Below are 72,089 nucleotides of genomic sequence, written 5' to 3'. Positions count from 1 at the left end.
TCCAGTCAAGTGTGGACGAGCTTGCACCATGTCGCCCCGCTAATCAGATGCACCAGCCGGTCTGCAGTATTCCCGCACCACAGTGGTTGCCCACGGTCGCCAGGAGTCCACCCGCTGCTGCTTCTGGTCCCGAGCCTTGTCGTCCAGCACCACGAGGCAGCCCCAGGTTGGCCGGTCTGGGAAGAGCCGCTGGTCATTGGCCGCCCCTGGGTGTTCAGCCCCCGACGACACCACGCGCACGCTGCGCGCTTCTCGGCTCCTGGGTTTGCAGCTCAGGCCCCAGGAGCAAGGTGGCGCCTCCCACCAGGGCGCTCGCTTCGTGGCAGGCTCCCGGGTAGTGAAACAGGCCGAGCGGCGCCGCGAGATGCCGCACTTGAAGTCAGGCTAGGGTTCTGAAGCCGCTGTGGACGGTCTGAGGAGTCGCCCGCCCCGCCACCGTGGGGGAGCTCCGGGAGCTCCATCTTCATTCCCGTCTCAGCTTAGAACTCCTTCAACTCTTGAGTTTTCTGCGCTCCCAACAACCTTGAGTGCCCGAGTGGCATCACGTAGCGCCAAGGGCAAGACCTCTGCAGGCCCTGGGGTGCCAGAGCTCCGGCCTGCCCGGAAGAGCTGTGACATGGGCGCCGCCATCTTGGTGGACGCACAGAAGGAATGCTGGGAACCGAGTCATCGCCCCCGGACCCCTCAGAACCTGTCTCCTGCCCGACCTGGTATGTTAACGACACAGTTTTAATCAACTATGTTTGTAGTATTAACGTTTTCAGAACGTACGTGCATCCTATATAAAACTATCCCCACATCCAAGACACAAAACATTTCTGTCACCTTCAAAAATTTGTCTCCCTTCACATCCCTTCCACTAATAGTCCCCTAGGCAATCGCTGGTAGACTTTCTGTCACTGCAGATTAGTCTTCATTTCCAGGAATTATCTGCAAATGCAATCAGTTACTATAGTCCCCCCCACCCAGTCTTTCAGTCAGAATAACCATTTTAGATGCATCTATATTTACCAAGAGTTTGCCACTCACACCCTCCCCCCTTGCCTTTTTGCATTTACTTTTAAGTGTACCACAGTGTATTATTGATTCATCTGAGGGTGAACACTTTGCAGTTGGGGCTTCTGGAAATGAAGGTGGTATAACTTCGATGTAAACATCTTTATATACATTTTTTTTTTAATTTCTCTTGAGTAAGTACCAAAGAGTCACAGTATGTGTATGCTTCCCTTTGTAAAAAGATAGGAGGTATTTTCCAACGTGGTTGTCCCCCTTGAACATTTCCACCCATAGTCTATGAGAGTTCAAGTTGCTCCACATCCTTGAGAACAAAAATCATGGTAAGAGTTTTTTAAGTTAATTTTAGTAACTATAATTGGCTTGTGGTTCTATGTCATTGAGATTTTAATTTGATACTTTCCCTCATAAGTAATAATACTGTGCTTTTTTTTCATGTGCTTATTGAACATTTGCATATTTTATGAAGTGCCTGAGGTTTTATCAGTGTTTTTCTTAAAGATTTATCTATTTATTTGTAGAGAAAAAGAGAGTGCAGGCACACACTAGTGGGGGAAGGGCAGAAGGAAAGAATCCCAAGCAAACTCACTTTCTGAGGGCAGGGGGGTGGTGTATGAGGGTATTGGCTGGGTCTCTGGACCCATGAGACCATGACCTGAGCCGAATGTGCCAGTCAGACTCTTAACCAACTAAGCCACCCAAGCAACCATGCCACTCAGGTGCATAGGTTTTATCAATGTATTAATAGTGAATTGTAAGAGATCTCTATATATTCTGCATACAGCTTCTTTGTCTGGTAAATGTCATATAAGTACTTTTCTCCAATCTAATTATCGCCTTTTTATTTTCATAAGTGTCTTTCAGAAAGAAAACATTTCATTTTCATGAAGTCAAGTTTATAGATACAGATATAGATATGTGATTCTGACCTAGTTCTAAAGATATATATTAGCATTTCCATTATTTGTGTTCTGAGAACACATTGCCTACCCCAAATTTTTAATGAATTTATTCTAAGAAATTTATTATTTCTGATTAAACCTTAGATCTATAATCCATTTTAATATTTGAGTATGGTATGAATTAATGGTCAACTTTAAAATGTATATGATATCCAGTTGATCTCATGGAATTTTTTTAGAAGTATTTCCCACTGGGGCGCCTGGGTGGTTCAGTGGGTTAAAGCCTTTGCCTTCTGCTCAGGTCATGATCCCAGGGTCCTGGGATTGAGCCCCACATTGGGCTCTCTGCTCAGCGGGGAGCCTGCTTCCTCCTCTCTCTCTGCCTGCTTCTCTGCCTACTTGTGATCTCTGTCTGTCAAATAAATAAATAAAATCTTAAAAAAAAATAAGTATTTCCCATTGAATTCCTTGAAGCCTTTATCAACAATTCCAGACTAATGATGCGCTGAATTACAAGGAGTATTGTCCCTACATTGAGTAGAAGAAACTACAGATTAACAATTTTTTCTAAACCATCAGAGAGGTTAGTGCAGAAGAAATTGATTAATGAAAAAGAGGCTACACCGGGGAATATTTAAGGTTATGGAATTGTTCTGTATGAAACTTAGTGTGGCATATAGTGTTGGCATTTGTCAAAACCCATAGAGAGTGAACTTCATGCAATACAAAGTTTAAAATAACAACCATAATGTCAAGGGATCCTAACCTGGAATACAGAAGGTGACATACAAATCTAAATGTATTACAAATATACAGTCTGACTTCAATGAAGAAAGTGAAGGTAAAAAGGAACTGACCTGAGTAGCTTGGAAACAATGCTTCTACTGAATATTTCTAAGGCTGCAGACAAAAAGAACCATATATAAAGATTGTACTATAGTTATTAAATTGATTTCCCATGAGTATGGGTTACCAAGTCTGAAACTACTTTACATGTATGCCACAGTGAAAGCAGCAAGTAAATAAATTATAGTTAATGGTAACCGGTTTCCTCACTGTCAAATAAAAAAAGTTAAAAATACACAAGAGAGGGAGTCTAGAAAGGAAGTCTAGAATGTCCTGTGGTACTGGATTAGCACTGGAAACACTTCACATGTGTGCATATGCATAGCTTTGTGTACACACACATATTTCTTAGCACTGTCCACTGACACGACCTACAAACAATGACGTATCCATAGAAGTGAGCACACCGAGAACTCAGCTCTTGCTTTCCAAAGACAGTTCTCCACTAAGTTTAACCAAGATCCTTTGGAAAAATGAGTGATTCTTGGGGCTTGGAAAATATGACAAGAGTATTTGGGAGACCCTGAAGTGCCAGAAAGGAAGTTTAATGAAAGCAAAGCAAAGCTGGGGTGTGTAAAAAGGACACAGGAGCCAATTAAAAGAATTCCCAATGGCCACACCTAGAAAAATTTGAGCAAAAAATAAATGATAATATGGTATTACAACCCAAAATACAAAATAAGTACATATTCATCAATATTGATATAAATAAAAGGTTAAATGAATAAATGGGGAAGAATGTATCAGTCGGTATTCTCCAGAAAATAGTAACAGTAATAGATAGGTAGATGGGTTGGAAGGTAGATTCATGAACAGTAGGCAGTAGATAGATGTGATATAAAGATACAGATTTTTTTAAAAGGAAGTGGCTGAGATGATTGTTGGAACTGGCAGTCTAAAACTTGTAGGGCAATGGAAACTCAGACGGGGTTTGATTCTGTACCCTTAAGGCAGAATTCCTTCTTTTCCAAGAAATCTGTTGTTGCTCTTAAAGTTTTCAAATGTTGGATGACATCCACCCATATTTTTAGAATAATCTCCTTAATGTCAGTTGATTGTAAATATTAATCACATGTACAAAATGGCTTCACAACAACACCTAAATTAGTGTTTGATTTTAAAAAACTGGGAATTAGGGTGCCTGGGTGGCTCAGTTGTTAAACAACTACCTTCAGCTCAGGTCATGATCCCGGTGTCCGGAAATCGAGTCCCACATCAGTCTCCGGCTCCACGGGGAGTCTTCTTCTCCCTCTGACCTTCTCCTGCTCATGCTCTCTCTCACTGTCTCTCTCTCAAATAAATAAATAAAATCTTATAAAACAAACAAAAAAAAACTGGGAATTATAGCCCAGCCAAGGTGACTTATAAGACTAACCATAGTAGAAGTATACCTCACCTTTGTGGTCTTCTTCCCCCACACCCATAATAATCTTAGTGTAATCATGAGAAAACATCCGGCAAACACAAACTGAAGACCTTTCTATAAAATAACTGACTAGTAGTCTCTGAAAGTTTCTGTCATGAAAAGCATGACAGAGAAATTATCATAGGCTGAAGTGGACTAAAAAGTCAGGATAACAAATGGATTGGGGTATCCAGGATCAGATTCTGGAACAGAAAAAGGACATTACTGGGAAAACCGGTAAAGTCTAAATGAAGTCTATAATTTAGTTAATATATTGTACTGGAGAGAAATTCTTGTTTTTTTCAGATGTACCATAGTTATTTAAGATGTTAACATTAGGGAAAATTAGAGGGAATACAAGAGTGCTGTTTACTATGTATGTAATCTAATGCTACAAGAAATTAAAGTTATTCTAAAAAGTTAATTAAAAATAAAGCAAGAGGGGTGCCTGGGTTGCTCAGTGGGTTAAAACCTCTGCCTTCAGCTCCGGTCATGATCCCAGGATCATGACCCTCATCGGGCTCTCTGCTCAGCAGGGAGCCTGCTTCCTCCTCTCTCTCTCTGCCTGCCCCTCTGTCTGCTTGTGATCTCTATCTGTCAAATAAATAAATTAAAATTTAAAAAAATAAAGCAAGAGATAATTGGAAATATTTTAATATGGTATAGGCAGAATCAGTATTAATATTATATATAAAAGCAGATAAATGTAAGTTGAAAAATAAGTAAATGAAAAATAATCAATTACCTAGAGACAAACATTTAAATCCACTTGTAATAAAAGTGACTTTAAAAACCCTAGATAATGGTAAATGTTTATCAAATTTCCAAATATTTTCCTATTCATTGCTCCCCAGATAATGGTGAAGAGATCCGTTATGGATACTGTTCAGCCATATATACTGCTACAGTATTTCTAGAGGAATATTTGATATTCCACATAAAAACTTAAAAGGTAGCTATCATGTGATCTAGCAAGTAAAGAGTTAGACTTTTAATTTAAAGGAAATGATTAAAATAGTTTATGTACACCTATATAAAGATGTGAGAAACAAGGCATATCCGAAAACAAGGAATTTGTTAAATATATACAATAAACACATACAGTGAAAAATTATACGGGCATTGCACTTGAATTATTTGGTTGAGATACTGCTATGGAAAATGTTTAAAATATATTGACATTTGAGGGGTGCGTGGTTGGCTCAGTTGGTAGAATATGCTACTCTTGATCTTGGGGTCCTGAGTTCTAGCCCCACATTGGGGTAGAGATTATTAAATAATAATGATAATAATAATAATAAATAAATAAATTTTAAAATAAAATATATTAGAATTTCAGAAACAGTGTTACCTTTATGAAGGTATACACAGGTTAAAATACGCATCTTGGGTATGCAGTGAGGTCTCTTTAGCCATAAGTACACTCAAGTCAGGTCAGGACTCCTCTGTTAACTGTTGCCAAAAAAGTTAAGTTTTCTGATTCATGGAAACAGAGAGCCCCCCCCCATGCAATCTCAGTCTCTTTGTGATTATTATTGTCATTTTAAGTTTCTTCACCTCCTTTTCTCCCTAGGATTAATCTGAATTTCCACAAGAGCTTACGTTTCTGGGTCCCTCTAGGGAGGGTCATTTGGTCTGATTGCTGTCTTCCATTCTGGTACGTAGCTCATTGCTTCTGCTTTTTTGTTTTTCACTTAGTTCTACTGATGCCTCCCAACAAGGCTCTAGTCCTACAGAACACACTTCTGTTCCTATTCCCTGGTTTACCTAGATATGTAAATTTAACCTCATGCACTTCTGTGCTCTTCTAGAAATATTCATGGTAAGTATTTTACACATTATGAATTATGTGTAGAACTGAGAAACAAAGGGTTTTACCTGTCTTTCAGTTATTGCTACTCTACTTTTTTAAGTACCATATTGGCAAAAGGGTTTCTCTATGAGGATAACATTCACTTAGCTCTGTGGTAGGGAAGGAAAGAAAAACACTCAAACTTCCTCAAAATAGTCTCTTTAGAGTTAGTGGCAACCTTTCAGATGAAAAAAAAATATGAATAAAAAGAACAAATGGTTATATACCCAAATGCCCATAAAAATGACTCATGGATACCAAGTAATATTAAAGATGATTTCTATTTTTATGTGTATCAGTGTTTTCTAGTTTGACTAAAAAGTATTTATTTTTTTAAATATTTTTCCCTCGGAAAAACAATTCCTTGGTCCTTTCCTTCAAAATTATAGTCTATTATTTTCAGAGAATTTTTTCAGCCAGGACAACTCAAAAGATCTTTCCCAGAGCTGTGGTGCAAGCTATGTAATTGTTTTAGAATTGATTGCTATACAAAATAAGTTTATGTGTTCTGACAGTGTGTTAATACAATAAAAGGAATTTTTAGTAGCAAAGGAGTTTCAATTTTCCATTTGTTGTTATAAGTTTTTCTCTTTTTTTTTCTTTTCATTGCTGTCTCTTTGTAGATAAAATGGGATTTCATAAGTTCTTGTTTTTCAACATCGGTTTCTAGGAAATTTTTTCATCAGGACGCCTTGTTCAAGGCTAAATAAGGCTCAGAGAAAAATACATCCAAAAAAGCCTTAAAAAGATTTATTGTGTTGTGCTTAATGGGAAATATTGTTACCTTAAAAGTATATTGTAAGTTGTAACCTTGAATGTTTGTTTACCAGTATATTTGAAAGTAAATTTAACAGTCTTATTTTCCAAAATAGATAAGCTGCTTTTCCTCTGGTATCTATGCAATAGTTTCAAAACAGTTTTCTTAGGAATTAAGTACCTGTTTTGGTATCAGTCAAGTATTTTAAATTTATATTTATCATTCAAGTGTAAGCTATGTAGTTTGGAATATTCACCCTCTAGTACTAGAAATGCTTTTATTCGTTTTATGTGAACCATGCAGTTCCCACTTTTCCTGACTGGCTGCCATTGGTTTCTTTCCCACTTTTAATTTTATTTTAAGTACGAAAGTTTCTATTCGTGAAATTTCACAGATACACAAACATGTACACCAGAGGGAACTAGTGGCAACCAACCTCTGCCAAAAGCAAATAACTGGCTTATCTAGTGCCCCCTTGTGCTCATAAACTTGGATGTTCATGAGTTTGTCTAACTTTGGAGTTAAACAGTATTTGAAATGAAAACTTTCTATATACAACGCTTTACAAATGGAACCTGACAAAGAAATAGGAAGCTTTGGGTGGCATTGAAAACCTTGTAAATATTTAGCAGTTGGTGAGATAAAACCTGACATAGGCAGACCTGGAGAAGATAAATTTCTCCAGCTTACTTCCCCACTTCACACCTGCTCATTAGGTGACCTGAGCAAGGTATAGCCCTCTGTAAGCCTCTGCTTCCTGGTCTAGCCCCGCACACTGGTTAGCTCAAGGAGTTTCACCGGGGGCAGTGGAGAGAAGGCTACCAGGACTGTCTCATTCATCCAACAGTAACTGCAGCACCAGTCACAATCATAGGCATTGGGTATATAATTTAGAACAAAATCCCATATGGCCCTTTTCTAATTGATTATACAGTTTAGTGAGGGCAATCATTAATAAACAATAGCTAATATATGTTAATTAGTAAGTAGTAATACAATCACCATTAATAATCCTATAATTAATATTTAAGTTAATTATCTTAATTTTAAATAGTCAATCTATAGTATTTTCCAGAAAAGTTTCAAGGCTTTATTCAGTTCTCACATAAACCACTGTGGTATCATCATTACTTTCTCCTCACAGAGAATGTGGGGCACAATGCAATTCCAATAACACTGCCAATTTCCAATAGCTGATGATTGATTCTAAAAAGGAATCTGATACACTGAAAAGGAACTACAGGGTTAGGATGCTTGGTATGTATGTAGTTAGTTAACCTGAAGAATCCCCTGTGAACTTTGAAGACTGAGAAGGAAGAAGCCAAATGAAGAACAGAATGATGGTTGCTTAAGGCAGACAGCAGATGAAAAGATTCAGAGGCAGGGGAGAAAAATGCCTGTGAAAGTAATTGAAATGAGGCATTTGGCTTTGAGAAAATATTCATGAGAAAGAACAATTAGATTGAGTCCAAATTGGGCAGGCATTCAGGTCCTGGGACCAATTTCCTTTACGCTCACCAAAACCCCTCCAACCTACACTGAAAATTCATTAGGTGTGCTGTATTGATGGAAGTGCATTATACCTTTGAATCATGTGGAAGAAAAATAAAATTTGAGTCCACTTCACTGCTGCAATATATAATTCCTAAGGCTATTTCAAACCCTAGAATGTTTTCAAGATAATTTACTGACTCTATGCATCTTCTAGGAAAGTATAATCATATCTCACATCAAATTGCTACCCATACTCATAGCCTGTTTTGCCTTTAGGCAATTCTGGTTTCCCCTAAATACACCTAGCTTATTCCCAAATCCATACTTTTGAGTATGCTTTCATTCATCCAGATATACTTATTAGTGCCTGCCTTGGGCCAAACACTGTACAAGTCCAAGGGATACAAAGATTATCAAGATAGGTGTGGTTGCTACTCTATTGCAGTTTGTAAGTTAATGGGTTAACAGACAATTAAATACATAACTGAAATAAAATGCAATAGGAAAAATAACGTTTTGGAAACACATGCAAAGAAACAAAGGCAGATAATATCTAAGTTGAGATCTAAAGAAAAAGTAGTAGTTAGGGAAATCTTCTGGGAAGAATAACGACTCAGGCTATAAAGGAAATCTGGAACTTTACCCTGTTTTACTTCTTTAAGCAAGCTTTTATTGCGATACATTCATGACTGTTCATTTTCATTTTGCCCGTGAGTGCTTTCATGCTACCATGGTAGAACTGAGAATTTGCAACAGTGACCGTGTAAGTCAAACAAAAACTAAAATAGTTACTGTCTGGTCCTTTACAAAGAAAGTTTTCTGGACCCAGCTCTAAATTATGGGAAGGTGTAGAAATAAATGAAAATGAAGAGAATACAGAAAGGTAAATACTGATAGCCTGAACTAGAGTTAATAAAGATGAAGATCCTCAACAACCACCCCCAACCAAAAAAAGAAAAGGAAAAAGAAAAAGAAAAGAAAAGAAAAAGAAAGATGTTAGAATACAAAAGTGTTTTTGAAGTAGATGCAATAAGACTTAGTGATTCACTGAATCACGGTGGCATAAATAAGAGCTGTTGACCACGGTGGGCAATCCAGTTATAAAGCCAATAAGGAGTTCCATTTGTAGATGCTGGTTACAGGAGAAAAATATTGGCTCGAAGATATGGTTTTGTGATGTATATAGATGATAATTGAAACCATGGAAATGAATGTGATTTGTTCATTCATGTCTAGGGAGATCGTGTGTACATGAGGATCTAGGATGAATCCTAGTATAGAAAACAATTAAAAGTTAGGTGAAGGAAGGGACACCTGGGTGATGCAGTCGGTTAAACTTCCAATTCTTGATTTTGGCTAATGTCATAATCTCAGGGTGGTGAGATCCAGCCCCACATTGGCCTCCACGCTGGGTGTGAAGCCTGTTAAGAGTCTCTCTCTCTCTCCTTTTGCCCTCCGGAATCGCTTTCTCCCCGCCCTCTTTTTCAAAGAAAGAGAGAAGAGAAGAGACGAGAAAAGAAGAGAAGAGAAGAAAAAAGCAAAAAAAAAAAAGAAAGAAAAGAAAAAGAAAAGAAAAAACTAGGTGAAGGAGATGAGACTATGAAGACAATCAGGGGGATTATTGACTTCAAAGACAAGGGGACAGATTGTTTCAAAAGTTATGGCTGACGATGTTAAATGTTTTATGCAGGGTGCTCATTAAGGGGAACTAATGGAATCTAGCTTTGGAAAAGAGGGGAAGGGACCATTATTAGAAAGAAAAAGAAGGAAAACTAAGTAGCAGATTTAATGACAGCCTTGAGTCATCCCATAGGGAGCCCTGGAGTTAGAATGCCCCTTCAGATTATCCAAGGTCTGTATAGTCCTACTATGATCAGTCCCTGGGCTTGGTGTCTTGGTAAAGGTGGGAACTTGGCAGGGAGGCTCTCTGCAGCTGCGATCGACCCTGAAGAGACTTCAGCTGCAGACTGTCTGGGAACAGCACACCCAGCAGCTTAAGCATCAGTTCCTTCCTCGAAGGGGAATATGGGAATCATTGTGCATACATTTAAGTTCATAGGGATGCTGAGAGAAAGTTCAGGGATCTTTTTATGTATCAGCTTTGATCTTATTTTTCCTGCAAAGGAGTGGGTAAAGGCAGCTTTCTTATATGGACATTAAAAGAAGTGGTAGAATTGTGGAGAATGGAATTTAAATGATCTTTCTTTAAACTTCTGATGATAACATCAACCCTTTCAAAGCATGGCTTGGAAGAAACTATTCCACAAAACTCTACTCTTTACTCCCTCCGTGCAGTTCAAACCACATCTTTAATTTATATCTTCCCCATACTCAGAAAGTCTACTTTTTCTACAATCATATGTCCATACATTATATGTTCCTTTAAATGTTTTCCAAGCCATCCATCGGTATAAACTTTTTCTTCCCAAATAGAGTTTAATTCCATAAGGATGACAATAATCTTTCCCTTTGCTTACTTAAAAATTGAAAACAATACTATAATCCCCCCCATAAAACCATCTACTGAATACCCCACATTCCACACAAATAATGTTGAATTTCCGAGTATATAATGAAAGTAACCATGTTAGTATGAGCACTATGTTCATGGATATGGCTACAAACAGTACTGTGGATCTGGGTGGAGCAGGAGTTACCTGATTTCTTTAATATAATCATCAGCTTAACCTAACTTCTAATATTTTTAAGGAGACAATTAAGTAGTTATATTCTTTTCTTTTAAGATTAAAAAATATTTAAATACAAAATGCATTTCTTACTATGTTCTCCCTTATTTCCTTATCCATCTATGAAATATGAACTTTTTATCAGATCAAGACATATAAAGGAAAAATACTAATTATATAATCCTGTTTTTATTTTCTCCTTAATTTTTAAAAATTTAGAGCTGGGTGGTTTAGTGAGTTAAAGCCTCTGCGTTCTGCTCAGGTCATGATCCCAGGGTCCTGGGATTGAGCCCCGCATCGGGATCTCTGATCAGCAGGGAGTCTGAGTCCCCCTCTCTCTCTGCCTGCCTCTGCCTACTTGTGATCTCTGTCTGTCAAATAAATAAATAAAATCTTTAAAAATAAAATTAAATTAAAAATTAGAGCTAATCTGACACTATGTTAAACAGTTTAAGGAATAATTAACTAAATGCATGATACTGTAAGTAGAAATTCAGTATTTTTGTTTGTATCAATATCGAGATAACAAACATAAAGGACAAGACAAGGGGAAAAAAATGGAAATTCAATGGAAGGAAATTTTACCCCATTACTATAGCGATGTAGGTTACTGATGTGGTCTTCCAGAGTCAATTAATACATTTAATTTACTCAAGTAGATTTATGTGTTTCATTATGATATAGCTTAATCTAACAGCAAGATGAAAATTTAGCAACTAGCAGAAGCAAATAAAAGATCAGTAACTTTATACCTTCTGAGAATTATGAATTTATTATGACACTTAGCATAATTCTTTTTTTAAAGATTTTATTTATTTATTAGAGAGATCACAAGTAGGTAGAGAGAGAAAGGGGGGAAGCAGGCTCCCTGCTGAGCAGAAAGCCCGCTGCAGCGCTTGATCCCAGGACCCTGAGATCATGACCTGAGCCAAAGGCAGAGACTTAACCCACTGAGCCACCCAGGAGCCCCTACATTTAGCATAATTCTTAAAGCTAGAATCATTCTAACTCACTTGCCTTTAACACAAGGACAGTAGTTGGAAGTACTCACACAAAGATAGCAGTCATTCGTTCTTTCTCCGTCATCTCCAGGATCACCAGCAGGTGAGTCCTGAATTTGAAGCCTGGTTTCTCTATTTAACCACATAATCTTGGTTCATTTATTTACCTCTGAGCCCTAGTTCTCTCATCTATCCAATAGGGACACAGCAGTGCCCATCTTAAAGTGTTGTAATGAAGACAGAATGAGTTAATGTATGTTAAAGAACCGAAAACAGTTCCCGGCACGCAGTAAATCTCAGTAAGTGTTATTATGCCTATTCTTATTCTTACTCATGGTTATTATTCATCACTCCATATGCTGTTATAATTAATGTAATCCCAGTATTAATAATGCCCTCTTTATTGTGAGAGACTGTGGCACTTGACATACCACTCAGGCTGTATCTCATTTAATCCACACAATACTCGTCATGGGAAAGCCACATTTATATTCATTTTAAAGAGGAAAAAACTGGGCATCCGAGGAGCGGAGGTGGCAGCTCAGAAAGTAGAGCTGGATGCAGGATCTCAGAGTCTTACTAGATCAAAAGTATCTAAATATCTAAATCCACCAACATCAACAAAATTACAAAATGCCTCCTTCTTTCTCTTCCTAAGACAATTTGTTTCACCAAAAAAAAAAAAAATAGCCTTTTATTTTCCTGCGAAAAAGTAAAGCAATGAACTGAAACCAACTTTCTAAATGAACGATAGGATAGCTCTCGTGTTGATGAACCGAAGTATCATGGCTTTGCATGACATTGAAGTTGTACCACCTTCCCTTCCACCGAAATAAATTAAACAATGAGTATATGTAATATATAGTCATTCAGGAGCCCTTCTGGAAGATCCCTGCTCACAGGCACTGTTCTCAGTGTTTGGGAAACTATGATAAAGGAGACATAGGGCCCCCTCAACAATTCAATAGTTTAGGGGAAAGAAGAAAAGAATTGTCTTAGAAAAAGAGGAGGAAATACTGTTTGTTGTAAGCACAGCATTAAAACCACATAGAAAATAGAGAGGAACAAGATTGCAGAAACTAACATACTTTAGATGATGATCTGGGTCAAATTCCCTGGGTAAATTAGAACCAAAGCAAGCAGTACTCACTGTTAGCTGCATTCTGGTGAATGATGGCTTTAGAACTAGCTTGCTTGATCTCATGTGGGTTTGCAGTACTCAGACTCTATTTGCGGGAAATGTGTTGTGTTCTCTGAGAGTTTTCCTCCAGAGGAGTTTGTGTTTCCTGCCAGTCACATTGCTCAAACCCCAGGAATCAGTAGAGGGAGAATTGTAGTAACCAAATCATGAGTACATGCATTTCAGTATTGTACCTGATAGTGAAAAATTCTGATATGCTCACACTAAGGGTTACAAACGAGATGTTAAAAAAAAAGAAGTTAAAAATACTGAGACTCTATGGAAATACTTTTAAATATTTATGTTTCAAGGGTATATTTTAAATAGGAAAAAAAAACAACTCCTGGGAAAACTAAACCAAATAAAACATAATTTATTTAATGATTTCATTTATATATGCAGATGTATATAAAATCTGATATAAATGTGAATGAATACAAATGCTGTTTATGAGATAGTAAAGTCACAGAATTTGGAAGAATATATACCAAATTTTTATGACCGGTTCCTTCAGAGAGTGGCTTCAAAAGACACAGGAAGAGAAAGGATACTAAAATATTGTATATCCTTTTAATTTTTTGAAAATTTTATGTCATTAAAATATGATTTATGTATTAATAATAGTTTTTAAAGTATGTATTATATTTTGTAAATTCCTGGTACATAGGTGTTCAGTGAATATTTAGTAGATGAGCTGAAAAATGTTTTATTTTATACACACACACACACACACACACACACACACACACCATATTTTAATGTTACCGTTACTTGGTGATTGCCTTGCTTGCCTCCTCTTGGAGTTACAAACTTCACAATATGTGAGCAAAATAATTTCACAAAATGTAGAATAGTGTTTAATAGATACTGTTAGATCCGTATAATGAAATTTGGTAGAGCTCTGATTCTGTTCCATCACAGAGGAAAGCAAATTATTGTTCCTATAAGCAAGCTTCATTTGCTAATGTCATCTATAATGTTAATGGAATGGTTGTTGAAAGCACTACCTTAAAAGAAGACAATTTTCAAATGTTTCATCTCAATTGTATTTCATCTCTTCAATTATAAATATTTAATAAATTCAATGGAAATATATATAATTTTGAATGATGGGAGTTAAAATTAAACTCACAAATTTAGAATATTCAAAAGCTAAAATCTAAGAAACAAAGCCAATTCTAAACATGCAATAAAATAGTACCCATAAGTTTTAAAGATTGATACACCCTAAAATATGTTTAAGCCTATGAAATAATATAATAGATCACCACAGTAAAGAATACGTCTGAGCTAATTCAGAGACTTAATTATTAGATATCAGTTCAAAGAAATACAGACTTGAAACCATAATATTTTCTCTACTCCTCATCACCAGAAATAAATACAGATTTTTACAGCAGGACATGTCAAATGGTTAACTCATTTTGTTTCCAAACAAAGGGAAAATGTGCTACTAGGGAAAACATTAAATCATATAGGTCAAACGCAGAAGACACGGAAACCCAAAATGGTTTTATAAATTCAAATACAAAAAAACAATTTTACTTGGTCAAGGGTAGGGGGGCAGATAGTGTCATGGGATTTATATTTCTACTCTGCTGGTTTGGAGGCTGTGAAGTGATGTCTATGTATCATTGTTCACTGTGTATCCATAATTTCCTAGAAACATTTTTGAAAAATTTCTGGTCATTACCCTATAACATTTTAGGCAAATATTTAAGTTTCTATCTCCTTCAAGCATCTAACACTGCAAATGCAGGTCTTTCTTATGAATCAAAAGTAAGCCAGCAAAAGACATTTCTAGACCAACATCCAATTGTAAAGTGGCGGTAACTTAGTTTATGATTCCTTGTAAATAATATTTGTTCCTGAGACTTTAGTTTCTATAAGTAGTGAAGGAATAATATGCCTAGATGCAATTTATTTTTTATTAAAACAAAAATATTAATTTCATATTTGTTAGGCATAAAGTAAATAGCTTTACGTATAGCACCATCTGTAATACTTAAAATGGGCAAATTGGGAATATTAAGAGTTTATATTCCCACTTACATATTGTATATCTGCATACAAAATGTTTGTTACAGATATTTATACTCAAAAATTATACAAAGGGAATTATTAATGCAGAAAACATTCTCCAATAGTAAAAAATTCAAAAATAATCCATAAGCATGTAGAAAGTTTTATTACCATTCTTTCTTCAGGTTTCTAAAAATGTAAATTAAATATTTTAATATACCAATGCTGACCTTTCCTCCACTAATTCTTCTAGTGGATAACTTTTATTTCTGTAACCTACGTTTGACTATTATAGATATTTTGCAATACTGTATAAATTTTAGAATCAGCTTGTCATTTTCTACTCCCTTCCTAAATAAATAAAATTTTTTAAAGATTTTATTTGTTTATTTGACAGAGAGATCACAAGTAGACAGAGAGGCAGGCAGAGAGAGAGTGGGAAGCAGGCCCGCTGAGCAGAGAGCCAGATGTGGGGCTCAATTCCAAGACCCTGAGATCATGACCTGAGCTGAAGGCAGAGGCTTAACCCACTGAGCCACCTAGGTGCCCTATAAATTTAACTTTGAAAGCCTGCTATCATTTTGAATGGAATCCCCTTGGGTCAGCTGATCTGTTTGGAGAAAACTGTCATCTTAAAAACCCTGACACTTTCAATCCAAGAATAGGGTATATGCCTTCATTTACTTAGGTCTTCTTTTATTTATCTCAATAACATTGTGTAGTTTTCATTGTACAGGTTTTCCACATGTAGTTTTAACTTATCTCTAATCATCTCATGTTATTTTTAAGCTATTATAAGTGCTATTTTTTGATCATCTATTTTCCAAATCTTCACTGCTGGTATAAAGAGAAGTACAGTTGATTTTTGTACATTGACCTTGTCCTTATAAATGGTATTTTCCAAGAATGGTCATACAAATATAGGTCCCATCCTACATGCTCTTCTTATAATGTAACATTGCCATTATGCATGTGATTTATTAAATATCTTAGATCTAAAAGTTAAAATTTTTCATCAGATTTTGAAAAATATGACCCTTATTTATTCCATTTTATTTCTGGGCACCCTACTTTCTGGGACTCACATTCCATCTCCCTTCATATCATCAGATCTGTCTCAAATTTTCTGTTTGTACATTTCAGTCTTTTTTTCTCTCAGTTTGGATAGTTTCTTTGTCAATATATTCATGTTCAGTGATCTTTTACACTGTTTCAAGGTTTTTTCTTCACCAATTCCACTGCACTGTCAATTCTGAATCTCTCTCTCTCTCTCTCTCTCTCTCTTTTTCTTTTGGTGGGTTTCCTTTTTATTTAAATTCAATTTATTAACATATAGTGTATTATTAGTTTCAGAGGTAGAGTTCAGTGATTCATCAGTTGCATATAATACCCAATGCTCATTCCATCAATTGCCGCCCCCCCTTAATGTACATCCCCCAGGTGCACCATCCTCCCACCCACCTCCCCTCCAGCAACCCCCTGTTTGTTTTGTGTGATTAGGAGTCTCTGATGGTTTGTCTCCCTCTCTGATTTCATCCTGTTTTATTTTTCCTGGGTTTGTTTCTTTTAGTAATTAGCCTCATGCTGTGCGTATTGTTCTTTAATGTGCGTGTTGGAGATGTTCTCAGCCTAGCACACTCCTTTTATCTATTATATAGTCCACAGAATTAGTGTCACTGTCTGGGATGCTTCATTCTGCTGTTATAATTATGCCCACTTGTCTGCACAAACTTGAGCGCAGGGGCTGAAATTTGAGGGGAAGAGTGTCAGTTTGAGTCTTTGTCAATCTATGGTAAAGGTGTGTTTACTTGACACTGAGTAGGTGGCAGGCCGTGGCATGCTCATTCGGGCAGGAGGGCGGCTGGTCTGTGAATTTGGGACCCACAGGCCAATGGGTGATAGGGACGTGGCCAGTTTTGCTTTTAACTTTTGTTTTTCTGAGAAGCTCTACCTCTCTTTCTATTCTAAATGAAAGCCTTGCTGGATAGAGTATTCTTGGCTCTAGATTTTTTTTTCCTTTTAGTCGTTGGAATTTATCATGCTGCTTTCTTTTGGCCTGCTGAGTTTCTGCTGAAAAAGCCACTGACAGCCAGATGGGGTTTCTCATGTATGTCACTGCTTTCCTTTCTCTTGCTAGTTTTAAAATTCTCCCTTTATCACTACTTTTGGCCATCTTACTTACTTTGTGTCTTGGTGCAGACCTCTTTGGATTGGTTTTGTCAGGGGCTCTCTGTGCCTCCTGGATCTGGATTTCTCGTTCCTTCCTGAGATTCAGGAAGTTCTCAGCTATTCTTTCTTCAGACAAATCTGCCCCCTTTTCTTGCTCTTTCCTTCTGGGATCCCTGTCTTGCAACTGTTATGCTTGACGGTGTTCCTGAGTTCCCCAGATCTATTCTCATTTTGTGTATTTTTTCCCTCTCTCATCTGTTCAGCTTGATTACTTTCCAAGACCCTGTTCTCCAGGTGGCTGATATGTTCTCCTACTTCCTCTTGTTTGCTATTTATTCCAGGTCGTCTATTTTTATTTCCATTTGGTAAGTCCAGTAGCTCTAATTCATTCTTTAAGGCTGCTATCTCTTGGTGGAGGGTCTCGTGGAAGTTCTGCATTCCTTTCTCAATTCCAGTGAGGATCTTTATGAATGTTACTTTAAATTCAGTATCAGACATATTTCTTATCTCCATTTTGCTTAGGTATGTTGCTGTGATTTGTTTCTGTTCTTTCATCTGGGACATATTCCTCTGTATCCTCATTCTGTCTATTGCTATGTCTATTTTTCTGTGTTAGGAAAGTCAGTGATGTCTCCCACACTTGGAAGTAGTGCGTTTATGATGAAAAGGTCCCGCACTGCAATGTCCCATTCCCTAGAACCTGGCACTTCAGGGGTTTCTCCCACATGTGTTACCCCAGGTGTGTCCTACCATTGTGGTTGAGCTGTGTTTGCCTTCACTCCTGCCTGCAATGGCTCTCTACCTGCTATGGGCAGAGTCTTGTCACTGTGGTATTGGTGGGCCAGTCGGGGGCTGCCCTGGGCTTTAGTTGAGTCAGACCAGGCGTCTACCAGAGATGAAGTAGCCACAAACAGCAGGCACTTCTCCTGTGTTGTCCCCAAAGAAGATTTTGGTGGTGGGCAGGGCCTGCAGGCAGGCTGGCATGTGGTTGTCTTCCACTCTCCCAGGGTAGGACTCTCTGGAGTGGTGCTGGCCCTCGTCTGGGCTGCTCACAAACTGTCAGGCTTGGGGCAGTGCTTTGAAGGATCTTGCCAAGAGTGATCGGAGAGGGTGGATCTGCTTCACAACAGCCTCTTGTCTGTGTCAGGCTGTGGAAAGTCCGTTCTCCCAGCTATCCGGTTGCTCTCCAAGTTATTTATGCCAATGGGGGTGCTCTCTAGGCGACCATGTGGCAAGAGCTGAACCCGGGGTCCTCCTACTCTGCTGTCTCCCCAGCAGCCTTTGCTCCCCTGTTCTGAATTTCTTTATAATTTTTCTCTAAATTACACCAAGATTTCACTGTTTCCTCACATATCTAGAATTTTTTATAGGATGTTGAACATTGTGATAATTACATTATCAAGAGTCTAAGTTTTGCATTCTTATTTTAAAAAGGTAGAGTAGAGCTGTCTTTTATTAGGCAGTGGAGTTTATTTGTTGATAGACTTATTAATTTTAGACTTTGTCAGAACTTATCTACATAGTCTTTATTCCAGGGCTATTTTACCCTTTACAGTAAAGTATGTCCACTCTGGTCTCTCTACTTAATGCCAGTGTTTAACAAAGTGTCTCCATTATTGCTTTATTGGCACTTGAATGTCTCTAAGCACTTTTGAGAGCTGGGAACAGTTTATCTTACAGCTTCCTGATTATTGCTCTATGCTAGTTTTCCTAGAACTAGCTTGCTTCTAGAATAGAGCCAGTTTGAATAGAATCTTCTAGAACCAGTGTTTGCACAGCTTAGTATTCAGCAAGACTCCAGGTGAACCCAGCATATATTCATTGATCTCTTTCTCTACATGCAGAGCTCTGTTCTCTGTGCCACTGTGCCCCACAGTTACCTGCCACTTTGGTCTCCCCAGTGTCTGATGTCTACCTCTTCAAGGCAACAAATTTCTGTGATCTCCTTGAATTCTCCCTTCCTATACTAGAGCCCAGAAAGCAAATTCACAGTGAAAGCCAAGGCCAGTCAGAAGACTCACTTTGTTTCCCTCTACTCAGAGTCAGAGCCTGGTTCTGTTATTCAGTATCTGAAAACAATTATTTATATATTTCATTCTGTTTTCTATTTGTTACTGTGGGATAGAAATTCCAGCATCCATTACTCCTCATTAGATTTTGAAAGTGATAAGACTCAAAAAAGTTGAAAGATAATTTCAGAAGAAATCTATTCCCAAAATGGAGAAAAAGAGGGGGGGGAAGAAAAGTCAATACTGGAGGTGATAAGGATGAGGTACACAAGAATAATATTATTAAGGCTGAATTTCACTTTTTTTTTTTAAGATTTTTATTTTTTATTTATTTGACAGAGAGAGATCACAAGTAGATAGAGAGGCAGGCAGAGAGAGAGAGAGAGGGAAGCAGGCTCCCTGCTGAGCAGAGAGCCCGATGTGGGACTCGATCCCAGGACCCCGAGATCATGACCTGAGCCGAAGGCAGCGGCTTAACCCACTGAGCCACCCAGGCGCCCCTGAATTTCACTTTTTTAAATTTTCTGTATATAGTCACATTTCCATCTTAGGAAAACCTTTTTTTTATTATTATTAATTTCTTTTCAGCATAATAGAATTCATTGTTTATGCACCACACCCAGTGCTCCATGCCATATGTGCCCTCCATAATACCCACCACCTGGCTCCCCCAACCTCCCACCCCCCCGCCCCTTCAAAACCCTCAGATTGTTTTTCGGAGTCCATAGTCTCTCATGGTTCATCTCCCATTCCAATTTCCCTCAACTCCCTTCTCCTCTCCATCTCCCTATGTCTTCCATGTTATTTGTTATGCTCCACAAATAAGTGAGACCATATGATACTTGACTCTCTCTGCTTGACTTATTTCACTCAGCATAATCTCTTCCAGTCCTGTCCATGTTGATACAAAAGTTGGGTATTCATCCTTTCTGATGGAGGCATAATACTCCATAGTGTATATGGACCACATCTTCCTTATCCATTCGTCCGTTAAAGGGCATCTTGGTTCTTTCCACAGTTTGGCATAGAGCTTCCCTATGACCCTGCAATTGCACTACTAGGTATTTACCCCAAAGATACAGATGTAGTTAAAAGAAAGGCCATCTGTACCCCCAATGTTTATAGCAGCAATGGCCACAGTCGCCAAACTGTGGAAAGAACCAAGGAAAACCTTTCTTAATGAGGCTGTAAAATGTAAGTTCTCATGTGCCATTGAAGAATAACAAAGTAGATGGAATCAGCAAATATTGAGAACCATAAAGGAAATGCTCAAAGGAAAAGAGAAGGCAGTTAATTACATTAGCACACAATTATTTTTGGCTTTTTAATATAGAAAAAGGAGGTAATATTATAATGAATAAGGTCTGTATAATGGTTGGGAGTATAAGAAGAAAGGAAATTTAAAAGTATCTTTGATTTAGGAGACAAAAATCAAATGTAATTGAAAATCAAAATTTCTGAGTAAAATCTTTATAGAGCTATAAGATTTGGTTCTTCCTTTCACAATGCTGTATTATAAGAAAGGTTTAATTAGATTGTTTTCTATGTAGGGTGAGGGCATGCAATAACTTGTTGGAGAATCCAGGTAACTCCTACCACATCCTTCCACATAACTCCCTGTAACTCTTGTTTTATTTAATGTGTTGTAGTAGTGCCCTTTGCTTTAAAAATTCCTAAGCACATGAAAACTAAAAGGTACGAGCAATTAAGATATTTCAATACACAATATGAAGCACAATATGAAAATTGTAAATATATGAAACTCAGCAGATGGCGCTGCTTTTGTGGAGAACATTTTCTCCAGCACTTAGGGAGGTGTTGATCAATGACAACAATCTTTGTTGCAACAGCAAGATGCAAAGTCCTTAAAATGTGGCTCCTACAGCTAAAGATTCTCAGCTCCTCCAACCCCCTTCCGTGTCTCAGGAGTTCACTACTATTTCTGAAAATAAGCGCTGCCAAAAGCTAAACATGAAGAAATAATTTCATAAAACATGTTTGTGATTCTCACTCATTATCACCTTGAAAAGACATCATTCGTGAAACACTTACTTTAAAAGCACGCACATTGTCTTTTCCTTTCTCTCCAATAGTTTAATGTCTAGTACAGCACTTATAAGATATACGAACAAACAAAATTCTGTTAAGAACCAAAGAACAGAATCTGAGAAAGGAAACTTCCAGTGGGGAAGACTGACAGAGGAAAACACGCAGACTGAGCTAGTGAGTAGAGTTTTTAAAAATTGGAAGTGGAAAAAAAAAAAAAAGAGGGCAGAGAAAATAAAAGCCTGCTAACAAATAAGGAGGGACATAAAAATCAATGAGCCATTGATAATGGGTTTTATATGGCTCTATTTTTTAAAGAGAAAAATGAAGAAAAGAAATTTGGGAAATTGGTAAATAATGACAGCCTGGTTAAAGTTGTTATTGATGAATTGTAGGTAAGAGGATGCTGGTCACGGGGACTGAATAAATAGCTCACCATACAGTTGGAGAGGAGTGTCTAATGAGGTACTATTAGGATAGATCATCATCCTTTTCCAATTCAGCATTATTCTTAATGACATAGAAGGAGTAACTAATACATGATGGAGGACTGCATAAGAGTTGAGTCAGTTGCTGCTGGAAATATTGCAAACAGAAAAGAACCATAAGCCCAATGGATTTAATAAAAGCAAGTGTAAGTATATAAGCCAAAATTATCTCTGCCAAATAAATGAGACAGCCAAGAATATTAACAGAAGAAGGAAAACAAATATAACCACACTGATATTCACATATAATGTGTTAACTAGTCGTGTACACATCTCCTTTGTCCTTAGACTCTACGTAGAGTAGACCCCATACAGACACTGAATGTGCATCCACTGATGTGAGTATAGTGATATCCCTGCAGACAGGGCATCTGCTCCAGAGAAGTGCAGGTCCAGCCCTCAGCTCTAGATAGTTCTAGATCATACACTTGGCTATTATTAAATAAAGTATCTAATTAATCAAGGGAACACTAGAGCTCTGTAGGATTCTTTAAGTAGTACAAGGTGGAAGAGATATTACCTAAGGAAAACTTTCGCATGACCACCCAGAGATGAAGAAAGTTAGAGAAAGTGGTGGCAAGAAAGTAAGTAGATGACAGTTTCAGGAAGGAGGTGGTAACTTGTGCCAAATGATACAGAAAGGTCAAATAAGATAAGAAAGAAATGTTGGTATTGAATTCGGCAATTAGGACGTCATCTATGAGAATTGACAGATAGCTTTTGTTCATGGCTGGAGCAGAGTCTGGATAGCTGTGATGATGAGTGCTTGGTTGTTAGGAAAATAGAGCAGACTATTTTTTCAAGAAGGTGAGCCCTGATGAGAAAAAAAGTGAAATAGGATGGTAACAGAAGAAAGACATAAAGGATAAAAAATGATGTTTTAAAATCAAAGCTTTTGTCAAAAGTTAAGAGTTAGTAGACAGGGAAGAAAGAGCTTATTAAACTCCTATTATTTTTCCTGACTCAGATCAAAAGCAAGCCCCTTTGTCAAGTTTTCTGATGGCTCCCAACTCCACCTCCGGCTAATGGAGGGTCTTCTCCTTTTGCTGTGCCTTCTCTGCAGTGGCATATCACCTCGTCCAAACCCCAGTCCCAACACTCTCCATAGTGTATTCTAGTTCTTTTATCTGCTCCACTAGATTGAATGTTGTCAGGGCAGGCAAGAAACCATCTCCTTTTCTACCAAAGTGGATGTGCATTATGTTTGAGTAATAAAGTTGTCATAATAAATGAAAAAATTTTAAAAAGGGTCAGTACTGTTTTCTAGACCATACAGTACTCTTGGTTAAAACTTCAACTCAAAACAAGGATGTGGAGTCTGGCAAAGCAATAACAAGAAACAAGCTGAAGAATCGATAGGGCATAAGATCAGAAACATAAAACTGAAAATGTGAATCTAAGATTAAGAAGGGAGCCACAGAGATGAGTAGACTAAACCAAACCACCAAAAACGTTATTGTATAAAACACTGAAAATCAAGGATCTGGAGGACAGAAGCTAAATCATAAAGAGAACTTTTGAAATTCTGAACCTTCATTTCCTTCTTACATCAAAACTCCCTAAATATATAAGGGAATGGTTCACAGGTCAACAATTGATATAATTCCATTTCCAGTCGAAAGAGCTAAAAGAAATTTGCTTCTTTAAATATTGATATAACTTGAAAAAGAAGTGGTGATTTACTGAGAACCTCTTTCCAGTGGTTTAAAAGGGGAGAGTGAAAGTCATATGGAGCACATAAATGGAGAAGATTTTATTTGAAAAGACAAAGTTTGTAACGCTAGGAACAAAAAAAGACATCTGCAAAGTGATTAACATCAAGATGTTTAAGAGTGGGCTTAATGTAAGACCTTGGGATCTTTTCCATCCTGTGTCATGTGAAATAGTGGGCAATGAAGGATTTAAGATCTCTGCTAGCATGAGAATGCTTGACAGAATGTAGTGTCGTCAACATGACATGTTTATGACCCTGAAGTCATGTGCGGTCTGACTTCAAGTTCCTTAGGCTTTTATCATCCTTATGGTGCAATAGACATGATTTGAAAATTAATGGTGCCGAAGTACAGATCAGCCATACCACCAATTGAGCTGATGGTCAAAATCAACCACAGTTAAGGGTTGTATACAGTCCACTTACGAATGAGTTCCCCCAACATGCTACTTGGACTATTACCAAAAGAAGTGAGATCATAAATCTTGTTGGTCACTGTGGCTAACATTAAAAATAATCTGACAAAAAATTGTAGATATGTGGTATATAGGAACAAAGACCTTGAAACTTCAACTTTTAACTCTATTTTAGAATGTGTAACAAGCTAAGTGTCTTAGTGCAGGCTGCTATAACAAATTACTGGGCGGCTCATGAGCAACAGAAATTGATTTCTCATACTTCTAGAGGCTAGAAACCTGAGGACAAGGTTTTAGTGAGGGCTTCCTCCGGTCTGCAGACTGCTGACTTCTTAAATCCTTTCATGGAGGAAAGGGGAAGAGAGCCCTCTGGGGTCTCTTTTATAAGGGCACTGATCTCATTCATGAGGGCTCTACCCTTAAGACCTGATGTCCCCCGAATGGCCCCACTCCCTCCTACTATATGTTGTTTTGTTTTGTTTTGTTTTTTATGGATAAAGACACAAGACAGTATCCTGAAGGGTCCCATGGTCTAGTCTCCTATCATCAGGGAATGTTTGCCTCCTACAGGTGTTACATGATGTGAATTTAAGGAAAGAAGATTCTGTTAAAGATAAGGCTTACAAAGGATCCTGCCACATTCTCAAAAATCTCATACCGCATGGAAACTTATTACATTTTTTCATCATGTAGGTTCAGTAATTTCAGGATGATATTTAAAAATGTGGGCAAACATAGTAAGCAGCATGTCATGGTTGGAAGTTAATTGTTAATGAAACATAAGAATTAACTTTGTTTTTGTTAAATTATAGGGGGAAAAAAAGAATCTTACTCATTGTCAGAACTGCAAAGGTGTAATCATTTTAACAAGTGAAATTTTCTCTTGGATTTTCATTACTTACTAGAGATAATTCAAACAAATTTTCATCTGAGTATTCCTTGATGTAGAGGTTGCTTAGTGTTACAGATGGAATGTTTGCATTTCCCCTGAAATGCGTATGTTGAGTCTTAACCCACAATGTGATGGTAGGACCTAGATTTTCCTGGAGTTTGCTATACTGATTGTGGGAAAACTGGCAAATAGCATTACATTAGAATTGGTTTCCTGGTCTCAGTAATTGTACTAACATAAGATGCTCAGATTAGGAGAAGCTGGATGAATGATCTATAAAAATGGCAACTCTCTAGTAAGCCCAAAATATTTCAAAATAAACTGTTAAAATGAGTGTTGCACACACAAAATTACTCATGCATTTACTCATATGTAGAAGCATGAAAACAGCATAGCCCATGTGCTTGTCTAGAGGGAAACAGGTGAGAGGGACATCTCCAGTGATGTAACAGGTGCCGTTCCCTGAGCCAGCACCCAAAGCCACCAGGTTAGAATGTGGGGAGGCAGGCTTTGGCAGGCAAACTAGTTTATTTCTTTTTTTATTAGTGATTGATTTTGTTTGTTTGTTTGTTTGTTTGTTTGTTTTGTCAGAGAAACAACCTTTCTCATCTGTTCTTTATGCTCTGCTTTTTATTTGGTAAGACTGGCCAGATCCGGTTCCCTTGTTCTCTTCTCTTGTTCCTCTTTACTCAGAAAACATGACTTTTTTTTCTTTTTTTCTGACTGACCCTCCTAAATCTCACATGTTCAAGTCTCTTCCTTTCACCATTATTATCCCCTTTACTCTGGTTTCTGCCATTCCAAAGTGACTCTCAGACTACCTCAGACAGGCTGTGAATGTCATCACTGGGCGGACTGCCTCTGTCACTAACACGTGTATAGCAGCTCTGTGAGCCAACTGAGAGACACAAGCATTCTTTCTTTAGTCTCAGCAACATGAATACAGTTTAGCTCGGAATCTGCAGGTTGATCAATACTTAAAGGGTCAGAACAGAAATAGCGAATGTTTTACGTTTTGTCCGGCTGAGAGAACTTCACACTTGCTACCTGTGAGGTAGGTAGTATCTCTGTCCTCACCCTAGAGATGGGGATGTTGGGGCGCAGACATGTCGGCAGTTTCTCCCAAGTCACAGAGCTATCCAGTCCTAGATTCTCTAGGATTTGAACTCAGTCGAGTCTGACTTCATGTCCATGAGCTACTCTGTTTCTATTGTCCAGTGTTGGATACTGCTTCTGAAGTAGAATGAAAACATAGGCTCCTGTACTCGAAACATGACATTTTCCTACTGAATTGTTTAAAAAGTCTACAACAGTATAAAGAAAAACATGTTGAATGTTTGCAGGTTTAGAGACCTGAGGAAGGCCCTCTTTTTCAAATATTGTGGATTTTGTTTCTTGTTGAAAGATACAGAATTGGGTCAAGCCTAAGAAAGGAGTGGATGTGGTAGGAAGAGAAGAGGGCACATTCTCTGAGGCAGAAGCTGTGCTCTCTGACCACTGAAAAATGGAAAAGAATACAAATAATGCAGTTAAGCCTTAGAACAAGCAAATTTCAAATTCCGGCAAGAGACAGCCCCACCCCGAAGAACCTCTGAGGGAGGAGCTGTGGGAGCTTCGCGCCCCCAAGAGGCAGGCCTGGTTGGGGGAATCCAGGGGACATCACCCCGCTGAAGGAATCAGTTTCCAGCAAAGGACTGCAGCCTCCGCCATGACGGGCTCTCTTCCCATCTTGCCATTGTTTTTGGACACCAAGGGAAGAAAGACGTGCATCGTAAAGCCTGGATCACCCCTCTCAGGCATGGATTTCCATCCTGAAGTAAAAGCCGACACAGTCAGACTCAAGTCAGAGCAGAATGTACACAGAAGTCTGGACCCTGCACTTTTCCCTCATCTCTCCTGTCAGTGTGTCACAGCATTTGAATTTGTTTTCCTTTGATCCACTTTTTGCATAAATCCTTCACAGGGGGCTCTTATGAGATACCCTGACAGAGGAAGTTGTTATCTCTAATGGCTCTGCAAGTTGTTACCTTTAATGGATTAGAACTGGAGGCGTTTTCAACTCGGTGATTTCCAGGTAGCAGGGGAACTGGGAACCAAGCAAAATACTTTTTAGATTCTGTCTGGAACTTCAGAGTTCAAATCACTTTAATGCCATTTGGTCAGATCTACTGAAAGAATAACCCAAGCACAAATCCTGCCATTGCCAGGCGCCCCCAGATTCACTGGCAGATTGACTCATCTATTTTTAAGTAGGTTCAGGTTTGGGTAGCTCTGATGGCAAATCAGAATGATTTTGTCCCATGGCATGAACACTGTTTGTATCATTTTATTTTATTCTCAAAAATTAATAACAAGATGGATTTTTCTGAATACACAGTTTTTCACCCAAATTCTGTGGTTCCTGAGGCGAACTCTCCACAGACAGGCATAGTTCTACAGCTGTCCCCTTCCCTCTTGATTTTGACCAGGAGTGCTCTGGTCACACTCTCTGCCAGCTGTGCTTGACTTTGATTCCCAGTAAAGGATTCTCGTAGGATTGTGTCAACTTTTTTAAGAGAAATGGATTTTCCTGGGTGCAGGACATAACAGAGCATAACAAGTTCTTCCTGAAAAAAAAAGGAACTTCCACTTATCCTGAGGTGGGAAAATGGATGACTTCTGAGGACAGAAGAAGGTAGTTCCTCTGGTTCTGGGATTGTTGGGGTGCAAAGATGAGGAAGAGGGGCCATTTTTCGGTCCAGTCTTTGGCCAACACCACAAACCCACCCAATCCAGCCCTGGTGTGTTTAAATGACCCTGCAGCCTACTTAACTGTCCTTGTCTTGACTCCCTTCCTCTGGGAAGGTAAGGACACTAGTAGGGAAGGATGGGTCTAGGAGCCTTGGGGTAGACGGCCGTGGGTAGACATGAGGCTGAGCTCTCTGAAGTCCGACATTCCCCTGATCCTTGCTGCCAGCCTGGCCAGTCCATGTACCCCGTCTGAAGAAACAAACTGTGGTTTAAGTTACCCCATCCGTGGTACTTTTTTACAGCAGTCCCGGCAACTAGTACACCAGAGCTGAGTACAACCATAAATTCTAGCAATGTGAAAGCAAAATGTTTTCACACAAGAATATCTCTGAATCTGCTCTACAAGCACAAAAGTTGAATTGATTCCTTCCTTTATTGCTTCAAGTGTGCTAAGAAGTCTCGCAGGGGCCGGAAAGAGCAAAGAGCAACATCCAAAGCAGTCCCCTGACTTACTCTCAGGGACCATCTCACCCCAGCGGCGCTAACACAAATGGCTTCCGTTCCTCCAGAGATTTCAGGAAGTGCAAAGTTCCACGAGGGCCACAGAACAGGCATCTTAGGGCCTCCTCCACTGGCCTCTGTTGTTTTCCCTTTGTAAGTTGTTGCCTTGGGAATTGAAAGTATTTACTCTGAATTTTTAACTCTACATTTACTGCTTTTTTAAAGAAGCTGTTGGGCAGATCAGACAGTTTGTGGCAAAAAATGTCTTATGAAGCCCTCATTCATGTCAAGAAAAGAGTGTTGTATTAAAAATATAATCACCCTTTAAACAATACATCCTTATCAAGATTCTTGGTAATCTCGTGGCACAGTAATAACATACTAAAAATTTAATCACTATTCGGGAAACATAAAAATGAAGCGATATTCAATTACTTCATTCCTAATGTCATAAAGCAAATGTACTTAAAATGAAAGGAACACTGGATAATAAGTTAGGAAACCATGACTTTTGTCTTAATTCTACTGCAGTTTTCCTTGAAACTTAGGCAAGTAGCTTGACCTTTTTTTATTCTCAGGAGACTTTTTTGTGTAAAGGATAAATTGTAAATAATCATGAGGTTCCCATACTGCTTTAAAAGGTTTATATTGCCACACTTATATGTAGTGACATTATTGAATACCAGATATTTATAGTAGGAGTCTCCCCTCCTGTTTATCACACAGAGAGGGCAGGATTTACTCTGGCAGATCATTCCTCAAATAACACACACTTCTGATCAGAAGGAAAACTCCATAGTAGAAAAGTTTTTATACCTGAGGGGTGGCGTATATGCCGAGTGTCCTTTGCAGGACAGTGGCAATCAATGTGTGTATCTACCAAGTCTTTATCATTCATTCCCTGATTCATGCACACACTGTACTCATTTACTCATCCAACAGGCATTTATTGAACACCTACTGTCTACGAACTCAAACAGTCAGTGACCTGGGTCTCACTGATTTAAGACCAAAGGACTTGAAGATGTTATTCCTTACCATAAAGATGAACAGAACAGTCAAGGGTAAAGGAACAGGGGAAGGATCAGCTGAGTAGCTGAGTCAGAGTAACTGGTAGACAGTTCCATGTCTGAGAACAAAACTGAATGTATCCATGGCCAGTCTGGACGCGTATATGCCTTAAATACATTTTACCTGAAAGTTGGTTTGTTCAGAATTAGTGCTGGGCACTGGGGTTAGATTGCATATCTAGCAGAGATCCACCACCCGAGATATGTGGGAAGGAGAGATGCAGAAATCAGCAACTGAACAAAAAAGATGTCTTAGGGAACATGACGATGGTCAGGGCCTGAACTCTCAATAACTTAACATCTTGTACTGGAGGTTTCTGTGGCAGATAGATAATTCAAGAAAGAAGGTAACAAGACTCGTCTTGGATTAAACAGTTATACACACCTGTGGGAGCAAGAGGGAAGACCTTCCTGGTTAATTAGAACTTTGAGTAAGGAATAGCATTTTCCTGGAGCTTGACCCGAATAGGTTTTGACAAGTGCCAGAGGGGAGGTGGTTGTCCCTGTGAAGGTAAGTGTGCTGTGTAGGGACAATCATGGTGGCCCAGAGTGAGGTTATTGGAAAGTTAACACATTTACTTACTGGAAGGGCAGGAGAAATGTTAGCTACAGCTAGAAGCACAGGCTGAAGGCGCTGGAGAAATGATTAGATAGTGTAGTTTTATGTAGGCCAATCAGAAAGATTTTCAATGATGATAATATTTCATAATATAAAATACTGAAAAAAATCAAATAGGTTAAGGACCGAGAATAAGCCACACAATTTCATTTCAAGAAGCATGTCTCTTGCGATAAATTGTGCATTTTCATTCATTGGAAAATGACGATAACTTAACCATATTATATAATACTTCCACTGCAGTTTCCATGATATTTACAGAGAATAGTATTGGTGAATTCTAAGTTTTACTTCAGTTTTTGTGCATAATAATATTTCCAATTCCTATTCTCCTTGATTGACTTTGATCTCGCCCTATTCAATTATTGTTTTAGGATCATGACCTGCCTACCTCCAGCATAGCCTTAGCTTTGCCTCTATCCCTACTTCACACACATCCTATGTTCCATTAATTAAAAAGTAGCTATTATTCCCCAAACATACTTACTTCTCTCTTTCATATCTCCATGCTCCCTCTATCTGACATACGTGTCCGAAATTCTAAATCTTATATCAAGTTGAGCATCACCTACCTTGAATGCTTTTCTAAATTCATATGCCTCAAATACCAGATAAATAAAGATATTTCCTTAATACTTTTAATACAAATTCTGTCAAATGGTTCTTCTGCATCTGTTGATATGATTTTTATTCTTTCTCTTTTGATATATGTCCTATTGATTCATTTGCAAATATTGAACCACTCGTGCATCCCAGGAATAAATCCCAATGAGCATGGTGAATGATTTTTTCAATGTATTTGTGGTTTCAACTTGCTAGTATAAGGTATTATCATTAGATTCATGATATAAGTTTATCATCTATTGTATTTTCGAACACTAGGCCTTAAAGCTACTTAACTAATAATATATAACAGCTATCTAAGGGGATTAGAGTTAACTGTATCTGCCAAAATTTATTACTGACTCAGTAAATTGCCTTACTCATACTATTACTATAAAAGAGTACCTCCCTCCTTACAAAGAGTCAAAGTATGCTTAACTGCTCCTTGTGACAGGTGACTTTGTAGAATTAGTCACAGTCATTTGGCATGTGCTTATGCATTATCTTCCTCAAGCGATGAGAAGGCAATTTTATTTATCTTTTGAAAGCTAACTAAAAATCCATTGTAGGAGTCAGCTCAGTGAGTTGTGTAACCTGTCCTATGTTCCCAAGACACCTGTTGCCAAAGACCTAATAATGTGTGCAAATTTGCCTATGGTGTCGCTCCTTAAACCACCTTCAAAGTAGACTTTTCTTTTTTTTTAATATATTTTATATATTTGACGGAGAGAAATCACAAGTAGGCAGAGAGGCAGGCAGGGAGAGAGGAGGAAGCAGGCTCCCTGCGGAGCAGAGAGCCCGATGCGGGGCTTGATCCCAGGACCCTGGGATCATGACCTGAGCCGAAGGCAGAGGCTTTAACCCACTGAGCCACCCAGGCGCCCCTGTAGACTTTTCTTTTCACGGGAGACAGGTAATAAGCATATCAGCACCCCAACTCTGGAATTCTAGAATAACTTTGAGTCAACATAGGAAATTTGGAGAAAATGTTTGCAGCAATGCCACAAACACACATACAACTCAATATGCAAATGTAAGTTGTTTTCCTTTTTTTAATAATATGCTTATTAGATTTCCTCTTGGACTAATATTTGAAAGTAATAAAAAACAATAATAAATTCCTTTGAAAACTCTAACCAACCTTATAACTTTCATCTTCTTTAAGGTGTATATGCAAAAAGGGAGATGACTTTTATTAATAAAAAAAAGGTAGAATGAATTCATGAGCAAAAGAAAAGCAAATCTTCATTTCTTATCATTGCTTACTTTTCCCAAGCTTATTATTCACAAAGATCCCACCACTTACCTCACGCACTTGATTCCTAAACTCCAGGGAAGAATCAGAAGGTATTGCCATACTCCCCAGTATTAGATAACAAGAAGCAACATTAAAATAAACAAATTAAAAAATCTAAAAAAAATCTACTCTATCCATCAGGAGGCTCTTGCTCTGATCCAGATTCTTCCACAAAGTATCTGTATGCCCTCAAACAAGTTACTTCTCTCTCAGATCCCTTGTCTAGACATTAAACTATAATAGTTCCATATTTTCTTTGGATTCCCAAACCCTACCTACTCTCAAATTTATGGACATCCTTTAAATCTAACAAAATTTACCCCTTTTCTTATCAGACAATTCCTTGAATGTGAAATCATCTGGAACAAATGTTCCTGAAAGATTCTTCTCCAAGAACCGTCTCTCTAATCTTGAATTCCCATCCTCCCACATCTCCCATGATTTTATACCTATCATTTCTACTCTGGTTGCAAGAAATTTAAAGACTCTTGATCCCTTTCTTCCTTTTCTATCAACTCCTGCTGGCCTTTCTTCCCTTCTGGTCCCACCTAGAAAGCAGGAGCAATCATCAGTTCTACTTCTTTCCCCTCTGGTCTCTCAATTACCTTGTTTTACAGCACGTTCCCAGTAAAACCCTAAATCTGGATCAACGCCAGCGCCTGCCTTAACATTTGCGGTTGTGGATAGCTAAAGATTATTGGAGGATCTTACCCAACCATGCAGGTTGTTTCTCCAAGATGTTTGTGTCTTCATTCCAGTGACTTGTAAACACTATCGTTCTCTTCCATTCCCTTCTATGAATATTCCAAGCTCTCACAGATATCTTACCTAATGCTGGAACCCCTTGCCTACAATTATCAGCAAGAAACTTACTTCTCTTATTAAATTAAAAAAAAAAATGAGAGTGCTAGTGTCAATTTCCATCAGGTAGACTGTCCCCTTCCTACAAGCCAATCTACATCTGCGCCTAAGACCTTCATAGTCCTCTGGCCTCTCTTGGCCCCTCCAATTCAGCTCTTTATTCCACCCCTGAACGATGTTGTCCAGAATGTTTTTCCTACCGTCAGTTGCTCTCTCTACTGCATCTTCACCATTCTCCTTTCTGCTTCTTCCTCTTAGCCTCTAAATGTACCTAAGCCTCCCCCCACATCTCCCTGCCAGCTACTGCCCCTTGTATGACTCGCTTTCCTCTGCAGTTAATGAAAGCTTTGTGGCCACACTTGACCGTGGTTTCAAATACATTCAGTGCTCCAGGGCCGTGCATGCTGCCTGCTTCTCTCTCCAGTGCTCTGGAACTGCTTTGGTTCCATTGGTGGTCATTGGTCATTGGTGGTCTCCTAATTTTGAATCCAATGAAAATGGTCATTTCTGAGTTTGCTGAGCTTCTCTGCTGCTCTTGGGAATTTTGCTTACTGTCTCATTCTTCACACTCTCTAATCTCTTGGTTTGTGTTATACCACACTATGCTTTTTTGGAGAGTGATCTCTCTGACATTTTATTCTCTCTATAAAATCATCCCACTTTCTATAAGTGTTCCAAGTTCCCGTTCTCAGTGTTAGTCTTTATGCCTTGATTATTTTGGCTTTATATATTATCCTGGGCTATCTCATTTATTTCTAAGGCTTAAATTTATTTCTAAGGCTCAGACACACTGAGAACTCCCAAATGTGTTTTTCCATCACATACTTCTCCAGCAAGCTTTATACTGAGACCAATATCCAGGATATATTCTTCTACGTATCTCACATAGACACCAACATTTATCAGATGAAATGTTAATTTCTCATCTTTCTCCACTGATTTCCTCTAACGTCTCTTTATCACACGGTCTTTTGTATTTTCTCACTTTTTAAATATAATCCAAATTATTTTTCCTGAGTTTTTTCTATTAAATATGTTTTATGTTTCTGTCCCTTCCCATTCTAAATAAGAAGTTTAACATAGGATACCAGTTGTCTATCATTTGGCTATAGTGTGCATTTCTAACTAGTTTCCTGGGCTCTGGTTTTGTCCCCCTCAAATCTATCCTATACATAGTTACCAGAGAAAAGTAAAACCTAAATATGCATAGATATTTATCCCTGTTATTATGATAATCTGTATATATTTCTGTCTTATAGCTAGAAAGCATACACGTCAAGGTAAGAAATCGGACTTTATTCATGTTTGCATTATTAGCAGAACATCAGGCACATAACAGAAAGAAAAACAATAGGAATATGTTGAAGGACAGAGAGCAATGTGATTTTTTTTAAAAGAGTATTTAATTTATCCTTCGAAGGGGAGAAAGATTATAATCTCCATAAATTCAATTTACTGTGTTCATCCAGTAAATGTCTGTTGAGTACCTATTCTATAGTAGACTCTGGTTATTCATCGGGGAAGGGCATAATCTATGTTTTTGAAGTTTAAGGTCTTGATAGAGGATACGAATAAAAACAGGTGCCATGGAGAAAAATATAAGCAATGGATTATAAGAAAAGTTGTAGAAAGCGGTTGCCATGTTGAATATTGCAGAGAGAATACCTTTCTTTGACATTTGACTGAAACAATTCTAAATAAGATGAAGAAACAGGCCAACTTAAGCAAATATTTGAGAACATGCTATAGGAAAGGGAGTAAGAAGTACTATGATCCCAAGAAGGGCATTTTCCAGAAATTGAGGAAAATTCCGGAGACCATCGTGGTTAGAGCAGATTTAGTGAGGGACTGGAGATACATGGCCGAGGCAAATGGCCTCATAATCAATGTTTCAGAGTTTTAGGACTACAGAGGGATTGCAGCCTGTAATTGGCAGTGAGGACAAAGAGAACACTTACCCAGATTCAAGCCCATGGGATGAGGGCTGATGGAGACAAAACAACTTCCGCCTGAGTACCTGCGGAGGAAGTCACATCCTTACGGGAGATTTAAGTTTCATTGAGAGTGGATGGAAGGTAATTTTCAGAGAAGAGAGTAGGGAGTTTTATTTATGATGGACCAATAAATTCCAGAGGGCTCACTAGAGAGGTTTTAGGAGTTATGGAAGATGGAAGAAAGAGACATAATAAAGGATATGCAAAGACATATAGTGATTAAAATGTGTGCAGTGAGGGAAACCTGGAAGCCTGGGACTCCCTGTGGTGACTGACACAAACAGGTAATGGGTTTAATGACATTAGTTCTAGCTGGTCTGAGACTAGGCAGGGATAGTGGGGCTGTGGGACTTGGGCTAGCTTTGAGGATAATGTTCTGAAGGCTCAAATGGGAAGGTTTTATCCTGAATGTGTGGTTGTAATCCCTGTAGACCCCTTTGGACTTGTTGTTGATAATTTGGGGAGGAAAAAATGTATATTTTGTTTAAGTATAAAGAGGAATAAAATATTCTTGTGTTCAGGATAAAAATTTCACATAAAATAAATTTATATTTTAACATGTCTAATGATTTATTTAGAAGTCTAAGAAACACTTTAATTAAATTCATGTACTTGTTATAAGTGTTGAATTATTTCGAGGGTATTTTGGCTCTCTAAAATACATATATTTCCCCTTGCCTGCTAGAATTTCCACTCTTGAATCCATTCTCTCATTTTAAGTCACATTCTCAGAAAAGAGAAGACCTCTATCATTTACTCAGTGGAGGCAAATTGTTCAGGTCCTCCAAGAAGATGTCACGATGATTAGATGTGCAAGAGATTATTGGGAGAAATGCCTGTGAGAGAAAGTGAGAAGGCGGCCAGAAGAGGATGGGAAGCTATCAGTCTCGTGCAGATCTCACCCCTGTGATGGAGAAGGATAGAAGGAATGTCTTAGCCTGCAGAACAATTTGAAGACATTTTCCAGAGACTTAGGAAAATCCTCAAACCAAAGTCTCCAGCCAGAGGAGCTTTGTGTCTCATAGGAAAGAATCTGCCTTAGTATCATTGCTGCATTGAGTCATTGGTTGAAAGCAGCCAACAGGAATGTCCACCTTGGTGTGGTGCAAAGGATTCGAGGACCCCAGTGAGGACTTCAGTCACTCGTGGTTACTGCAGTAGGAAGCAGAAGAGGCACACTCTCTCCTCTGCTACGGTAAATGAGTGGGCATTTTCAAATAAGTGCAGTGAAGTATTGTGCATGAAGGGCATGAGATAATGCTGCGAAGACAAGTATTGACATAAAAGAGGGCATCCAGAAATCGGAAAGAATCCTTTGAGCAAAGAATGGAGTTGAGTTCAGTTTGTGCCCCGTCCACATTCATTTGGTGAAGGCTTAACCCACATTACTGTAGGAGGTGATTGTATTTGGAGATCGGGCCTTTAAAGAGGTAATTAAGTTAAAATGAGGCCTCCAGCGCCAATTGGAGAGACCTCCAATCTGACTGGTGTCCTTGTGAGGAGAGGAGATGTGGACAGAGACAGACACTGGGGATGTGTCCGCACAGAGGAAAAACTGTGTGAGGACACAGCCAGAAGGCGGCCATCTGTAAGTCAAGCAGAGATGCCTCAGGAGAACCCAGACCTGCCAACACCTTGGTCTCAGAGTTTCAGACTCTAAAACTGTGAGAAAATCAATGTCTTTTGTTTAAGCTACCCAGTCTGTGGTATTTTGCTACAGCAGCCCTCGCAAATTAATACAGATGTTTCAACAGTTAGAGCTCCGAACGATGGAATGCCTAACCCATAGCGTAAGAAGCCATTGAGACTGGAGCTGCTGGAATTTTTTTTTCTTTCTTTCATTTACCACGGAAAGTGTCTGAGGAAGTATTATCTGAGTCAGCTTAAAGCTGAGGCTCTACCCATGCGAAGGTCTAAGCAGATCTTCTGCATTTATTCTAAGCAGAGAGAAACACAAGAGGAGAGAGAAACACAAGAGCAGAGGCTCTGAGTAAGGAAGACTGGATGAGCACCTGTCAGGCTGTTGCAGAAAGAATTCCTACAGTGTGCTGGGTACTCCTAGGGCCTCCTGTTCCGGCTACAGGACTCACCATTAAGAGTAAGGTCCAGGGTGCCTGGGTGGCTCAGTGGGTTAAGCCTCTGCGTTCGGCTCAGGTCATGATCCCAGGGTCCTGGGATCGAGGCCCGCATTGGGCTCTCTGCTTTGTAGAAGTCTGCTTCCTCCTCTCTCTCTGCCTGCCTCTCTCCCTACTTGTGATCTCTGTCTGTCAAATAAATAAACTAAAAAAAAAACCAAAACCTTAAAAAATAATAATAAATAAATAAAAGAGTAAGGTCCCTTAGTGTCACAGAAGGCATCATCTACTTCTTCCCTGGTGGGTACAAGCAGGAATTGGAAAACATGGCTGGTCATTGTGTGTGTGCCTACATCATCTTTAGAGGCCCTTCTTAGTTTTATTCTGTAGAGTTTGGTTAAAATGCAATTTAGTGAGATTACAGCAGATTGGCAATGTATGTAATCCTCTTATTTAAAAATAAACAGTGTGGAAAAATGTAATTTATGACATACCTGGCACCTATGAAGACAGTGTAACATGTTTAAAAAAAAAAAAAAAAAAGGATTCAATTCTCTCCAACTTTGTTCAAGAAGTAATGCCCTTAATCTTCCAAACTTATTAAAGCTGGCATAAATATAAAATAATATGCTTGAAAGGGTTCATACACCTAATTTAGTATAAGTGAAAAAATATTTAGTTTTTCTTTTTTATTATGCATACTCTGTACAAGTCCAATTAGAGACAAAGTTCATTCTTCATACAAACTGAGAATTACCAAAATTAACACCTAAGGCCCTCGTTAAGTAGAAATAGGTGTAGGTCAGAAGTAGCCACGATAACAGCTACAAATTTAGGCTAACAAACTGAAGATATGTATATAATTATGAATTATGTGATTCCCCATTTTGAGAAGAATAAACACAGACTTACATTTGGATACATATTTCATGATCCATTGGTCTAGAATACATATGTAACAAAAAAGAAAGGTGATTGTCAGTGTCAGTAACATTGGTTTATTCCCGGTTTAAGCCACACCCATGTAGCAGTGTAACTGATTTACTTTGACATACAGATTCTGTCTCGGTAAGTAGTGGACTAATTACATGTGTTACAGTGTGGTTTGACTTTGAGGCGAAAGAGGCAAATCATCTTACAGAGAATTGGAAATGGGACACATTCAGGGGTTCAGGGATTCTGGAGGTGGAAAGAACAAAACAGGGTGCTTAACATGAAGAATTACACTAGTGTTTACCAATAATGCTCTGCCTTTACATGGGACTTTGACAATCCATTTCTCTTATCCTATTGGCGTCAGTGGAACTCAAGGAAAAATGTCCTTTAGAAACAGTAAAAAATAGACCATGGTTTATCTTGGCTGCTAGATTAGACTGTTTATGCTTACTTCCCCTGAGCTGTCTGCAGCAGAGATTTAATTCATCTAAGCACAATTCCAAGTTTGAGTATTTATGCAGTTTCCCTGAAAGTAGCATCAATGAGAAGGATGAGATCAAGTTTTTGGTTTAACTTCCTAGGCTTGAATTTCAACATCACCCTTTATTATCTCTGTAACCATGAACCACTTAACCACTCTGCATCTCAGTTATCGTATCTGTAAAATGTGAGTAATAATAGTAACTTATCAAGCAACTCTTATGAGGATTAAAGGTATTAATTCACATAAAGCACTTAAAGCAGGCATCGCCACTGATAAGTGTTCGATACATATTAGCTTTCCTATTGCCTGAGCTACAGAAAACATCCAAAGCAGAAGGATACAATGGCTGGTATGCTTGGGTATTTGATACATAGAGTAGCCCAGCCCAGGGACACATTCTCTAGTTTCCAAAGCAAATCAGAGGCTAATTCTGATCAGAGAGTGCCCCAAAACTTGCAGAGGCTCAGAGCTTCCTGAGATCTGCAGGCAGAGGGGCAGTTGAGCTCTGTTGAGCCTTCTGTATCTCTTGACGTAAACCTTGACCAATGGGTCTTTTTGCTATACCTGCTATTTAACACCTTAAAAAAAAATTTTTTTTTATTTATTTGTTTGGGAGAGTGAGAGCAAGAGAGAGAGAGAGAGAGACACAGTAAGGGCAGAGAAAGAAGAAGGAGAGAATCCCAAGCATACTCCACACTGAGCATGGAGCCCAACATGGGGCTCAATCTCATGAATTCTGGGATCAGGACCTGAGCCGAAATCAAGAGTTGGACTCTTAACTGGCTGAGCCACCCAGCCCCCATAGTTAACACCTTTTGATCTCACACTATAAAGCAATGAAGCTACTAACATTCCATTTCTCTGAACAGTTTTTACTAAGTGCTTCCCATGCTTTCCCTGCTTCAAAGCCTTCGAGTGTTCTCCACTGGAAGAAAGTGACCAAACTCCTTCATGAGACCTGTCATCCTTATCCAACCTGGTCTGCCTTGCATTCACCTTTCCCCAGAATCATTACCTGTCATGGCATCTTCTTCCCATAACTCTTTGCTTACAATGTGACTGACAAAAAAAATCACATGAGCATGCTTAAAGGTGGACTTTTCTCCAGTGAAGCCTCAGATGGCTCCAGCCTTGACTCGCATTGCAACCACAACCCTGTGAAAGACCTAAGGACAGAACCAACCAATTTGACTGCTCCCAAATTCCTGATGCATTGTTTTTGGCCGCTGACACCTTTTTGGCCGCTTTGTTACATGGCAACAGGTAACTAGTATGCTAATAAAGAAAGAGTGAAGAAACCATCGGTGAAGAATGTGGAAGTTGTCTTTCCATCCTAACAAGTGAAACAGGAACAGACTGAAAAATCAACAGCTCTTCTTTGTGCATAAGAGAGAGGTGAACACAGGACAAACGGCTGCCCCAGGACTGGGTAGGCTGAAGCCTGAGTTAGAGAAGTGAAAGAAGACTCAAGCTTAGAGGAAGAAGAGTGGTATCCACATTTCCACTGGCTTTAGGGCTGACAGGCAAGGTGGCAGAGCAGGAGAAGCAGCTAGAGAACCTAGCATTCACTTCAGTAAAGCTAAGAGGGTGCAGGCTGAAGGGATTAAGGTCCACATGCTATAACAAAACCTGATTGGGAAACCAAGGGTTGGAATCTCCACGAAAGTGAGGAGAGTGGAGAAAAAGATGTTGGGGTGATCAACCGTGGAACAGAACAAATACTCCTGGCATTCAAGAAGTTAATGCCCTAGCTCAGGTAGGAACCCTAGCAACTGACCCTTCAGGAGAAAAAGCAGGTTAGGTGTGTAGGAAAAGTGGCCACTGTTGTACCCACATAGGACAGTGTGTTGCCCAGGACCCTAAATTACCCTTGAAATACAGGGTTAACAGCATGCCCTCTGGGTTCTAAATAACATCCAAGGCAAATGCCAAAGGAGTCTTGGGCCATCCACGGGAGTTTTCAATTGGTGACAGATTGGCAAATTGATTATATTGTCCCCTGCCTTCAAATGGCGGTTCTAAGTATGCCTTGGTTTATGTGGACATTGTTTCTGGTCTCACCCAAGCTTTCCCCTGTCACAGTGAAAATCAGGCTGTCACCACTAAGGAATTAGAGAAACCGAGTACCGTGAATGGATATACTCATCGAATAGTCAGTCATTGGAGGTCCCATTTTCCAGGTCATGATGTCCAAGACTGGGAAAAAAACATGCTATTGAATGGAGATTCCATGTCTCCTGTAACCTACAAGCATCAGAGTTGGTAGAAAGGAAAAAATGAAGTATTAAAACAGCAGGTTAAATTACTAACAGGTAAAACCAACTCGGCTAAGTGGACTCAACTACTGCCCAGGCTCCACTACATTTGATTAATTACCTGGTACAGTCTGTTGCCCCTTATGCCAGACTGGGAACACTGCCAACTCACCCAACGCCCTAAAGGTATGGCAGTCACAGAAGACAGAAATTGGCCAGACTCTCACTACTGATCAGATCAACCTATTATGCTGCTGAGAATACCAGGTCCATCACTCCTGGGAAAGGAGAATCTACTGGAATTTGCAACGGGATGCCCCACTGGGATGGATGAGTTATTTCCGAACTCCTGGATAAGAGGGCAACTATTCAGTGTCCACTAGGATCCCACTGTCCTGCTTCAAGCTGCACCTCTAGAAACACCCTATACCTACAGTAGAACACACACCATTGCAAGAGGGGAGAATGCAGGAGGGCCAATCAGACATATCGCACCCCACCATCTCGCCTCATGCCTGAGTTCCACCTTCCCCAGCTAACATGTATGGACGCACAACCAGGTGAAGTTTCTAATGCTGCGGACATGTTAACGTCTAGGGATCGCGCCACAGGTACAACTACTATAGAAGAAGAGGACCTTCCCACAAAAGTTCCTACTAAACATCTCCCTTTTCAACTTTAGACTTTTGCTCCTTCTGTAGTGTCTGATCCCAGGATGGGCACTTGATGAAAATACTTTTCTACAGTGGGCCCAAAGGTTATGGTATGTTGGCAGCTGCCCCTCTCTGAGTTTGTCAGATTGCCATGGTGGGTATCACCATGTCAGGGAGGAGACTGGAAAGTTTAGAACAGTACATTAAGGGAAACATCCTAGAATTTGTACTCCTAATTCATATGATATTACCAGTACTGATCCAGAAAACTGGCCTGTGACACACACGATCCGGAACGTTGGGCATGGGTAATCTTATTCTGGAAAACCACACAGGCAGCCCATCCAACTGCTGATCAGGAAGATCTTAAAACTACCACCGTCGGAACCAAGGGTGGCTGCACTCAGCATTGGGATAAGTTCATGTGGCTCACCCAAAGGTTATGGCCATTTGAGCACCAGGGCTCCCCTGTGCTGGGAATAGAAAAATCGCTTTAAACAAAAACAACCCAATTGTATTAGGAATATAGGATGGAGATCACTGGAACCACGTGTCCGTCCTGTCAGATAAAGGATAGCAGGTGGTTTGGCAATGACCCATCACTCCTCCTCAGGTATTCTTTGGTGGCCCTGAATGGGACCCACAAGCTATGTGGCACAATCTTTGTCCTTGGCTTACACTTGGGTGGTTGGGGCACTGCACCCTCAGTTCTCCCCGGGCATAGAGGAGAATCCACCCCTCCGTAATAAATATTGCCAACCTCTCTATCCTTAAGAAAGAGGGTGCATTCTGTTTTCTACTGGTATGAGCATTTGGCTGCCATTTTTGCCCCCTCCATTGGCTTGAGGACTGTAACAGAACATATAGAAGCCATTAGAAAATTCACTGATGAGCCTTAAATGGTCGCTGGCAATGCCTGTTCTTACCAGACACTAAAGGTCTCTAATTAGAAAAGCTGTCCTCCAAAACAGAATGGCCTTGGCCATCATTATTGCCTTCCAAGAAGGTACTTGCGTCATTATTGTGACAGAGGGTTATGTGTTCATATCTGATGAGTCTGAAAACGTATCCTCTTTAAATCACAAGAGGACACAAATGAAATCTTTGTGTAATCCAATCTCTAGCCTAGAGGACTCAGTAAATCAGTGGGCTCTTGGTGGGAACAGCAACAACAAAAAAATCCTTATTCTGGGGATCATTATGTTAATCTGTGTTTTCTCTTGCTCAAACCTGCATTGTTGCTGTTTTATCTCCCTCCAGTGCAGCCAAAGAGCCCTGTTCATGCTAGCAGAGGCCCTCACTGCCCCTGCTGTGCACACTGCAGAAGAGAGAGGCGTGTGAGAGTGTATAAGAGACGGTTTTGAGGGTTGGAGTGTCTGGGGAGTTCAAGGACAGGATGTGACCATGGCTTAACCCTCCAGTTTGACCCGGGCTATTGGAGGCTTCTGTGCCCTCTCAGTCTTTGAAGCGAGCAAATGGCCTCCCATCCACATAGCCCGCTGTCTTCAAAGATGCAGCCTTGAGCGAGCAAGCGTTGAGGCCATCTCAGCAGTGTACATGGTGGAACCCCATTAAGGCCTCTCCATAAACGTGTCAGATTCTGGGGAGTGGGTGTCGAGATACATGGGTCTTGCCACCTTATGAGGGACAAGCCTCGTTAACTAAGTTCCCTGGCTCGTGAAACCTGCCGCCTAAGGGTCTGGAGTGGCAGCCTCTTTCTTAGGTCTCTCCTGCCTTCCATGTTGGAAGCCAGTCTCAGGTTTTACCCAAGCAACTCCCGAGTTCATGAACCGTTTGTGGCTGGCAGACCTGCTTTGCCTGAAATGTGAAAAGAAGTTCTTTAGAGAAGAAAAGTAATATAGATCAGAAACTTGGAGCTACGTAGGGAGAGGAAGAACATCAAAGAAAAGTAAAGGTAAAACAAAAACTTTTATTTTCCTTATTTTTTTATAGTCACCGTGCTATACATTAGATTCCCAGAAATTATATCTCTTATAACTGAAAGTTTGTGCCTTTTTGTAGATTGACTTACATACAAGTAAAATGAATGACAATAATATAGGGACAGGAGGGAGGAATCAGGATTGTTTTGTTATTATAAGGAGTGTGTTGACTTATTTATTTGAACAAATACTGATCTCATCCCAGAGAAGGGAGTGGGGAATCTTAAAATTGCCTCAAGATTTTTTTTTTTTTTAAAGAGATGTCAGAGGCCACCTGGGTGGCTCAGTGAGTTAAGCATCTCTGCCTTCAGGTCAGGTCCATGATCTCAGGGATCCTTGATCTAGCCCCTTGTCCTCAGGCTTCCTTGCTCAGCAGTGAGTCTGCTTCTTCCTCTCCCTCTGCCCCTCCTCACCGTGTGTGTGTGTGTGTGTGTGTGTGTGTGTGGTGCTTTCTTTCTTGCTTAGTCTCTCAAATAAATAAATAAAATACTTTTTTTTTAAAAAAAAGAGGTGTCAAAACAAAAACTAAGTGAACCAGAAAATGCATAGTTTTTTTTTTTTAAGTTGACAAATCAGGTAAAAGAGAAAATATATTTTAATTTTCTCGAGAATGAAAGCTTAGCAATCAATATGTTCCAGTTCTGCTTATGTCGAAAGTAAGAGAAGGACATATGGACACGGAAAGCTGAAGGTTAATGCTGAAATATCTGGGAACTGAACTAGAAACATGGAGAAGTGGTCACAGTCTCGTCAATTAGTGTTGTCAGTGACTCCTGCCATGTGTGTGATGTGACCTTGTTGCGAACAGTGTGGCATTTTTGCAGATAAAATAAATATGAATAATTGCATAGGTACATAACTCCTATAAGATGTGTTCTAAGAAATAATCCATGTTAGAAATAAAAGAAGTCTTTAAACATGGAAATTCAATATATGTCCTAAGCCCTTCGAAAAGGACCAAATATTAAATCATTTGAGTATTATCCAGTGATGTTTCCTGGAGATTTTTAAGTGTTGGACTTGTCACTAAAAGCTAGAGTTCTTTGTAAATACTTTAACAGAGGAGTCTCAAATAGGAGATGTGAGTGTTGTGTAATACTCTGAACACAGAAAAGGATATAAAATCTAATTTGGCAAAAGTAATATTGATTTTACTAGTAAAACCAAATTAGAACAAGCACACAAATCTTTTCATTCTTAAAAAGGGAAATGAGCTTGTATGACACCAATTAAAAGATGCTTTTGAAATCACCTTAACAATTCCATTAATAAAATCCTAAAATGAAAAAAAATTTTCTTCACCTGTAATATTTTTCATGAAACAAAGATCAAGTATCAGGGCAACTATAATATTTTTCTGTTTTAAAACTTCAAGTTAAGTGCAGTAAATTTGAAATGTTAAATGTGTTATACTTCCTTTAAATGAATACATTATTTTATTTAGCATTTATTTTGTGTGTATATATCAAAGAAAATTATTACACATTTCATTTTTGATGCTTAGTTTTATATATTGGCTACAATACCCAATTATTTCATCAAAGATAATCTAGGTGTTGCTGTAAAGGTATTTTGACAATGTCATTGAAATCTACAATAATTTGACTTCAAGAAGATTGCCCTCGATTACGAGGGTAGACCCCATCCAATCAGTAGAATGCTTTAAGGGCGAAAACTGAAATTTCCCCAAAAAGAAGAAGTTGTGCCTCAAGATTAAGACCTTAGGCCTTCCCGCCTGCAGTCCTCCTGGACAAATTTCAGATTTGGCAGCCCTACAATCACAAGTTGATTCCTTGAAATAAATGTCTCAACACATACACACACACACACACACACACACACACACACAGACCATTGATTCCCGCCCCCCTCAGGAGAACCCCCATTGATACAGTATTGAAATATAACCTCTTACTATAGCATTTGTATATAATATTAATACCTGCTATTATGATTCCATTTTTTTATCCAAAAAACTTCAAAATTGCTAGTTAACTCTATAATAGAAAAAAAAATGACTTATGGCTTATCATTGTGATCATCTGTTATTTTTCCTGAAGATCAACATGTGGCAGGAGTTTATAAACATGACCAGGCATTTAACCTGAGAGAATTTAACAGAGAATGGAGTGGAATGGAATCTGAACAAGTCAAATATGGTTAAGAATATGGTTGGGAGTTCTCATGATTTCCTTGGAGAGTTAGGGACTCCTGAGTGGGGAGGAGAAACCATTTGACTTGGGCTTTGTTACCTATTCACAGCTTCCAGTCTTCAACTCTCTGGCTGACCTTGCCCTTGATTTATGTATCTGGTCTGTAGACACAATTGTATTCAAACATGGGATCCCACTGCTCAAGATTGAGCAACATTGCCCTTAGGTAAGAGGCATAGGTAGGTGGCACATCGATAATAGAAGTGAAGACATGGAAATTGCATTAGCAACCTCTTCCCTTTTTTGAAGGAAATATGGCCTAAATGCGCCCATAAAACGACACAGGGTTGCAGATTGGATAAAACGACAGGACCCATCCATATGTTGTTTACAAGAGACTCATTTTGAACCTAAAGATACACCCAGACTGAAAGTGAAGAGATAGAGAAGCATCTTTCATGCCAATGGGCCTCAAAAGAAGGCTGGGGTAGCGATTCTCATATCAGATAAAATAGATTTTAAACTAAAGACTGTAATCAGAGATACAGAATGACACTACATAATTCTTAAAGGGACTATCCACCAAGATGATCTAACAATTGTAAATATCTACGTCCCCAATATGGGAGCAGCCAATTACATAAGAAAACTATTAAGATAAAGAGTCATATTGTTATGAATACACTAATAGTAGGAGATCTTAACACGCCTCTCTCAGTAATAGACAGATCATCCAAACAGAAAATCAATAAAGAAATAAAAGCATTGAATGACACATTGGACCAGATGGATCTCATAGATATATACAGAATATTCCACCCTAAAACAACAGAATACTCATTCTTCTCAAGTGCACATGGAACCTTCTCCAGAATAGACCACATACTGGGTCACAAATCAGGATTCAACCAATACCAAAAGACTGATATTATTCCCTGCATATGCTCAGATCACAATGCTTTGAAACTGCAGCTCAATCACACGGAAAAGTTCGGAAGGAACTCAAACACCTGGAGGCTAAAGACCACCTTGCTTAAGAATGCTTGGATCAACCAGGAGATCAAAGAAGAACTTAAACAATTCATGGAAACCAACGGGAATGAAGACACTTCAGTCCAAAACCTATGGGGGAAATACATAGCCATCCAAGCCTCCCTCAAAAACATTGAAAAATCCAGAATACACCAGCTGTCTCTACACCTTAAAGAACTGGAGAACCAATAACAAATCAAACCAACTCCACACATAAGAAGGGAAATAATCAAAATTAGAGCAGAGATCAACGAGGTAGAAACCAGAGATACAGTAGAACGTATCAATGAAACTAGAAGTTGGTTTTTTGAAAGAATCAATAAGATCGATAAACCACTGGCCACACTAATCCAAAAGAAAAGAGAGAAAGCCCAAATGAATAAAATTATGAATGAAAAGGGAGAGATCACAACTAACACCAAGGAAGTAGAAACAATCATCAGAAGTTATTAACAACAGTTATATGCCAATAAGCTAAGCAACCTAGATGAAATGGATGCATTCCTGGAAAACTATAAACTCCCAAAATTGAACCAGGAAGAAACTGACAACCTGAATAGACTGATATCTAGTAACGAGATTGAAGCAGTGATCAAAAACCTCCCAAAAAACAAGAGCCCAGGACCTGACGGATTCCCTGGGGAATTCTACCAGAATTTCAAAGAAGAAATAATACCTATTCTCCTGAAACTGTTTCAAAAAAATTGAAGCAGAAGGAAAATTTCTAGACTCTTTCTATGAAGCCAGCATTACCCTGATCCCCAAACCAGTCAAAGACCCTATCAAAAAGGAGAATTTCAGACCAATATCACTGATGAATATGGATGCAAAGATTCTCAACAAGATTGTAGCAAACAGGATCCAACAGTACATTAAAAAGATTATCCACCATGACCAGGTGGGATTCATCCCTGGGTCACAAGGATGATTCAACATTCGCAAATCAATCAGTGTGATAGAACAAATCAATAAGAGAAGAGAGAAGAACCACATGGTCCTCTCAATTGATGCAGAAAAAGCATTTGACAAAACCCAGCATCCGTTCCTGATGAAAACGCTTCAAAGTATAGGGATAGAGGGAACATTCCTGAACTTCATAAAATCTATCCATGAAAGACCCACAGCAAATATCATCCTCAATGGGAAAAAGCTTGCAGCCTTCCCGTTGGATCAGGAACACGACAACGATGCCCACTCTCACCACTCTTGTTCAACATAGTATTAGAAGTTCTAGCAACAGCAATCAGACAACAAAGAGAAATAAAAGGTATCCAAATTGGCAAGGAAGAAGTCAAACTCTCTCTCTTCACAGATGACATGATTCTTTATATGGAAAACCCCAAAGACTCCACCCCCAAACCACTAAAACTCATACAGCAATTCAGTAACGTGGCAGGATACAAAGTCAATGTACAGAAATCAGTGGCTTTCTTATACACTAACAATGAAAATACAGAAGGGGAAATTAGAGAATCGATTTCATTTACTATAGCACCAAGAACCATAAGATACCTGGGAATAAACCTAACCGAAGAGGTAAAGGATCTGTACTCGTGGAATTACAGAACACTCATGAAAGAAATTGAAGAAGACACAAAAAGATGGAAGACCGTTCCATGCTCTTGGATTGGAAGAATAAACATTGTTAAAATGTCTATACTGCCTAGGGCAATCTATGCCATTCCGATCAAAATTCCATTCCAATCAAAATTCCACCAGTATTTTTCAAAGAGCCGGAGAAAATAATCCTAAAATTTGTATGGAATCAGAAGAAACCCCGAATTGCTAAAGAAATGTTGAAAAACAAAAATAAAACTGGCGGCATCACGTTACCTGATTTCAAGCTTTACTACAAAGCTGTGATCACCAAGACAGCATGGTACTGGCATAAAAATAGACACATAGACCAGTGGAACAGAGTAGAGAGCCCAGATATCACAGATCTTTTGAAGACTGAATTTGGAAGTTTTGTTTTTTCTTAATATTCTGAAAAATCAGCATTTTGGTTAGATATAAAAGTTTTCTCAAGTTAGAAACTTTCTTCAGAGTTTCTTTTTCTTTTTTTTTAACAAATAGCTTCTCAAGCAGAATTATCAAAATTAATTTTACAAAGGGAAAATATAACCACTTTAGTGAGAAATCCATGAGTACACATAAAATTATTAATTAATGTTTTCTTCTCTCCATTGTCCTAATTGTTTAAGAATCTTAGGGAGCCAGTGCTCATCATAGCCTTTGCTATTCTGCCTCCATGGTTGTGATTCTGTCAGGTTTTCCACTCTAATAAAATCTCTGTTTGGGGATTTATAATTTCAAGTCTTCCCTACGGAATGACAACCTTTGCCTGGGAGACAGCTTCTTTATTTTAAATTCAGAGGATTATGCCAAATAGGTTTTTCACTAATACATGTATAGTTCAGTTTTCCTTTAATAAGATGTTGTGTTTATTTTTTCATAATTCAACAACTGATTTAATATTAGGCCTCTTTAGGAAATCTGAACTCAGGAGCACAGCAAGTCCTCAATCAATCATCATCAAAATAATGCACGGAGGTTTAGCTTTTTGATACAGTCAGGCCTTACGTCTCTAAATAATTTAATGTGACCTTACATTCTTGGAGAATGGAGAAATTTCCCGAGGCTAAGCCACTTAAAGTTGCTTGGCATTTGTGCTATTTTGGGAGATAATAAGCTATTCCCTCCTTGTTCAGCATCACAGACCCCAGTGTTTACACCAGATTATAAAAGCTGATGACAGGCAGCATAGCACCAGCTGGCAATGTGACCTTTCTTTCCCTTGGTGCTTCCACGCAAAACAGGCGCTTTCCTTTCACTCTGTCTTTCCGCATTCTCCCTCCTTACCGTCTTGGCCTCAGCTTTGGTAGAATCTGTGAATTAAATGAGATTATACATATGAGACGTCGTCTAGTGCAGCTGGAAAGTATTTGTATGAGTAGAGAGCTGCCTGAATTCGCTCCCCCACCCCCGATGGCGCATGCCTACATTTTATTCATTTGGTTGACAGGCAGCAGAGGAAAGTGAGAAGGGCGTATCTTGTCACAATAGGCAGATGTGAACTTGAATTCATGCTGAAACATGAACTAGTGATGTGCAATGGCACAGAGCTTTGACCTCTCTGAGCTTCAGGTCCCCCGTCTGTAAACCGGGTATTAAAAAAAAAAAAAAAAAAAAAGATTGTTTTTTTTTAACAATCTTTAACAATTTCTTCTGGTTGTATTTTTATGAGTGTTATAAAGTGTTGACAATCCAACAGGCACTCAGTGCATAATAATTGTAATAATAATCGCAAGGATTAATTTTTTATGAAAAATAGTTTTGCTGAAGACTTTAAATTTAATCATTTCAATACTTGTCCAGAGAGTAATGGGGTAAACTCGTTCATTCATCACCTGTTACTAGCAGAGGATGGAAGAAACAATCACCAGAGATAATCTGGATTATGGCCAAATGGAGATCCGCCTCCTGAGAGTTGACTAGCAGGCACTCAAAACTGTGTGTTATTTACACTCTTTTCTGACACTTGGTGGATAACTTTATGTTAATTCTGGTGTTCATCAGAGTCTAGACAGTGGCACAAAGAAAGGAGAGGGAAAATATTTTTATCAATTCTAGCTTAAAAAAAACTCTAGTAAAAATAAAAATTCCTGGAGAAAAAAAAAAAAAGTTGTTCAGATTAATAAACGGCACAGAGTTACACCTTCTCTGCACAGCATGAGGTACTAGAGGAGTCACAGACTTAGCATCAAACAGGCCTGGATTTAAATTTCATCTCTGGGGACACCTGGCTGGCTTAGTTGGTAGAGCTTGTGACTCTTGATCTCAGGGTCATGAGTTTGAGCCCCATGTTTGATGTAGAGCTTACTTAAAAAAAATATTGTTAAAAAAAAAAACACCTTCATCTCTGCAATTCCTGCTTCCCTTCGTTTACATATGGCAAGGCACTGAACTGAAAAACACAAAAGGGGAGAGAGTTTATAAGGATGATGGACAATTGCACAATACTGGAAAGTGTTGTCCTCAAAGGTTAACTGTTAAAACTTGGACCTACTTGTATGCACGTGATAGACTGCCTTCACATGTTGTGATATTTCTATAAATATTCCTTTTACCCATAATATTAATGCTCAGACACCTTGTGGAACAGCAGGACAAGCTATTACAGGATCTGTTCAGAGTCCATTACAACCTAAGCTGGAAAAAATTTAAACTGAAACCCTAAATTCTCATTGATTCTTTCCCATAGCTTATAAATTTTAGAGTAATGCAGCTCAAATACCTGTTTGCATCCTGCTTTTAAAACCCTCAGTGCTCAGTGGGTTGGCTGCTCTCTTGCCTACTCTGGAAGCAACCTTGACTTTCCATCTCAGAAGGAATCAATGGGGGGTGGGGGAGGGGCAGGAATCTTCTCAGGATATTTTGTTCTCTGAGACAAATACACCAGTCATTCAAAAAATAAAAAAGTGTTATTATATACCACATGTTTTCAAGTAACTAAATAACAATGAACTCAACATTAACTCTGTAAGCCTTTCAATTTACAAGACAATATTCCTTCATATTTTTTTGCTGGCCTGTATAAGGGCACCAAAAAATTCTAGGACACCAAAGATAAGCCAAAGAGTGGTTAAAAATCATTTATTGCCTCTAGAATACATTAGTATTAAGCAAAAGAAGGAGAAATAAGTCAATAATTACACATCAATTTTCTACAAAACGAAAAGCATTACGATAAAAAAATTATACTCCTTAAGTCTTTACCAGCAAAAAGCTTATAATCTAATAATTACCCTTTTACAACAAATGCCGTATTGGGTGTTATTATTCCTTCATCTGGAAAGGATAGAAGCCATGCTTTTGAAACTGACACTGGCCACATTCCACATTATTAATATAAGGACAACCTCACTGTACGCCTGAAGAAATTAGTTTTTCTTAAATCTAGGTCTTCTAATTGATAATTTTATCTTGAACATTTACAACTTAGACGACTGCATTCTAAACAAGCAATAACATAAAGAGCAGCCTTCAAACTCAAACACCTGGAGTTTTCATTCTTTGCTTTGTGTGTTCTCCCAACTTGATGTGCCTTTCATACAGAGGAGTTTATTAAGAGCAGGGTAAACAAAAGGCTATTTTGCTAGGCGGGGGAAATTATTCAGCATCTTTGGGAACTATCCAGACACTCTGTTGTTTTCTCATGTGCTGCATCGGGAAGAGTTTTGTGGGTTATCAAACATAACCCCATGCTCTCAATCGAATCACGCCCTCATTCATATGTAATATCAATAATGTCAACTGCAGTGTTGTCTTTGAGTAATGTATCGATATACCATGATTCACGTAGAATTGAGGGAAGCAGAAATTGCTGATAATGGAAGTGCACTGAATTGCTTTTGTTTCTAGTTCGTAGCAGTGGTGATTGGATATTTGAAGAAAGGGGGCAGAGGAGCAGAAAGACAAGAGCTCCTTTTCCTATAAATCAAAAAGTGAAACTAGAGTAATGCATTCAGTCAGAGTTGAGAAACAAAAAAGAGGGAGAGAAGTCAAGAAAAATTGATAGGAGAGGCTAATTAACTACTCTGAATGTGTACTAATAATTTTAGCAGAATAAAGAATGCTTATTTCAAAGTGAAAGTTACCATTAAATTTATAGTAAATAATAAGATGAATCCATGAAAATCAGAACACTGAAGAGATACCTAGTTTTGTCATCATTATTTAATATTGCATAAACAATTCAGTGCAATGAAATTAAAAATATAGAGATCAGACTTACATATTGGAAATGAGCAGATAAATTTGCACACTATGATTATACATAAAATTTACAGCAAACACAAGTAAAACACTATTCAAATTCATTAAGTTAGAGAAAATGAGCAACATAAAATTAACACAAATAAATGAATGTAAGAACAGAAGGAAAGGGGTATTGTTTATTGATATCAGGTGCTAGTCCAGAGAAGTCACAATATACCAGTCTTTATGCAACGCCCATGTAGTATTCATGTATATAAGCCCAAATTAGTAGAAGTACAAAATGGATCTGATAACTCTGTATCATAATTGGAAATTTTAATGTATTTTTTTCTGGCTTTTACTGCTTAAAACAGATATCATATAAATAATTAAGTTACAGAGCAGAGGTTCTTAATAATGGCCAGTGGACATAAAGGAATCTATGATTTTCTTTCAGAAGAGCCAGGAGCTATTTGAGTTTGTATGTAATATTTTATGAGTACGTTTTATGTATCTTTCACAAAAGAGTACCCACCACCAAAGGTACTCTGAGATTCAGAAAGTGTTGACTGGTATAAATGATATAGATAATGTCATCAAGATGATCGATGATTATATAAAATAATATAATATAATATATATATAACCACTTTACCCTAAAAAGAAAATGAAGTACATGAACTTTGTGTGGGTAACCTATAAAAATCTATGATAAAAAAAATCTATGATGATGTACAATGTACTAAGTACATAGAAATACACAGGCAGAGTATGATTTCAACTCATTTTCTAACAGAGAAATTTAAAAAGACATGTTCTCTAACTACCACTCAGCAACCATAAAAATTAAAAGCAAAAGAATCATTTCTATAATCCAAACACTTGAGAAAATTAATATGCTCTTTCAAAGATTATTATGTCAAAATAAGCCATAAACTAAGAACATGTGAAATGTAATATAATAAAATGTCAGAAGTTGTGATATAATCTAGCTGCCCTCAAAGGGAAATTTGAATCTTTAAAAGCTTCTATTACCGAGACGATTTATGAAACTAAATAATGAATTTAAGAACTAAGAACATTTAAAGAAAAAAAAGGAAAACAGAAGATATGGATAATGATGAGCAGAAATTAGAAGGAAAATAAAGAAATAGCATTTATAAATGAAGCAAGCGTTGGTGCTCTCAAATGGACATTAAAATATCTAAACCCTAAGGGCACAAGGGTGGCTCATTCAGTTAAGTGTCTGACTCTTGATTTCAGCTCAGATCATGATCTCAGGGTTGTGAGATCCAGACCCATGTCAGGCTCCGCATTCATTGTAGAGCCTGCTTGGAATTCTCTCTTTCTCTCTACCCCTCCCCATGCACACCTTCTCTGTATCTCTCTCTCTTTAAAAAAATAAATAAATAAAGTCTTAAAAAAAAATCCCAAACCCTAATATATCTAAAAAAAGGAAGTGCATGATAAGAAATTCTTAAAGTCAAAGAAAATGCATTATATTCAAGGAATAGGAGGAAGATTTTTTAAATGGAGGGAACAGTGCTGTAAAACTCTTATATATTTCAAAATACAGAAAAAAATAGAAAATTTTCTATGAAAATTCAAATTACCACTATTTTTCAAGGATATTAAGAAATGAAATAGAGCCATAACTATGTTGGACGGTCAAACAATGACTCCCAAAGCACACTAATCAAGAGTTGTCATAGATAATATTCTGTCATCAAAGAAACATTATTCTGATGCTATCTGTATTGTTATCGAGCAAAGGAAAACATTACCATAGATGCAGATATCCTAAATACAATACTAGCACATGGAATCCATCAGACTAAGATAGCCTTACACAGGAGAGTTTATTAAGAATGCAAGGATTACTTAACATCCAGAAATACATTACTATTAATTATTATTTTTATTATCATAACAAGGATAAATTTAGAGTCAAGTGATTTATTTCAATAGATACTGAAAGGTCATGATAACGTGAATCATCCTTTCATAATGAAATTCTTTAATGAATAAGAGAAATGTATCTTCTTTCTTAACACTATAAAGTGTATCTCTAAAACAGATAGTGAACATCCCCTTTTAAGAAAAAAAAAAGACAAGACTACCATCTGTAATCACGTAATCTTCTCTAAGTCTAACCACTGTATGAAATATATAATTTTATATATATTATATAATATTTATTTATTTAAACATGTTTATATCCCAGATAAGCTGTAACTCTGCTCAGTCTCAAGACACAGTGGAAGAGAGTTGGAGAGGGATAAGATATCCTTTATTATATTTATGATAGAGTAGCTGGGCTTCCCTATTAAATTAATTCTGCAACGGATAGTTAATGCCTGCTCTCTGTCTGTCACTTCTGCGATACAGGGATAAATAGAGAAAAGAGGATTTTTGGATTTTGGTCATTTCTGTTATTTCCAATTTAGTGATCTAGAATCCAAAGACTTTTGAACAAAGTTGCTGTCAGCATGCTGCTTTAATGCTTCCCCCCAAATGAGGTCCTACAACTCTTAGTTACCAAAGGACGTTTTACTGAAAAGGGACTGAGTGTTTAAGAGCTTATCACCAAGCAGCCCGGGAGGAATCACCACTGTGTCACTTACTCCTGTGACTCTGGGCAAATTATTTACTCTCCCCGTGGCCCTGTTTTCTCATCGGTAAATGAGGATCGTAATGATACTCCTGCTTCATAGGGTAGTTGTGAGGATTAGGGGAACTGAGGAGCTAACAAACATTTAGAACGGCAATGGGGTCTGATAAAAATTTTCTAAATAAATGCTGCCATTACTTAAAAACTGACCATGACTTATTATCCCAAGGATTTTTTTTTTCTTTTTTTTTTCAACTTGTTCTCATCTCTGTAAGGGTTTCAGTGGGAAATAAATCTTTACAGTGGGTAAGGAGCATGATCTCCTTCAATATTTTCATTATGGTCTTCATCAGAAATTCCTCCAATATTTTCCCTATAGTCTTCATCAGAAATCAGAGAACCCGAAGGGATTAAATAATGGTAATCATAAAGTATTCTTCTTATTATTTCTAGGTACCCAAAGTACTCTTTCTGGGAATTTAAACACCTTAGGGATAATGTTTGAGTAAGAGAACATGAATGTATTCCAACATATCAGGAAATGTTACCAATTATGGTATCTATTTTGTTCTTTTGCCCTATTCGAGAGATTAAAACACGCTCTGCGAGTCATATGTCAACATATAGTGAAAGGTAATTCACAGGCAGCAAGAAAAACTGGGTGTGAATATAAAGGACCCATCGTATAGACTGTAAATACTCCTTTAGCTTCTGAAGGCTCTTTTTAGGGTTTAGTCTTTTTGGTTTCACATGATTGCTTCCGTACCATTAGCAGTGAGTCTATTCAAATAAAAATAAAAAGTAGCACTTAGAAATGCTCTTTGGCACTTCAAAAGGCCATATATTAGAGAGCTAATTGGTATAGCTTTTACAACTTTCACATTGATTTTTTTCCCATTGATTTTTTCCCCCCTTCTTTGAGCTGTCTTTTCATCCTGCCACTACTATGAATTCTGCTTTTCAGTTCTTGGGGAGTAGATAGCATGCAAGAGAAGATAGTCAGTGAAAGTGACAAGCTTCCCAGGGATTTCTGTTCTAATGTTCTCCATATTTTAATCTTGGGCAAGTAGAACTACTTTAGAGTGTACTGATTGGACTACGTTAGAAACCTTTCTTTGGAGACTTAGAAATTTCCATGAAAATGAGATATTCTGATGATTCAGCCTAGGAGCATTGAATTTCTCTACTGCAGAGAAAGAGTCTCCCACCTTAAAAAAAATTGGGGAATGACAAGACTTACTTTTGAAAGCTAATTTCCTTCTACCTACAGAGTCAGGAGCTAAATAAATATATTACAACATTTCAGAAATTGGTATTTATTCTATTTTCCATCATCACCATCACCATCCAAAATATATATCTGACTATATGACTCCCTTGTTTTCTTACAATAACTTCCAGTATATTCTAAACATTTCAGTAAAAAGAAACAATAGCTGAGGAAACACATGCCAGAAGGTCCTGGAAACAATTTGAAGAATATATGTAAGAAATGCTTCCAAAACTCATAGTTCCTTCTGACTTAGTATAAAATGTGGTATTCTCTCATCAATGGTGAGTCCGTGTTTTTTCTAACTTCCAGATGAAGTAGTCACCCTCCTTCTCTAATATCCTTGTTCTAGTCAATGTTTTTCCATTAAATAAAAGACTTAGTTTTTGTATTTGGCCATGCTGGAAATAAAGCAGGGCTAGCATACATGGGAATGATAGATCTGTTGAGGAGATGTTTAAAGAGAAAAATCAACTGGTTTTGGTGACAGGTTGTGGGGAGAAAGGGAGAAGAGAGTCTCCCAGTTTCTGGCTAGCTCTGCAGTGTGGTTGGAGAATCCATCCACTAGGAAGAGAAATGTTTGAGGAAGATGTGGCAGGTGGGCTGGTGGGGAGGCAATGAATATCGTGAGTTCAGTTTTGGACATGATGATTCTGAGGTCCCTTGGTGACATCCGAGAAAAGATGTCCAATCGACAGTCAGCTGTAAAAGTGCAGAAGCTGGAAGAAATCTGAACAGGTTATGTCATTTTGTCAGAGACATTAACGATGAAGCTGGGGTGGAGAACATTTCACATCAGAGTGAAATGTTGGCGCAAGTGGAAGGAATGCTCACTGCCCGCCTAACAGAGGAGTACGGGGACTAGAACATAAATTGTTCTGTCACTGTCTTTTCTCAGCAATTGCTCTTCGACCACTACAGAAATTTCCAGATGCTTAGAATGTTCTTCTTTTCTTTTTTTTCAATGTATGTTTTGCAATTTTTGAATCACCAATTTGTGCTAATTATATTAATACATTCCAAAAAAAAAAAGTTTGCTCATTTTATTGAAAGTTCACGTTTGTGAAATAATGCAAGTGTATTTTTATTTATTTTATAAATATTTTATTTATTTATTTGACAGACAGAGATCACAAGTAGGCAGAGAGAGGGGTAAGGGGAAGCAGACTCCCCACTGAGCAGAGAGCCCAACGCGGGGCTCTGAGGATCCTGAGATCATGACCTGAGCCGAAGGCAGAGGCTTTAACCCACTGAGCCACCCAGGTGCCCCACAAATATATTTTTAAAACACTAAATGTTTCATATAAAAATACTAATAATGGTTTCCTTCCCCCTTCTTCCTAGTCTTGAGGTCTGACACACAGAGGCAGCATATTCAAGTCTTTTGCTTGTTCTAAGTAATGTGCGTAGACTGACATTTCTTCATTTACAAAATTCAGATAGTTTCTCCTGAATTTCTTTCATTGTAGGTGAGGATTTATCTCTGTTAAATATTATTCCCATACACTTTCCTGAGTTCTATCTTTCCAATGTTTTAAGCCTCTTGAATTCTCCTTTTAAATTTTGTACCTTTAACCCACTGAGCCACCCAGGTGCCCTGAAATTTTGTACCCTTTAAAGTTTTAATAAAGTTTAATATTTCTCTTTTTGTTCTCTAATTATTCCCTTTTACTCTGATTTCAGAAATATAATATCTTTGCTTATCTGAAGTACTAATGAAATATTTTTAAAGATTTTGGTCTGTTTCCTTAACTATCTTTTTTCTTTTTTTTTTTTTTCCTTCACAAAACTTGTTTGGTTTTTTCATTTGTCTGGTCTCCCTCCTCTCTTTTATTATAGAAGCTTCTTCCAAATCCTGATGATCTGGGGCTGTCTATGCCTATGTAAGAAAAAGACTCCTGGAAAGCTGGTTGAAACTCAGTATAGGGATCAGCCCTGTAGACTGGTCACTTCACCTTAAGGTGATCAGTTGTGTGCTGCCCATATAGGAAGGCTTTCTTGGGGAAATCAAAGGGTAATATTTTCACTCCCTGTGGTATAGTTGTACGTGTGCATGGTATTATCCCTGGATTTCAACACGTTCCTGGCTTAGAGAAGTTTGGCTCACTGCCGTGTGGACTTCATCTGCATCTTCCTGTTTTTATCCTTGGCATCCATCCCTGACCTCCACTATGTCTGGGGTCCTCAATGTGGAACTTTGCCACTTCTCACCAGTGTGCCCTTTGCAGCTTATAGCATGTCTTCTGTGTGCAGATAGTTCTATCTCCTCTATCTGACTTCTTTAATATATATATATATATTTTATTTTAGAGGGAGGAGGGGCAAAGGGAGAGGGAGAGAGGATCTCACTCAAGCAGACTCCCCACTGAGCACAAGCCTGACCTGGGGATGGATCTCATGACCCTGAGACAATGACCTGAGCTGAAACCAAGTGTTAGATGCTCAACTGAGTCACGCAGGTGCCCCTCCTCCATCTGACTTCTTTCTGTAAAATATTCAAATTTGTCATCCATTATTACCTTCAATCAGGTAATAATTTTCTTTGTCCATTTTAGAGGTGCTTTGATGGAGAGAAAATATAAATACACAGAGTCAATGCACCTTGGGTAACTAGATGTGTTCCTCCTTATTTGACTATGAAATCACTATTGTGTTTCCAAAGCCTAGCACGTTGTGTGGCTTGTAAAAGGCAGCAGCCATTACATGACTTGAAATGAACAGAACTCATGGTGGTTTTGATAAAATTAATGGATATTATCTTTTATGAAAAAATACTGCTCCCCATTGCCATGAATATTATAACTGTGCCCTCTTCTTATTTTAATTGTTCAGTAATTTCCTGGCCTTTTGAAATTGTGGCATCAAAGAATAATTATTTTTAGTAAGTGATATGACACCACATCTATCTTGCAGGAAATTCATTGGTTCACTGCATGGTCTCCCCCTGTCCCACAGCACTACGAATGGAAAATAGTATAAGCTTACATTTTTATATTGAGCTGAAGAACAGTTTTACTTTATATTGCATCTCACAATGGATCTCTAAGGGAAGAAAAATCTAAAATATATCCCAAATAGAGTTTTCAATATGGGCAAAAATACTTCCCAGCTGTATGTAGGACACCAAAGGACAATAATTATTTCACACAGTGGCATTATTTTCCAATGGAAAATAGAATTTCTAAATCGTATCTCACAGGTAAGAGGTCCAAAGAGAGGGCAGATCTATCTAGCTAATTAGTAGCTGAAAGAGTCCATCTTCCAATTTTAGTTCAGTGTTTTTTCCACAATATCACATTATATCTACAATTCATCTGAAGGTCTTTTAGATAAGTTGTTCCATAATTTTATGAAATTTCCTGCACAACTCTGTCCTTTTCCCAACATCATAATTAATGAACTTGGCTTCGTGTAAAATTTTTCTTCTTACCACACCTTCACATGATCAAGAACCATAGTAGCTTCTTTGGAAGCATTACGGATTTCACTTGCATGTTATTGTTCAGATAGCATTAGTAGAGCCATTTAAAAATTTTGTGCTCCCACATTTCTTTGACACCATGTAATTGAATTGAGATATAATCTCTCAACCTTCAATCTTTCCTTTTTCTTAGGTGAGAAGATTTGCCACTAGTGATAGACACGGCAAGTGTAAGTTTATATTTTGCTTCCCTTTGTCTTCCAGAGAAACCTTTAACAATTTATTGCAAAAGTATAATATTCCCTATTTTAAATAAGGAAATTTTCTGGACAGCTCAAGCTTAGAAAGTATTTTCTAATTATTACATTTTTATGTGGACTCTAGTATCATAGTCTCAGAACAGACTGGCCAAGTTAATAAAGATACATAGCTTAAGTCTTTTAAAATAGGATTCAGCAAGCTTTGCAATAGAGGCTGTTATATTGATATTGTAGTTTCACTAATCAACTTGAAACATCTCTCAAATGGAAGGCAAGCAAGATATGTTTGCAAGTAAAATTCACTCTATCTAATCTTAGAGGAAATCAGTTAATTCTCTGTCCTTTCATTTGCACTGCTTAATAAACAAGTGAGCAGTATGGCCTACTTCCTATAGTTTGAAAGGTTATGTTTATACTTCTTTCAAAATATTTGGGCATTCTTGTATCTAGTGTTACATAAGATAATTATGTTACCTGATATTAGCTGGAAAATTTTTAATTCAAAAGGGAAGCAATGATACTGCAACATTGAGGATTGTTCATTGAAATGTGATCATTTAGGTGGGGATACTGCATAAAAAATCCATTTTTGTACTGTATCCGACAAAACTATGTTAATAAACTGTATTACATGTGTAAATATATACCGCAAACACATATTTCACCTACACTAGATTATTTTAAGGCATTTTTGATGATTACAGTAGCAGCTTCTTAAATGTATGAGGTTCTTGCAATATGGAAAGGCACACAGACAAAAAAGGAAATCACCTGTAATTCCACCAGTTCAACATAGGCTTTTTTTTTGTTTTTAATCTGATTGGCTTTATTCTTTATTCAGCCATTAATGGCTTGGGCGGCATCCCACCCAGCAGATGGAAGGAAGCTCCCAACACCACAGGCTCTTTTAATAGTTTAGTGTTTTTCAAATTTCCCCCAAATTTTTCCAAATTTAGAGATAATTATATACACTGTTATACTTGATGTTACACATTGAAACAAATCTCATTTTTTCATATTAATTTGTGCTCTTCTAGTCTTTAATAAAGGGATAAATGTTTTCCCAAGATATTTAAATATTCTCTTATAATATGTTCTTCAGTATTTTGTTGTTTAAATATGTCACAATTTATTTTACCAATCTTTGGGGATACTTTAGAAGCATTGTTTTACTCACAGGGAAACAACATACTCATTACACATAATTTTAATCTATTCATAAAATGGTTCCCTGAAGGATCTTAAAGTAAGAAGGGATGTTGTTGGTGGTGGTGGTAGCTGTGGTTGTATTTTTATTTTGAAGATCATTCAAGCTATAGTAATTAATTACATTGAATCAAGCGCTTTTATTTTAAATATTTGCTTGAGTTAGTCATTAAGTCAGTTTGGATATGGCTTAAGAAAATTATAGATGTTTTATTGCTCTCTCTTTTTTTTTTTAAGATTTATTTATTTATTTATTTTGACAGAGAGAGAGAACAAGTAGGCAGAGAGGCAGGCAGAGAGAGAGGGGAAAGCAGGCTCCCCGCTGAACAGAAAACCAGATGTGGGGTTCAATCCCAGGACCCTGAGACCATGACCCGAGCTGAAGGCAGAGGCTTTAACCCACTGAGCCACCCAGGTGCCCCGTTTTATTGCTCTTAAGATAGAAAAAAACTTGGAGGAGGAGTCAAGATGGCGGAGAAGTAGCAGACCAAGACTACATCAGGTAACAGGAGATCAGCTCGATAGCTTATCTAAACATAACAAACACCTACAAATCCAACGGGAGAGCGAAGAGAAGAAGAACAGCAACTCTAGAAACAGAAAATCAACCACTTTCTGAAAGGTAGGACTGGCGGAGAAGTGAATCTAAAACGACGGGAAGATAGACCGCGGGGGGAGGGGCCGGCTCCCGGCAAGCGGCGGAGCAACGGAGCACAAAATCAGGACTTTTAAAAGTCTGTTCCACTGAGGGACATTGCTCCAGGGGCTAAACCGAGGTGAAGCCCACGCGGGGCCAGCGTGGCCCCAGACCCCGCAAGGTCACAGAAGGATCGGGGGTGTCAGAGTGTCGGAGAGCTCGCAGGTATTAGAACGGAGAAACCGGCTGCAAAGACAGAGCCGAGGACTGAACTCTCAGCTCGGGGTTACCTTGAACTGGTCGCGGGCTGGGTGAGCTCAGAGCACGGCTGGAGGCTGGGGATACGGGAGTGATTGGGTGCTGTCCTCTGGGGGCGCACTGAGGAGTGGAGCCCCAGGCTCTCGGCTCCTCCAGGCCGGAGACTGGGAGGCCGCCATTTTCATTCCCGTCCTCCGGAAATCTACGGAAAGCGTTCAGGGAACAGAAGCTCCCAAAAGCGAACCCGAGCCGATTACTTAGTCCGGCCGCCGGTAAGGGCGGTGCAATCCCGCCTTGGGCAAAGACACTTGAGAGTCACTACAACAGGCCCCTCCCCCAGAAGATCAACAAAATATCCAGCCAGGACGAAGTTCATCTATCAAGGAGAAAGTAGATTCAATTCCTAAGACAGCAGAGCAATTCCAGAGGAGGAGAAAGCAAAGCACGGAACTCATGGCTTTCTCCCCATGATTCTTTAGTCTTGCGGCTACTTCAATTTTTTTTTTCTTTTTTCAATTTTTTATTTTTTTTTCTTTTTTCAATTTTTTTTTCTTTTTTCTTTTTTCTTCTTCTGCTAAATTTTTTTTAAAAACTTTTACCCTTTTCTTTTTTAACGTTTTTTGACTAGTTCATCTAAATATATATATTTTTTCTTTCTTTTTTATATTTTTTTATTTGTTTTATTTTTTAAATTTTTTTCTTTTTTTTTTTTTTTTCTTTTTTTTCAGAACCTGTTTTTTATCCCCTTCCCCCCCCACCCCACAATTTGGGGTCTCTTCTGATTTGGTTACAGCGCATTTTTCCGGGGTCTTTGCCACCCTATTAGTAGTTTATTTGCTCCTTCATATCCTCTTATCTGGACAAAATGACAAGGCGGAAAAAATCACCACAAACAAAAGAACAAGAGACAGTACCGAAGGCTAGGGACCTAATCAACACAGACATTGGTACTATGTCAGATCAAGAGTTCAGAATGACGATTCTGAACATTCTAGCCGGGCTTGAAAAAGGCATGGAAGATATTAGAGAAACCCTCTCTGGAGATATTAAAGCCCTTTCTGGAGAAATTAAAGAACTAAAATCTAACCAAGTTGAAATCAAAAAAGCTATTAATGAGGTGCAATCAAAAATGGAGGCTCTCACTGCTAGGATAAATGAGGCAGAAGAAAGAATTAGTGATATAGAAGACCAAATGACAGAGAATAAGGAAGCCGAGCAAAAGAGGGACAAACAGCTACTGGACCATGAGGGGAGAATTCGAGAGATAAGTGACACCATAAGACGAAACAACATTAGAATAATTGGGATTCCAGAAGAAGAAGAAACAGAGAGGGGAGCAGAGGGTCTATTGGAGAGAATCATTGGAGAGAATTTCCCTAATATGGCAAAGGGAACAAGCATTAAAATCCAGGAGATGCAGAGAACCCCCCTCAAAGTCAACAAGAATAGGTCCACACCCCGTCACCTAATAGTAAAATTTACAAGTCTTAGTGACAAAGAGAAAATCCTGAAAGCAGCCCGAGAAAAGAAATCAGTAACATACAATGGTAAAAATATTAGATTGGCGGCAGACTTATCCACAGAGACCTGGCAGGCCAGAAAGAGCTGGCATGATATATTCAGAGCACTCAACGAGAAAAACATGCAGCCAAGAATACTCTATCCAGCTAGGCTATCATTGAAAATAGAAGGAGAGATCAAAAGCTTCCAGGACAAACAAAAACTGAAAGAATTTGCAAACACCAAACCAGGTCTCCAGGAAATATTGAAAGGGGTCCTCTAAGCAAAGAGAGAGCCTAAAAGTAGTAGATCAGAAAGGTACAGAGACAATATACAGTAACAGTCACCTTACAGGCTAATAATGGCACTAAATTCATATCTCTCAATAGTTACCCTGAATGTTAATGGGCTAAATGCCCCAATCAAAAGACACAGGGTATCAGAATGGATAAAAAAACAAAACCCATCAGTATGTTGCCTACAAGAAACTCATTTTAGACGCGAAGACACCTCCAGATTTAAAGTGAGGGGGTGGAAAACAATTTACCATGCTAATGGGCATCAGAAGAAAGCTGGGGTGGCAATCCTTATATCAGATCAATTAGATTTTAAGCCAAAGACTATAATAAGAGATGAGGAAGGACACTATATCCTACTCAAAGGGTCTGTCCAACAAGAAGATCTGACAATTTTAAATATCTATGCCCCTAACGTGGGAGCAGCCAACTATATCAACCAATTAATAACAAAATCAAAGAAACACATCAATAATAATACAATAATAGTAGGGGACTTTAACACTCCCCTCACTGAAATGGACAGATCATCCAAGCAAAAGATCAACAAGGAAATAAAGGCCTTAAATGACACACTGGACCAGATGGACATCACAGATATATTCAGAACATTTCATCCCAAAGCAACAGAATACACATTTTTCTCTAGTGCACATGGAACCTTCTCCAGAATAGATCACATCCTGGGTCACAAATCAGGTCTCAACCGGTATCAAAAGATTAGGATTATTCCCTGCATATTTTCAGACCACAATGCTCTGAAGCTAGAACTCAATCACAAGACGAAAGCTGGAAAGAACCCAAATACATGGAGACTAAACAGCATCCTTCTAAAGAATGAATGGGTCAACCAGGAAATTAAAGAAGAATTGAAAAAATTCATGGAAACAAATGATAATGAAAACACAACAGTTCAAAATCTGTGGGACACAGCAAAGGCAGTCCTGAGAGGAAAATATATAGCGGTACAAGCCTTTCTCAAGAAACAAGAAAGGTCTCAAGTACACAACCTAACCCTACGCATAAAGGAGCTGGAGAAAGAACAAGAAAGAAACCCTAAACCCAGCAGGAGAAGAGAAATCATAAAGATCAGAGCAGAAATCAATGAAATAGAAACCAAAAAAACAATAGAAAAAATCAATGAAACTAGGAGCTGGTTCTTTGAAAGAATCAATAGGATTGATAAACCCCTGGCCAGACTCATCAAAAAGAAAAGAGAAAGGACCCAAATCAATAAAATCATGAATGAAAGAGGAGAGATCACAACTAACACCAAAGAAATACAGACAATTATAAGAACATACTATGAGCAACTCTACGCCAACAAATTGGCCAATCTGGAAGAAATGGATGCATTCCTAGAGACATATAAACTACCACAACTGAACCAGGAAGAAATAGAAAACCTGAACAGGCCCATAACCAGTAAGGAGATTGAAACAGTCATCAAAAATCTCCAAACAAACAAAAGCCCAGGGCCAGACGGCTTCCCAGGGGAATTCTACCAAACATTTAAAGAAGAACTCATTCCTATTCTCCTGAAACTGTTCCAAAAAATAGAAATGGAAGGAAAACTTCCAAACTCATTCTATGAGGCCAGCATCACCTTGATCCCAAAACCAGACAAGGATCCCACCAAAAAAGAGAACTACAGACCAATATCCTTGATGAACACAGACGCAAAAATTCTCGCCAAAATACTAGCCAATAGGATTCAACAGTACATTAAAAGGATTATTCACCACGATCAAGTGGGATTTATTCCAGGGCTGCAGGGTTGGTTCAACATCCGCAAATCAATCAATGTGATAGAACACATTAATAAAAGAAAGAACAAGAACCATATGATACTCTCAATAGATGCTGAAAAAGCATTTGACAAAGTACAGCATCCCTTCCTGATCAAAACTCTTCAAAGTGTAGGGATAGAGGGCACATACCTCAATATTATCAAAGCCATTTATGAAAAACCCACCGCAAATATCATTCTCAATGGAGAAAAACTGAAAGCTTTTCCGTTAAGGTCAGGAACACGGCAGGGATGTCCATTATCACCACTGCTATTCAACATAGTATTAGAAGTCCTAGCCTCAGCAATCAGACAACAAAAAGAAATTAAAGGCATCCAAATTGGTAAAGAAGAAGTCAAACTATCACTCTTCGCAGATGATATGATACTATATGTGGAAAACCCAAAAGACTCCACTCCAAAACTGCTAGAACTTGTACAGGAATTCAGTAAAGTGTCAGGATATAAAATCAATGCACAGAAATCAGTTGCATTTCTGTACACCAACAACAAGACTGAAGAAAGAGAAATTAAGGAGTCAATCCCATTCACAATTGTACCCAAAACTATAAGATACCTAGGAATAAACCTAACCAAAGAGACTAAGAATCTATACACAGAAAATTATAAAGTACTCATGAAAGAAATTGAGGAAGACACAAAAAAATGGAAAAATGTTCCATGCTCCTGGATTGGAAGAATAAATATTGTGAAAATGTCTATGCTACCTAAAGCAATCTACACATTTAATGCAATCCCTATCAAAATACCATCCATTTTTTTCAAAGAAATGGAACAAATAATCCTAAAATTTATATGGAACCAGAAAAGACCTCGAATAGCCAAAGGAATATTGAAGAACAAAGCCAAAGTTGGTGGCATCACAATTCCGGACTTCAAGCTCTATTACAAAGCTGTCATCATCAAGACAGCATGGTACTGGCACAAAAACAGACACATAGACCAGTGGAACAGAATAGAGAGCCCAGAAATCGACCCTCAACTCTATGGTCAACTAATCTTCGACAAAGCAGGAAAGAATGTCCAATGGAAAAAAGACAGCCTCTTCAATAAATGGTGCTGGGAAAATTGGACAGCCACATGCAGAAAAATGAAATTGGACCACTTCCTTACACCACACACGAAAATAGACTCCAAATGGATGAAGGACCTCAATGTGAGAAAGGAATCCATCAAAATCCTTGAGGAGAACGCAGGCAGCAACCTCTTCGACCTCAGCCGCAGCAACATCTTCCTAGGAACAACGGCAAAGGCAAGGGAAGCAAGGGCGAAAATGAACTATTGGGATTTCATCAAGATCAAAAGCTTTTGCACAGCAAAGGAAACAGTTAACAAAACCAAAAGACAGCTGACAGAATGGGAGAAGATATTTGCAAACGACATATCAGATAAAGGGCTAGTATCCAAAATCTATAAGGAACTTAGCAAACTCAACACCCAAAGAACAAACAATCCAATCAAGAAATGGGCAGAGGACATGAACAGACATTTCTGCAAAGAAGACATCCAGATGGCCAACAGACACATGAAAAAGTGCTCCACGTCACTCGGCATCAGGGAAATACAAATCAAAACCACAATGAGATATCACCTCACACCAGTCAGAATGGCTAAAATTAACAAGTCAGGAAATGACAGATGCTGGAGAGGATGTGGAGAAAGGGGAACCCTCCTCCACTGTTGGTGGGAATGCAAGCTGGTGCAACCACTCTGGAAAACAGCATGGAGGTTCCTCAAAATGTTGAAAATAGAACTACCCTATGACCCAGCAATTGCACTACTGGGTATTTACCCTAAAGATACAAACATAGTGATCCGAAGGGGCACGTGTACCCGAATGTTTATAGCAGCAATGTCTACAATAGCCAGACTATGGAAAGAACCTAGATGTCCATCAACAGATGAATGGATCAAGAAGATGTGTTATATATACACAATGGAATACTATGCAGCCATCAAAAGAAATGAAATCTTGCCATTTGCGACGACGTGGATGGAACTAGAGCGTATCATGCTTAGTGAAATAAGTCAATCGGAGAAAGACAACTATCATATGATCTCCCTGATATGAGGACATGGAGAAGCAACATGGGGGGGTAGGGGGATAGGAGAAGAATAAATGAAACAAGATGGGATTGGGAGGGAGACAAACCATAAATGACTCTTAATCTCACAAAACAAACTGGGGGTTGCTGGGGGGAGGTGGGATTGGGAGAGGGGGAGCGGGCTATGGACATTGGGGAGGGGAGGCGAACCATAAGAGACTATGGACTCTGAAAAACAACCTGAGGGTTTTGAAGGGTCAGGGGTGGGAGGTTGGGGGAACAGGTGGTGGGTGATGGGGAGGGCGCGTTTTGCATGGAGCACTGGGTGTTGTGCAAAAAGAATGAATACTGTTACGCTGAAAAAAAAAATAAAAAGGGAAAAAAAAAAAAAAAGATAGAAAAAAACTTGAGTGAAATTTTGGTTTATAAAAATTGCACCAAGGAGGATATCTAGAAAGCTACATTTTTATTCTGTTGCTTAAGTTCTCACATCCTTGTATGAATATTAGGAAAATAATTATTCTTTCATTTCCAGCAGAGAACATAGAGGAAAAAATAGACTATTTTCATGGTCTAGAGATAAGTATCTTTTCCTATCTCCAATTTTATACACAGAAGATTCCATTTTTCTGGAATCTTCAAAAAGGACATATTTGGCAATAATTCTGCTCAAATTATTTATTTTTTCTGAGGGAGGTTTCACTTCATATAACAGGAAGCCTGAAAGGACTCTCTTTAGGAGAAAACAGTGCACTGAACATGTTTGGAAGGGCAGGGAGTCTTTGGTTATGCTCTATGGAGTAGAAATCTCTTTTCATTTAAAAAAATAGATCTTTCTCGGGGAGCTCAGTTCTTCTTTCTGCTGAATAAAACAGCTTGAATTTCTGATGAGGATTCTTTAGAGTATATTTGTCTTCTGCTGACACTGAGATTCATGGGAATACTTGCCATTAACACAAATGGGAGCTAAACACATCAATCGCTTCATGTGAAGATTAAAATGCTCCTCTTCATTTGAACCCAATACATTATTGGTAATTACATTATGTGTCAATAATAATTACTCTTATTCTGTTTAACAGTGCTGCTTAAAAACAGGCATCTTATTGCACACAAGGGTCATAAAAACATGAAAAACATCGAGATATTTTCTTTCAGTTTTGTGGGGTTTAACCTAATGACAGAAAGATTTATTTAAATCTTCTTTTGCTAGTATAACTTGTATCTATCGCCAGAAGATATAAAACAGAATAAAATATTTAACATGTTTACATAAAATGATATAGTTACAAGATTTATGTTTTTCTCCAGATAGAATTCTCTTCTAATATGTACCAAAAACAATTTGAAGATGATAAAATATTTTTTTTTAAATATAGCATATTCGAATACCAACTTATAAAATAAGACCAATCCAAGCTTTTTTATGGCCCTCATTTTCTAAAATAATAAACTATTAGTGGTAAATGAATGTGACTCTATAATTTTTCTGAAAATAGGAAGTTACTAATTTCCTTATAAGCATATGCATATACACATATATTTTGTCATATTTCCCCTTTTTGCGCATATCTCCTCATGAGTAATTCTAAGCAGAAGTATATTTTATTATGTCATATTTCATTGAATCTATGTCGCCCTCGATCTTAAGGCTCATCCTTATCCTGCATGCCATTATGAAACAAAATTTTTACTAATTGTTAATTAGTAACAATAGTACTGTTACTATTAGTTACTATACAAAAATTATTATAAGATACCATCTTATCACTATTTTATTTTATACTTTTGAAGCATACTTCCAGACATATTTAGGCATTTTATTATTTATCATGCCAAAATCTATATACTAGGAGAATATAAGTAAAATAAATTTATTATAGTTTTTCTAAAATACTCCTTACTCCAAGTCAAACCCTTCAGAATCGCTTTTTGACACAGTCATTGAAGTTTGTTCTTAACCCTAAAATACCATGCTTCACTATCAAAAACTCTGGTGATGTGGAATTCCTTAAAAGAATGTTCTGACATTGTTTCTGGTATTCTCTTCCAAATGAGTGACACACATTTGGCAAATTCTGATGTTAGTACCTTCTTGCTCTTATGAAAAGATCTGTTAGGAAGAGCTCAAGAGAACTTCAAGGGTCATATATGAGTTTTTTATTTGTTCTATAACTGTTTGTTAATCAAAATATCAAGGAGTTGCCATTATCTATTCACATCACAGAGAAAAAATAGGTAATTTATTCATCCACCTTAGTCAATGCAAACCATACCACCTGAACAAGAGTGATTGGCAAGATGCCACTAGTTATAAGATTTATTTCAATGAAGAAATGTTAAGATATGAAAAACTGTGGGTTTTCTAATTAGTGATTTATGGTACTTTAATAACTTAAAACTTTAACCCCTTCCTTCCTTCCTTCCATCCTTCTTTCCTTCCATCCTTTGTTTCTTTCTTTTGTTTTTCCTGAAAATATTAATGGATGTTTCTCTGAAGTTTCCAGCCAGACAACATTGGTTATTATTGCATATCACCTAATATTTATCTCCATGGCTAAAAAAAAGTTGAATTTTGGCATTGAAATTGTGTCTTTCCACATAAAAGGAGATGATAACGGAAGTAGTTTCTATTTACTTTGGGTCAGATGTAATTTTTAAAACTGAAGGTCTATGCCTGTTAAGCAATAATCCCCTAATCCTTTCTCCCCCCTTCTATTTTCTCTTTATGATTTTGACAACTCTAAGTACTTCAGATAGGTGGAATCATACTGTAGTTGTCTTTTTATGATTGGTTTATTTCAGTTAGCATAATATCCTCAAGGTTCATCCATGCTATACCATATGCCAGAATTTTCTTCCTTTTTTCCGTATTGAATAATATCCATTGTATATATGTGTGTGCGTGTGTGTGTGTGTGTGTGTATGTATATATCAAACTTTGTTTATCTATTCATTCATCAATGGGCATTTGGTTGTTTCCACATTTTAGTTATTGTGAATAATACTACTGTAAACATGGATGTACAAATATTTCTTCAACATCCTGCTTTCAGTTCTTTTGGGTATATACCCAGAAGTGGAACTGCTGGATCATGTGGTAATTCTATTTTTAATTTTTTAAGAAATTGATATGCTCTTTTTCACAGTGGCTACACCATTTTACAGTCCCACCAGTAATCACTAATGCACAAAGATTTCAATTCTCCACATTCTTTCCATGTTATTTTCTGTATTTGGAGTGTGTGTGTGTGTGTTTGATAGTAGCCATCCTAATGAATAAGAGGTGGTATCTTATGGTACTTTTAATTTGCATTTTCCTAAACCATTCCTAAATAATGAACCAAAACTGAAAATATATATGTTTATCTATATCTATATATATCTGTTAGCCATAAAATGGGACATACATATTATAGTATATTCATACAAGGGGTACTTTGATGAGGATGAATGTATAAAATAACCTGGTTTTATAAACATTATTTTTTTTCATATAAGTAAATCTAGACTCATAATATGAAAGAAACCAGGCACACATGAATATGTACTATACGGTTCTATCTCAATAAAGTCCAATAACACACAAAATTAATCTATGGTGTTAATAGTTGAAATAATGGTTACTCTCAGAGGAAGTGTAAATATATGTGCTAAAATATAAATATAAACCTGATAAATATATATCATATCACTACATTTCCATAAAGTTCAAACACAGATGAAACTATTTTATGGTGTTAGTGCTCAGGGTAGGATATTTTATGGTGTTAGAGTTCAGGGTAGGATGCATTGGGGAGGTTGTAATAACTGGGCAGGTGGGGGTTACCATTTCTTGATGTAGTTACTGGTTACATGGATATGTTTTTGAAAATTATTTGATCAATATAGTTATGATTTATGTACTTTTATATTAGTGTGTTATACTCCAATACAAAAATTTTAAAATACAGTTTTCTTTCTACTATTAAATCTTCTTTCTCCAACACATTAGTGATTTTAACAAGAAAACCTGTAAAAATCTATGTATGGTAGATAACAGAAGTTTGCTAAGTCAAAGGCAATGTCTAAATAGAAACCTTTTTTGTCCTGTATTTCAGCCAAATAAACTCACTCAGTAGTAGAATTTGGAAAAAGGTTGTTTTATGATCCCACCTAAAATAGCAGGGAAGGGAACACTGTAGAAGCCAACTTCTAAGAAGCTTTTATGTTAAAAATTAATTCCAAGTGAGAAAATAGCAACATCCAAGCAACCATTGCTAAACTAAAGTATTTATTTAGTGTTTATATGTCAAAATGGATTTTGCCTTATTATTGCTAGTGAGAGTACTTTAAAGACCTGAGGATTACTTCAGAACTAATGAGTTCTCTTAATTTTTGAAATTCAAAAAGAAAGTAAACATTAAGAAGCAGTGTATAAACACTCACAATAACTTAACCAAATCAAACTTTCAGTACAAATAGTCTTTCAATAAATGAGAGAGAAAAAACAAGCAATACTTCACCTGTTTTAAAAAATAACCAAATCCTCTTTGGGGAACAAAATATATTTAGTTTAGGGTCATAGCTGTTTTCCAGCTAGCTATTATGTATGTATATTGATACATTCTCTCTCTCAGCCCCTGTTGCTGTCTTGTGTACTTTCCTCTTTCAGTAGTCTTTTGGTCAGACATACAATGTTTGAGATATTTTTCTGTTGTTGTTATAAAAAACTTTAGTCTTTATGAGTTGAGATGAAAGTCAAATTGCCTACAGCACTTGGTTGATATCATAGTCCAGTCATATACTCACAATTTCATTATTTATTTCTATCACCAACTAAACTCTTCTCTTAGGAGTGGATTTTACTAGTTCACCTCCAAAAAGATAACCTATTTCCATGTTTTGTATTTTTATTATGCAAAAAATTAAGAATAGA

The sequence above is a fragment of the Meles meles genome, chromosome 12 (genome assembly GCF_922984935.1).
Source record: "Meles meles chromosome 12, mMelMel3.1 paternal haplotype, whole genome shotgun sequence".
NCBI lineage: Eukaryota > Metazoa > Chordata > Mammalia > Carnivora > Mustelidae > Meles > Meles meles.
This window is presented reverse-complemented; position numbering follows the sequence as displayed.